Genomic DNA, 72,089 nt, shown 5'->3' on the forward strand with positions numbered 1-72,089 from the left:
CCAAGCTGGTCTTTAGGTACTATTAAGTATAGGGTACAGTGATTTATTTAAAACCTAAAAAAGTTTGGTGACGTATTAATATGTGGATGTAACGGAATAATAATATGAAAAGACAATAATGATTCACATGTGAAAGGTAAATTGTGAGGTTCTGTAGCACTCTACTTATGGTGGCAGCTGCAAATAATTTGAAGACCTGTCACTGCTTAATGTCTGAGGGAATAAATCACAGCATATAATAAAATCATGATGAGATGTGCACATGTTAAAGAGAAGAGTAATACTTTTGAGTGTGAAGTCTACAGGTTTATCGGGTGGGATGTTTAATGTACACTTAAAAGAAAGTAAATTAAATAAGAATACATTTGTCCGTATTCAGGACCATGGACAGTGAGTATACTGTTGAGGAAAATAACCAGTACATAACTAGTTAAAAGCACACCATGCATGTAAATGCTCTAACCATGGTCATGATTGAGTAGTGCAGTGGCCTTGACATTTAGTACAGTGTCTCTGTAAGGGTACTGTCACACTCTGCAACTTTCCAACGATCACGACCAGCGATACGACCTGGCCGTGATCGTTGGAAAGTCGTTGTGTGGTCGCTGGGGAGCTGTCACACAGACCACTCTCCAGCGACCAACGATGCCAAAGGCCCTGGGTAACCAGGGTAAACATTGGGTTACTAAGCGCAGGGCCGCGCTTAGTAACCCGATGTTTACCCTGGTTACCATCGTAAAAGTAAAAAAAAAGAAAAAAACGTACATACTCACATTCCGGTGTCCGTCAGGTCCCTTGCCGTCTGCTTCCCGCTCTGACTGAGTGCCGCCATAAAGTGAAAGCAGATCACAGCGGTGACGTCACCGCTGTGCTCTGCTCTTACATTCCGGCTGGCAGTCAGTCAGAGCGGGAAGCAGACGGCAAGGGACCTGACGGACACCGGAATGTGAGTATGTACGTTTTTTTTTTTTTTACTTTTACGATGGTAACCAGGGTAAACATCGGGTTACTAAGCGCGGCCCTGCGCTTAGTAACCCGATGTTTACCCTGGTTACAAGCGAACGCATTGTTGGATCGGTGTCACACACACCGATCCAACGATGACAGCGGGAGATCCAGCGACGAAAGAAAGTTCCAAACTATCTGCTACGACGTACGATTCTCAGCAGGGTCCCTGATCGCTGCTGCGTGTCAGACACAGCGATATCGTATGGATATCGCTGGAACGTCACGGATCGTACCGTCGTAGCGACAAAAGTGCCACTGTGTGACAGTACCCTAAGGGTATGGATATATTCCCACAGTCAGTAATCGCCAGCGCTTTGGGCACAGCACATGTCTGCTCCGTCCAAAGTACTACTGGCTTTTGAACTCAGGTGATTCCGCATGTGTTTATTGAACCGTCCAATACATTGGACTGATGATATTTATCTTGCAGAGATGCTGAGCATCTCTGCAAGATAAATAGACATGATGCGGTCTGGAAAGACATGCCGCATGTCCGTCTCCGCATCCAACATCTGGCTGCTGCAGGTTGGACGCTGCGGATGTATGCAGCGTCCAACCCGCAGCGTTTACTGACCGTGGGAACATACCCTAAGTTAAAAAAAAGCGTGATTACAGTGGCTGCTTCTGGACTGCTCCTGGATAAGCCAGGATGACTGGAAGAGGGTAACTGGCATGGGGCTCACGACCCCAATAAAGCTAAATCTGACAGAGTTACTAGAAATTATTGAAATACCAGGTTATATATACTAGATTCCTTGATAGGGTGTCAGGTTATATATACTAGATATGCTAGATTCCTTGATAGGGCGTTGATCCAGGGAGCAAGTCTGATTGCCGTATGTGGAGTCGGGAAGGAATTTTTTTCCCCAATGTGGAGCTTACTCTTTGAAAGAAGGAATATAAACCAGCTTACCCGTGATGCATAAAACAATCTTCGGGAGCATGGACCCGCTGTGTCCAGGCGTATAGAATCCAAAAAAGAAGAGAATGTCCAGCTTCACCGAATCCGTAAAAAAGAGTTTTCTTTATTCACAAACTTTAAGCATAGAGGATACAGACTTCAGCACGAGCTATATGGGTAAGAATCTCAACGCGTTTCTGGAGACTAAGCTCCCTTAATCATGACCTTAATCATGATTAAGGGAGCTTAGTCTCCAGAAACGCATTGAGATTCTTACCCATATGGCTCGTGCTGAAGTCTGTATCCTCTATGCTTAAAGTTTGTGAATAAAGAAAACTCTTTTTTACGGATTCGGTGAAGCTGGACATTCTCTTCTTTTTTGGAGCTTACTCTTTGCCACATGGTTTTTTTTTGCCTTCCTCTGGATCAACATGTTAGGGCATGTTAGTTTAGGCTATGGGTTGAACTAGATGGACTTAAAGTCTTCCTTCAACCTTAATAACTATGTTACTATGTTACTATGTTACCGAAAAATGGCATAATAGTGGCATGGTGGTGGTTTAGGTGACCTAATAAATAGGACAGCTTCACTTTACGTGTTTCTTGTCGCCACAAAGCTGACAGTCACAAATTTATTGGAGTGTTTCTCCTTTTGCTGCCTCAATTTAGGAAGTCCTTATGGTATGTCCATAAGTATCTGCTGTTTCTATAAGTGCTGTTTCCAACTGCCCCAATATACGCAGATCTCCAAAGCAGACTCCAGAGATGTCAACCTGGAAGAACATTTCACAGGATGACACACAAACAGCATACTAATGGACGAAGGAGACAGCATTCCATGTGTATTACTACAACATTGAATATTTTGATTGCAACATTAGCCATTCTCAAGCATGACAGACAATGAACAAGTGCACATACAGTATATTTACCAAATAATTACATCATGACTCCCAAAATGTGATGTCCTAAAAAAATAACCATGGACAGCAAATACGGTACATAAGATATAAAACAAAGAATGGCGTCATCACATTATCAAATGTGGATATATGTGCTCCTCAACACTAAAATTACAACACTAAGAAGGAAAAGCCATGGAATTATGGAAATCACAGGATGGCTAGACATACAGAGGGGGGAAATAAGTATTTGATCCCTTGCTGATTTTAAATGTTTGCCCACTGACAAAGACATGAACAGTCTATAATTTTAAGGGTAGGTTAATTTTGACAATGAAAGACAGAATATCAAAAATAAAATCCAGAAAATTACATTGTATAAATTATATACATTTATTTGCATTTTGCAGTGAGAAATAATTATTTGATCCCCTACCAATTATTAAGAGTTCTGGCTCCTACAGACCAGTTTGACGCTCCTAATCAACTTGTTACCTGCATTAATGACAGCTGTCTTACATAGTCACCTTTATAAAGGACTCCTGTCCACAGACTCAATTAATCAGTCAGACTCTAACCTCTACAACATGGGCAAGACCAAAGAGCTTTCTAAGGATGTCAGTGACAAGATCATAGACCTGCACAAAGCTGGACTGGGCTACAAAAACATAAGCAAGACGCTGGGTGAGAAGGAGATAACTGTTGGTGCAATAGTAAAAAAATGGAAGAAATACAAAATGAATGTCAATCGACGTTGATCTGGGGCACCATGCAAAATCTCACCTCTTGGGGTATCCTTGATGATGAGGAAGGTCAGCCTAAAACTACACGGGGGGAACTTGTTAATGATCTGGGACCTCAGTCACCAAGAAAACCACTGATAGCACATTACGCACATTACGTTGTAAAGTTATTAAATCCTGCAGTGCCCGCAAGGTCCCCCTGCTCAAGAACGCACATGTGCAGACCCATCTGAAGTTTGCCAATGAACACCTGGATGATTCTGTGAGTGATTGGGAGAAGGTGCTGTGGTCAGATGAGACAAATATTGAGGTATTTGGCATTAACTCAACTCCCCGTGTTTGGAGGAAGAGAAATGCTGCATATGACCCAAAGAACATCATCCCCACTGTCAAGAATGGAGGTGGAAACATTATGTTTTTGGGGTGTTTCTCTGCTAAGGGCACAGGACTATGTCACCGGATCAATGGGAAAATAGATGGAGCCATGTACCGTAAAATCCTGAATGACAACATCCTTCCTTCCGCTGGGACATTAAAAATGGGTGGTGGCTGGGTCTTCCAGCAAGACAATGACCCAAAACATACAGCCAAGGCAACAAAGGAGTGGCTCAAAAAGATGCACATTAAGGTCATGGAATGGCCTAGCCAGTCTCCAAACCTTAATCCCATAGAAAACTTATGGAGGGAGTTGAAGCTCTGAGTTGCCAAGTGACAGCCTCAAAATCTTAATGATTTAGAGATGATCTGCAAAGAGGAGTGGATCTATCTCTGTCCTCTCCTGATACAGACCATGGTATTATGTTTAGGCCAAACAGGCTGTTCATAGTAGCACAAGCCTGGTGTTGTTGTGTCAGTCATACTCAAAACTGAACAAATTAAGTTGTTTTCAAAATTTTGTTGCCATTATCTCTAATCATCCTTCATGACAGCACCACTGAAGGATGACTCACCAACCTAATAGGGGCAAGAAACACAAAGAGGTCAAATTGTTCCTCCCACACCCTTTCTGCAGTGTTTTTTCTTGTCCCTATAGGACATTAGGAGGTCATCCTGTGGTGCTCTGTGTTCAGCAGCAGAGCCTTCTGTATACCTGAAATTCGGGCTGGTCAGAGGAGGACGAACGCTGCACTTTCCTCCTCGCTTGCAGCTCTTGTCTCCTTCAAACACAGGACCGTGCCATTCCCCCTGCACCTTCAGGTAAAGTAGAATGGCTGGGGGCCTCCCTAAGCTCACCAGCCTTACTTCTTTTTCATCCGGTGCGTGCGATTACTGGAAGTGCCATCAGATACCGGGTTCTTTTATACAGCGTCAATTCTGGTTGCATTCCAGGGTGAAATGCATGATCATTTTTGATGTTACAGCTATGTTGGAGGGGATTCAGTGGACAGGCTTTCCGATCGTGATTACAAGAGATCCTTCCTTGTTTTTACCTTCAAACCAGAGGGAGGAGTCTAATCCGGTGAGATTAGGGTGTGCTCAGTCTGGTCACTTAGATATAAGTGTCCCAGATAAAAGACTGCCTAAGGACCTATCCTTTTGGATTATGGATTATGGAGGGTTTATGTTCTTCCCACTTTGCATCTCTAGAGCACAATGCTAACCCAATCTCAGTAAGTTTTATGGCATTGATAGGTCTTTCTCTTTGGTGCAAGTTTTATTTATTTATCCTTATCGTCTTTCTTCTCCCCTCATTTTCATGGGAACAAGGATCCTGCACCAAAAAGTAAAGTTGCAGGCAAGTCGTAAATTTGCAATTTGTGCTAGGAAGCTTACATTGTTCCACAGAATACCAGTATGCCAGGGATGCACAGACACGGTCGTTAAAGGGAACCTGTCACCTGAATTTGGCGGGACCAGTTTTGGGTCATATGGGTGGGGTTTTCGGGTGTTTGATTCACCCTTTCCTTACCCGCTGGCTGCATGCTGGCCGCAATATTGGATTGAAGTTCATTCTCTGTCCTCCAGAGTACACAACTGCGCAAGGCAATATTGCCTTGCGCTGGCGTGTACTCCGGAGGACAGAGAATGAACTTCAATCCAATATTGCGGCCAGCATGCAGCCAGCGGGTAAGGAAAGGGTGAATCAAACACCCGAAAACCCCGCCCATATGACCCAAAACTGGTCCCGCCAAATTCAGGTGACAGGTTCCCTTTAAAGAGGAATAGCCTTCCTTAATGGAAGAAATTAAGAGGATGATTCAATCTTCTAGAAGAGGAGTCGGACTCAGACTTTCAGGGAGATTATATGTTTGTTTCCGAAGAATTGCTGGAAGACAGAGAATTAACCACGATCCCGGACTTGGCCCTGAAGGACAAGAAATATTATTTCTCATCTGAATATATGGAGGAATTCTTTACAGCAGTAAGGAATACTGTGAAAGTGGAAGAAGCGAAGACAATTAGGGCGGTCCAGGAAATGTTCAAGGGGATCAAATCAAAAAAGAAGATGGTGTTTCCTAAGCATGAAAATGTTTAAAGTCTGATCTTGGATACAGTAAGTGGGAACTCCTGAGAAACAATTGGGTATTTCTGGTTAACTAAAATACAGATTCCAGATAGAAGAGGAGATATCCAAGAGGTCTGAGATACCAAAAGTTGACATCCAGGTGGTGACAGTGGCTAAAAAGATGACCTTGCCGTTTGAAGATAATTATCCGCTTAAGGACCCGTTAGATCAGAAAATGGATAGACTGATGAGAAAATCTTGGTAAACTTTGGCAGCTTTACTGAAAACGAATGTCAATTCTACATGTGTGGCGAGATCTATGATCCAGTGGCTGAGTCAATTAGAAGACCATCTCAGCATGGGCACTCCCAAAGAGGATCTATTAGCTTCCCTGCCTCTTCTGCAGAAACCCACAGGATTCCTGGCAGACATGGACACTCCCAGAGAGGATCTATTAGCTTCCCTTCCTCTTCTGCAGAAACCCACACGATTCTTGGCAGATGTGTCAGGGGAGTCAGTGAGAGCTGTGGTGAGATCTTCAGTTCTGTTAAACTCCGTGAGGTGAGCACTCTGGCTGAAATTGTGGAATGCAGATGTGGTTTCCAAAGATAAGCTTTGTTCCATTACCTTCCAGGGAGCATACATGTTCGGTGCCAGAAAAGGCTGCAGATAACAAGAAATTTTTGACTGAATCGAAAAACTCTAGAAGGAAGCCCTTTTGTCCACCATAGAACCAGCCCCTTTAATGCAGAAGGAAGGGATAATCGGGATGATGGAGTTAATAATAATAATAATAATAATAATATTCTTTATATAACGCTAACATATTCAGCAGTGCTTTACAGTTTGCACACATTATCATCGCTGTCCCTGATGGGGCTCACAATCTAGAATCCCTATCAGTATGTTTTTGGAATGTGGGAGGAAACCAGGGGAGAACATACAATCTCCTTGCAGATGTTGTCCTTGGTGGGGTTTGACCCAGGACTTCAGCGCTGCAAGGCTGCAGTACTATCTACTGAGCCACCATGCTGCCCTTTATGACCAGAAAACCACTGGAACTCCATTTTTTATTTCTTACGTTTTTGAGTCACCGTGCTGCCCTGGGAGTTACGTCAAAGAAGGACAAAGGAGAAATATCTTTCTTTCTCAGAACCATTGACAAGATTAACAATGACGCCAGAATGGTAGAGGGCCGGATCTCAGGATTCTTCCCCCCAATAGCAGACAATTTGTTCAAATCAGTGGATGATGAAATCCGTCAGAGAAGGAGTAAGAATAGTTCTCCTATCCCCTGCAGAGCCTGAAAGTGACTAACCTTTCTTCACAGGAACTATGAAACACCCTGATGTCTGGCCTCTATAAGATTTGATCTCTTTGAGAGTAAACTCTCCTGTTCCAGAGATAGAAAGAGGCAGAGTTCATTATTCCCGGCTAAAATTATTATTCCTTGTAAGACAACAAAGCAGAGTTTACAGAATTATCATAAACCTAAAGCCTCTCTGTACCTATACATGACCTAAAGAAGATTCAGGATGGAGTCCATAAAATGTACCATCCCCCTGATAAGGGGTGAACTTTGTCATAGCAACCATCGACTTACAAGATGCCAATTATCATGTTCCCATCCAGCCTACCGGAAATTCTTAAGATTCGCGGTCATCAGCACCTCGACTGTTTATAAAATCCTTAATATTTCAGCTGTCAGTCTTGGGTTCCATGACGTTATGCATTCAAGGAATATACAATCACTGCACTCGTACGATGAAGGTACTTGATTCATGTGAATAATTTTATTAAATAAATGAACATTTATTTAATAAAATTATTAACATGAATCAAGTACCTTCATCGTATGAGTGCAGTGATTGTATATTCTATGACTGAGAGGACCATTGGTTCTGTTCATTTGCACCGTCATTCTCACAATTGTCGAGTGCTAGCCTTCTATACTCTCTACGTTATGCATTCAAGCACATGCCAGAGTTCTGAAAACCTACATCTTTTCAAGCTGGGATGGATCGCTAAAGTCCCTGAGCAAGAAGATCTCTGTGCCTGATTGTTTAAAGTCCTCTCTCACCTGGTGACTCAATCCAAGGAATATAGTGCAAGGAGTCTGCTGGATTCAGAATCCTCCAACAATGATAACAGTCTCCCAAACTTCTTTCCAGGTGATCTGGACACAAGAAATCAGCCCTCCAACTTTAGGGAGCTAAAGGCAGTAGAGGAGGTCCTCTGGTCTGTAAACGCCCATAGTGCAGGGCACCCATTTATAGGTTAATTATGATAACATGACCACTGTAGCTCACCTCAACCATCAAGGGAACATGAGGTACGAAGATCTAAAGTCAGTCAGACAAGAATTTTCTCTTGGGCAGAGGAACATCTCCTTTCTCTATCAGATCTCCCCAAAAAAGGCACTGCTAATGTCCAAGCCAACTTTCTGAACAGGAAGGATGTACATCCAGCTGAATGGAGTCTAGATATGGGGACTTTCCAAATGATAACCAAAAGATGAGGCAGTCCAGAAGTAGACCTATTTGCAGGCCTTCAGAATGCAAAGGTAGATCAGCACTTCTCCCTGAACCTAGATGATGCTTGTATAGTGGTGGGTGTATTTGCCCACCCCATGGGATTCAACCTGGCATATGCATTTCCACAGATTCGTGTCTAGCCAATGACACTATAGAAGATAAGGACCAAGAAGGTCAGAACAATCTTAGCAGCACCTGTCCGCAACCTTCTTCGCCAGGATCCAATCTACCACGCAGACACAGGGAATCTGTGTCTGGCTGCTTAGCTTCTGAGTTTGCGATCCTAAAAGTTAAGGGTCTCTCAGATAAAGTCATGCATACCCCTCAAAATAGTAGGAAGCAGATAAAAAAATTACATTTATGGACAGATGTGGAAGACCTTTGTATCACGGTATGGCTCTTGTCCTCTGGACTCCCTTCATCTGGACATTACCCAGATCCTAGATTTCCTAGAAGATGGTCTGGAAAAAGACATAAAACCTTGCACCCTCAAGCGAAGATCAGCACATAGTTTGTGTGATGCGAATTAGGGCATCGTTTTATTAAAATATGTCACCAAAATTAATGGCAATGACGTTTTGGAAAAATACTACTCTACACGGCTAGAAGACCGTTGGTCACTGTGTCCTTTCTTGTGCTGCTATTTTTTTTTTATATATATATTTCAAACTACAACATTTTAATGCATTTTATTTCCAAATTTTCAGCTGGAACTGTTCAGTAATACTAGTTGTATAGTTATAGTTTATTATTACTTTGGCAGCTACACCCCGTCCTTCTGCATCATACGATTTTACACTCTTTACTGCAAGTTCAGATGTGAAGTCCATTGTTATTGCAGAATATGTTGTAAGGACACAATAACCCAGGAAACATAGTGGGCGTTAGGACCAGGATGCAGTGACGAGGAGGGTCTGGCAGCGGAGAAGTTCTGTGAGAGGCAGTGGCCGCCTATTCACATCTGTTCATCAGAGCTCAGTGCCGTATCACAACAGCACAGCCATCCAACATCTGGGCTGCCAGGAGAACATGATAACACTATTATGGGATAGAATTGCCTATTCCCTAGAAGAGGATGATCTATAATATCTAGGATATTTGTTTGCTTTTTTCTTATGTGGAATTCTTTTGAAGATGTATAATCCTGATGAAATCCCTTGGATTACTGTTACTTGTTTATTCTAAATATTTTTTTACACTGACGGGAAGGAATTTATCTAAAGAGAGGGGTAGAAAAAGAAAATATATGAAAAAGGAAAATGCAAGTGGAATTTTGAGAGTAAAGACAGACCTGTGTGTGGGAAAAAAACGCGAGTCAGTGAAGGAAACAGGTCTGGAATGAAGATAATTGCAAATATCATGACGGTGTGTGCCTTCCTAAATCACAAGAATAATGCTGTTGAGGAGAAGGTGCAGATCACGGCTGTGCCAGCTGCAGATACTAGTTCTTATGTTGGCATTCATTTTGTTGCTAGTTATGGTAGCGATGCTGGATCCAGAAGACCAGAGTGAGGACAATTTCAGCTATCTTTCCCACCATCATGGTGGTGGCGGAGGACATCGATGGGTAGGTGTCAACTCACTGCTTGAGTCTGTAGAAGAAACTAATCAATATAAGGTGGAGATTTTGTCTCCACTTTCCTCATTTAGGGATGAGGAACTTATAGCTATTGGGATGTCTGGAAGCAGAAGAACCTTTGACAAAGTCAGGAAGAGCGTGTACAGGATAGTGAAGCAGCACAAGAAGAACAATGAAAATGATGCAGTGACCAACAGTGTGCAGACTGAAAAGGCAAGGAACATACCTGGACTTGATGAAGACGGCAGCCAGAAAATTTCTTTACACAGGGAGATACCCGAGGGCCGACATTCACTGTGAGTACTAATTAAAGACCTTTTAATTTAAAATTACCACGTTTTATACATTCTGTAACAGGTTCTTCTTATCCTACCAATGGTATACATTTTATTTATTTTTTTAAATATCCTGATATTACAGCATTCATTGTTCTGATTTTATTTTCTGACTGTAGATATTTTTATTTTATGTTCAGTACATAGTATGTTCCATTAGTAGCATTTTGAAATAAGGTACATGGTGCATGGCCTATAGGAAGCGATAGTCTAGAGATGTTCATTGGGCATGCTCAGTGATCTGTGCAGAGGTCATTGTGCATTAGAGTACCTGTAATGATCATGGGATGACTACTGATAATGATATGATTTCAGGGTTTGTGTCTTTTTAATACAGATGTTGATATATCAATTTGAAATAAAACTTTACCACAAATATTTTCAATGAGGACCTGACACCAGGAACAAAGTGGCCAGCTTTTGCTCTTATGTCATTCCTGCTGATCCTATTGGTATCATTTTTTAATTTTTTTTCTTAAATCCTCCATACAGTTTCAGAGATATGGTCCTTTTTATTAGTGTTAAACGTTATCGCCCTTACAAAGGTGGCATTGATCACAGTGTAATTATGCAGACAAGCCAAAAGGCACGGCCCCAGAGAATGCTATAATCCACACTCCCTTGCAAAGAAGACTATAAAAATGTGCACTGAATAAAATGGACTGCAACTCTGGAACCGTATGGCAGAATTAAACATAAAGAAAAAATAAAAACAAAAAGCAGGTCACTCACAAGGGCAGTGGTAGTAATAACAGAGCAAAAACTGTCCACTTTTGTCACAGTCTTTTTAACATAAGAATATTAGATCATTTTCTGATTACACATTCCCACAAACACTAGAGCCAGTAGTGTATGTATATATATATATATATATATATATATATATATATATATATGTGGTGCCCCGGAGGGTCCAGTCGCCACAGAGGTACTGCACCTCATCCAGAGGTGTGGAATCCCACTCTTGGGTAAGGAGGGGGCACTACCCAGGACTCTAACACTCACACCCAACACACCCACCATTTCAGTCGGAGCACCTGGGCGTACGCTTAGGGAGGATGGCCTCATCCCAGGCTGGATAGGACTTGGTGGTGGGAGTGGGTGAGGGAAGAAAAAGGGGAGGCGCTTAGAAGGCAGGAGGAGAGTGTGCAGAGAGCAGTTGGTCCATGGAGACCGAAAGAAGAGGAGTGAAGAGCGAAGCTGAGGAGAGAATTGTGAGGGAGAGACAGAAGGAAGCTCCTGGGAGAACAGAAGGGGGTCCTAGGGGCACGGGAAGTGCAGAAGCCACCCATGTGACCGGCATCCACGCCGACCATAGTCGGGTGGAGGGACCAGGTCGCAGTAAGGGGACCGGCCCCAATTTAGTGGAAATCTTCAAGGTTCAGCTAACAAACCGGAGGCTGTGGCATCTGTAAGAGTCACAGTCACATCTCCCCATAATTTGCCAAAAAGGCAGCAGGATAGAATCCAGGGGACTCAGAGGATGTTGCTCGACCAGGTTCATGGCTGCTGGCTTGGGACACTGTGGGTGAGATGCTGGGCAGGAGAGGTGGAAGCCAGTGTAGGGAGAGGACCAGAGAAAGGCATATGAGAGGAGTCCTGGAAAGGTGCACCCCAATTTATCTAGGCGTTTGCTGGGCCACTGACCTGGAGAACACAGCACCAGGCTGGCGTTTGCGGACTAGAGAGCTGTGAGTAAAAAGTGGAACTGCACCTTGCTGTTTCCTTTGAGTTATTGTTGCGTCACCTGCCTGGCATAACCACAACCGCCATCTTTACACCTAACTCTACATCTACCCTGGGGCTAGCTCTACCCGTGGAGAGCTGCACTATCTTTGCTGCGCCACCATCGCCTCAAAGGATCTGACTGCAGTGTCGGCAATTATAGCTGAGCACCACGGGTGGCGTCACAAACAATCCCCTAAAAACGCCCATTCCCCTATAATTTCAATTGACTCTTTCATTGGATGCCCAGGGCCACGTACCTGGTCACTGCTGCCATGACTTCACCTTTAAGAACTGTGCCGACCCAGTACCGAGAACCCCACGGCCCTATGGGGCACTCCATATATATATATACAGTATACATATATACACATTCAGTATAACTAGACTATGTCACGTGCAGGAGCCCAGATTCTGCTTGTTATACTGAATAACATGTTTCTGGTCATAGGTAACACATATAATAGATATATTTTGGAGATGCTTCTAGCCTAGTTATCACAGTACAGTCAAAATCTGGTGCAAAGAAAAAGTCCAGACAGGGTTTAAATATTGAACTGAACTCTTCAAATTCTCCCCTGTTTCAGCTCTTGGGTGAAAGACCCATATTAACAATAGAGTCTGGATTTTTGATTAAAATGTTTTTATTTTAGTAATTATTTTATTATACACCATGATATAGCGCCATCATATTCCACAGTGCTTTACAGACATTATGGTTTTATTACAATTACAAATTCCCATGTCATAATAACTGCATAAACAGTCGATGTGTAATGATTTTCTAAAACCTTTCTAAATATGAATTTATTATTCAGCACACTTCAGAACTGAAATCTTTTTTATTTGTTACCTGTTCATTGCCTACTCAGAGCTTAAAGGGGTTGTCCACTACTAGACAAACCCTAATTAATGGGTCTCAGGAGAGGAGAAAATATAAATTCGATACTTACTGCCTGAATCGGCACCAATTCTCTCAATTCTCCTTACTTTTGGCTCAGCCATAATGTGAACGCGCAGCTGTTCAGCAAGTGTGCTTTGTACAGAGGAGTAGCGCTGGTCTGGAAGGTGGGTGTCAACATTTTCTAAAATAGGTTACATGCCGGAAGGTATTTCTGATTCAAGCTGAGATTACAACTATTTTTGAGTAAGCTCAATAGCATGCCAAAGTAAGAAAGCATTTTTGTCAGTTTTATCATACTTTTGTGGTGTCATATGTGTTCATTTATTTTAATCATGGCAATTATTGTATATAAGTAAGCAAAGAAATTCATATTTATTTTAAGTGAATAGTTTTCTGTTTAAACAGATGTCTGAAGCAAATTTACAATGAGAATCTTCCTACCACCAGCGTTATCATTGCCTTCCATAATGAAGCATGGTCTACGTTACTGAGAACTGTTCATAGTGTGTTAGACAACTCTCCAAAAAAGATCTTGAAGGAAATTATACTCGTGGATGACCTAAGTCACAAAGGTAACACTTTTAAGATTTAATAAAGGGCTAGGAAAGAACCTTCTCCTAATTTCTTTACAAAAACTTTAATGGCCCATGGAAGCCAGTGATTTATTTATTTTCCTTGCTTAAATACTGTCATCATATGTCACAGCTCTTTATAGACTTCATCATCATTATTGTTCCCATTGGGGGTCACAACTCACAATCTAAATTCCCTATCAGTATGTTTTTGGCATGTGAGAGGAAACCCACACATACACGGTGAGAACATGCAAACTCCTTGCAGATGTTCTCCTTAGTAGGATTTGGACCCAGGACCTCAGCACTGCAAGACTTCATTAAGAACCTTTTACCCCTTCACTCCCAAACCTGTTTTTACATTCCTGACCAGGCCAAATGTTACAATTCTGATCAGTGTCACTTTATGTTGTAAGAACTCTGGAATGTTTCAATGTATCCCAGTGATTATTAGAATGTTTTTTGTGACATATTGTACTTTCTTATTGGTTAATTTAGGTAAACTATTTTTGTGTTCATTTGTGAACAAATAGGAATTTTAGCAAAAATTTTGCATTTTTCAAACTTTTAATTTCTATGTTCTTAAACCAGATAGTTATTCACAGAATATAATTAATAAATAACATTTCCCACGTGTCAACTTTCACAAGGGTAACAGAAGAAAATTTACCATAAAATTTGTTGAGCAATTTCTCCTGAGTGCACTGATACCCGATATGTGGTGGAAAAGTACTGTTTGAGCGCTCGGAAGGGAAGGAGCGCCAATTGAATTCTAGAGCACAAGTTTGGCTGGAATAGATTGCGGATGCCATGTCACATTTGAAGAGCCCCTGGAATGTCAAAACAGCAGAAACCCCCACAAGTGGCCCCATTTTGAAAACTACATCTCTTGAGGAATTCATCTAAGGGTGTAGTGAGCATTTCTAACCCTCAGGCGATTCACAGAATTGAATAATTTATTGGCTGAGTAAATGGAAAATTTAGGCACACGTTGCGGATTAGTCTCTGGAATTTTTTGTGCGGATTCTGCATCTCTTGGTAGAAAACGCAGGTGCGGATTTGATGCGTTTTTTATGCGGATTTACTGCGGATTTTGTGTGGATTTCTTGCGTTTTTACCCCTGTCGATTTCCATCATGGAATGGGTACAAAATCGCTGCAGATCCGCACAAAAGAAGTGACATGCTACTTCTTTTAATCAGCAGCGTTTCCACGTGGAATTTTCCGCACCATTAGCACAGCGGTTTTTTTTTTCTCATTGATTTACATTGTACTGTAAATCACTTGCGGATCTGCAGCGTTTCTGCACTGTACAAAACGCTGCGGATCCACAGGAAATCCGCAACGTGTGCACATAGCCTTACACTAAAATATTGCTTTGGTCCCAAGTTTTTCATTTTCAAAAGGAATAATGGGAGAAAACAAATCTCCATGAAGTAAGTTTACATCATTTTGCGGGAACACCTTCGTAACCATGTCGTAAACTGACGTCAAATGTTCTGAAGGACTTCATTTAGAAAATAATCTTCTGTACAGTCTCATCACAATAATATTGCTAGGTTTTTATTCACACTTAGGGTTAGTCACAGTTTTTTTTATGTCTGCATTAACCATGTGATTTAATAGCAATGCACCCAAAATGATGGCTTCACCAAAGAAAAACTAACCCGAGGAACTGACATTTCTTACAATTTGTAATCGGAATCAAATATGGCACATTTGTATCTTGAGTACGTTCTAAAGACTTTAATTAATGTTAGCTTATCCTGTCTACACAATATGGCAAAAGAACAGTTATATTACCAATAAAAAGTGAGATTGTGTGAAACTAACCTGATACAAATTCTGAATAATAACAATTATATTATATTTAATATACATTGAATATTTGTATTTATATATGTCCTTATGTTCCTAGGTCATCTCAAGACTGCCCTAAGTGAATATGTCTCTAGAATAGATGGAGTAAAGCTAATAAGAAGCAACAAGAGACTTGGTGTTATTGGAGGACGGATGCTTGGGGCAGCAAGGGCAACTGGGGAGATTCTTGTATTTATGGACCCACATTGTGAGTGCCACCCAGGCTGGCTAGAACCACTTTTGAGTAGAATAATGACTGACAGGTGTGAGATTATTCTATTATTTTCTATATCAGCACTGTGTCCAATATACCGGTTTAACAAAAAAGTAGTCCGCATATATGACTGAAATGCTTTCTATATTGGTGTCTTGCTTACTGTTACATTCCAGTAAATGTACCTTCAAATCCATTTGAAAGTGACTGTGAAGCCAGTTACTTCAACTAAAGACTTTCTTAGCATCAAGAGCTAATTTACAAGTAATCTATTAAACTTTACTAAGGAAATGTCATCTTTGTGCTATGATGACAACCAAGAAATATGTATGTGCATGTCTTCCTTATGGATAGAAGGTGAGTACTTAGACTACTTTTTTCTGTTGATCCCAAAGAACCCTTGTCTGACAGAGGCAGCAAACTTGCATCAGTTTTCTTTAGTTTCAAAATAGATTTCTTGAATGATACAAATAAGCCATAAAATAAAAATTTTTTTAAAAAATAAGGATAAAAACAGATAAGGATTATAAAGCACAAAAGACGACATTATTTTCGACAACGACGCTATTTTCATCCCCCCCATAAAGGAAAAATGCACAAACATAAGTCAAACGGATATACATTTAAAATTACATTTCACCCACTATATTTTGTGTAAACACCAATGTATAAATTTAAATAATTTTTTTTTCTGAGTCAAACACGCACATCCAGGACACTACAAAACATGGTGTAAAAGTAGCCTTATGCACATTGTTAAAGAGGAATGTTATACATTTTTCAGCAAAAATTGGAATTTTGCTTTGGTTTCTAATAATAACATAATAATATTTTCTATTTCTATTGCGCCAACATATTTTGAAACACCTTACAATTTAGAGAGGACATTTCAGAGTAAGACATAGATCAGCACATACAAAGATGAGTGAGGGCCATGCTCGCAAGTTTACAATCTTTGAGGAAATAGGGGTGACGTGCTTGTCGTGTACAGTCCAGCCATCAATATAATAAATAGGGTCATTCAAATAATGCTGCATGAACCAGTCCCCAGACTGAATCTGTATGAGTACAGATATAAGGTGCTATTCAGTGTGTAGAAGGAGAACAAGGAATAAATTAGGAAGGTGAGGTGATAGGCCACTCTAAAGAAAACTGTTTTTAGTGTACACTTGAAACTGTGGATACTTGTAATTAATTGGATTGTCTGGGATAGCGCATTCCAGAAAACTGGTGCAGCACGAGAGAAGTTCTGGAGACAGAAGTGGGAGGTTAGGATTATAGAGGATGTTCGTCTCCAGTTATTAGTGATAGAGAGAATGGGTAGGGTGGTAGACAGAGATGAGGGAATGTGGGAGGACATGTAGGGTGGTGCAGAACTAAGTTTATATTTGACGCTGTAGCGCATGAGCAACCAGTGCAAAGACTGGCAGCATCGGTGTAGTGGTTGGAGAGAAATATTATAGTGGCTGCAATTGGCTAATACTTTTTAAATATTTTCTCCCACAATTATTAATTTAAATGCGTTCAAATATTCTCCAGAAAATAGATGTTACTGCTAGACTCTTTCTAAATCAGCTTTTTACACAATGTACTATAGCGAATAAGGAGTTAATAACAATGTAAAAGCTTCTGAAACCAAATAATTTCCCAGGGGAGTGACTGCTTATGTGTGTTACATTATGTGGATGCCAGAAATAGACCTCTAAATTTAATTATAAAAAGTTCAACTCTAAAAATACTCTATGGTCAATATCCTGATGTCTACAATATGTTTTTATTGTTTCATCTAATTTGTAACAGTTCTGAAGATTAGCAACGCACAGCACGATACTTTCCTATTACTCTAACATCCTGACAAAAGTGCTTTGCAATTTCAAGACGAAATAGTGAATGACTGCTGTAGACTTTGTAAATACTTTGAATATTGAAAGGTGCTATCACACACATTGTGAAAAGGTACATTTACTGCGTATAAGGTTGCTAAAATTTACACTCTTGCTTTACACAGCTTGAAGACTAACAGATATTGTTGTCCAGTTGAAAACAGTGGCACAGCTCTTCTTCTCAAGTTCACCACAAAGAAATTTCGATTAGTTGTCTTCAAGGAGTTATTAATTTCAATTAGCTAAATGGATTCTTATTAGAGCATAAGAATATCATTTTTGAAAATTTTGGCACACATTGCATTTGGGCGAAATTTAGCAACCTTTTATAATTCTGTGTTACACTTGCCACTTTTAATACTCGGTGAGAAAGTAAGCTTTATTAGCAAAGTAAATTAGTTTAAAGGGGTTGTCCAGGTTTGTCACAAAAGCGTACAGTCACTCTATGTGGCTGCTGCATACTTGTAAATCCTACAAGCGAATTGAGAGAGGCCGCACACGTCTAGTCAGAATTTGGTCGGCAGTAGTGAGGAGCGAGTATACTCGTTGCTTGGGTTTTCCCGAGCACGCTCGGGTGATCTCCGAGTATTTGTTATTGCTCGGAGATATAGTTTTCATCGCCTCAGTTGCATGATTTACGGCTGCCAGATAGGCTGAATACATGTGAGGAATGCCTGTTTGTTAGGGAATTCTCACATGTATTCAGCCTGTCCAGCAGTCGTAAATTATGCTGCTGAGGCGATGAAAACGAAATCTCTGAACAATAAGAAATACTCGGAGATCACCTGAGCGTGCTCGGGAAAACCCAAGCAACCAGTATACTCGCTCATCACTAGTCGGCAGCATGCATCCTATGCAGTCACAGTACCACTCAATCTCGTTGTCAGCACTGGAGAACTGTGACAGCTCAAGTTGCTAGGATTTTTACAAGTCTACAGCCACATAGAGTGACTGCAGACTTTCATCTTAGGCTGCCGTCACACTAGCGAGTTTTACCGACGTAAGAGCGCATAAAATACGTCCGTAAAACACGCCTAACAAACGGCTCAATTATTCCCAATGGGTCAGGTCCTATCAGCCGTATATAACGCATCCGTAATATACGCCTTTCTACGGCCGTACAAAATCGCAGCATGCTGCGTTTGTCAGCGTATTGCACAAGAAATACGCCAATGAAAGTCTATGGGGGCGAGAAAAATACAGATTCCACACGGACCAGCAGTGTGACTTGCGAGAAATACGCAGCGGTGTTAGTGAAAAGCCGGTAATTCAATTGCCGGCTTTTCATTTCTCCTGCACAAACCCGACAGGATATGAGACATGGTTTACATACAGTAAACCATCTCATATCCCCTTTTTTTTTTGCATATTCCACACTACTAATGTTAGTAGTGTGTATGTGCAAAATTTGGGCGCTGTAGCTTGTAAAATAAAGGGTTAAATCGCGGAAAAAATTGGCGTGGGCTCCCGCGCAATTTTCTCCGCCAGAGTGGTAAAGCCAGTGACTGAGGGCAGATATTAATAGCCAGGAGAGGGTCCATGGTTATTGGCCCCCCCTGGCTACAAACATCTGCCCCCAGCCACCCCAGAAAAGGCACATCTGGAAGATGCGCCTATTCTGGCACTTGGCCACTCTCTTCCCACTCCCGTGTAGCGGTGGGATATGGGGTAATGAAGGGTTAATGTCACCTTGTAAGGTGACATTAAGCCAGATTAATAATGGAGAGGCGTCAATTATGTCACCTATCCATTATTAATCCAATTGTATGAAAGGGTTAAAAAACACACACATTATTAAAAAGTATTTTAATGAAATAAACAAACAGGTTGTTTTAGTATTTTATTGCTCTCTCAATCCATCCGGAAGACCCTCGCTTGGCAAAATAATAAACCAACAATATACATACCTTCTGATGAACTGTCAGGTCCCACGAAGTAAATCCATCTGAAGGGGTTAAATCATTTTACAGCCAGGAGCTGCGCTGTAGCACTGCTCGTGGCTGTAAAAACCCCGGATGCTGAAAGGAAAGCTGGGTGATCTGTACTTACATTGAGTTGCAGTGAGGCACCCTCTGGTGGATGTTCTCATGAACTGCAGCCTTGGAAAAGTTCCCACGCTCGAGTTCATATGAGTTCATCCACCAGAGGGCGCCTCACCGCGACTCAATGTAAGTACAGATCACCCAGCTTTCCTTTCAGCACCCGGGGTTTTTACAGCCACGAGCAGTGCTTCATCGCAGCTCCTGGCTGTAAAATGATTTAACCCCTTCAGATGGATTTACTTCGTGGGACCTGACAGTTCATCCGAAGGTATGTATATTGTTGGTTTATTATTTTGCCAAGCGAGGGTCTTCCGGATGGATTGAGAGAGCAATAAAATACTAAAACAACCTGTTTGTTTATTTCATTAAAATACTTTTTAATAATGTGTGTATGTGTTTTTTAACCCTTTCATACAATTGGATTAATAATGGATAGGTGACATAATTGACGCCTCTCCATTATTAATCTGGCTTAATGTCACCTTACAAGGTGACATTAACCCTTCATTACCCCATATCCCACCGCTACACGGGAGTGGGAAGAGAGTGGCCAAGTGCCAGAATAGGCGCATCTTCCAGATGTGCCTTTTCTGGGGTGGCTGGGGGCAGATGTTTGTAGCCAGGGGGGGCCAATAACCATGGACCCTCTCTAGGCTATTAATATCTGCCCTCAGTCACTGGCTTTACCACTCTGGCGGAGAAAATTGCGCGGGAGCCCACACCAATTTTTTCCACGATTTAATCCTTTATTTTAGCAGCTACAGCACCCAAATTTTGCACATACACACTACTAACATTAGTAGTGTGGAATATGCAAAAAAAAAGGGATATGAGATGGTTTACTGTATGTAAACCATGTCTCATATCATGTCGGGTTTGTGAAGGAGAAATGAGAAGCCGGCAATTGAATTACCGGCTTTTCACATATATCGCGCTGAATTAAATATAAATACAGAATATATACAGTATATATGTGTCTAAATGACATATATATATATATATATATATATATATATATATATATATATATATACTGTATATATGTTTTACCGAACATTTGAGCACATAAATCCATTAGATGTCGGTTTTGCAAGCCTGCGAGAAAATATCGCAGTACGGATGCCATACGGATTACATACGGAGGATGCCATGCGCAAAATACGCTGACACACCCTGCCTACGGATGACATACGGATCACTATTTTGGGAACATTTCTCCGTATTACGGCTGTATTACGGCCGTAAAAAACGGACCGTATTGTCTTACGCTGAGTGTGACGCCTGCCTTAAACTGTTAACTGAAGCGTTATATCTAAAAATGCACCAAATGTATCAAACATTATGCAACACTTTGCTAAATTTAGCACAAAGAAACATCAGTTCAGCAAAGCTGACCTAAAAAATACTCTTCATGATAAATTTCCCCCTTAGTCTTTTCACCAACTTGTTTGGCTATTATTTTTCAGTTTGGGCTATTTTACAAAATCTTATTTGGCCTCATCCTTTGTACCCCCTTTACAATCTGCAACGGTATTTTGTACTAGATCAGCAATTTACTTTTATGACCTAAGCTTGAAGCTTTAGTTATAGGTGTAGTGCCGACGTCCCTGCACGCTGCTCCTCTCCCACGGCAGGGACATCAGCTCATTCAGTGCTGTGGCCCATGTCTAGGACTTCCTCCTCCTTCCTCTGCGGCTGCTGCCTGGGGTCTGCGCACTGCACGCAGATCCCCAGGCACTGTGCTTAGGACACATGCTCCCTCATTCTTAAAGGGGCCAATCGAGCGATCATGAAGTGTCTCCAGCCAATGGCTGGGAGACACTTATTATTTAAGGCACCTTCACCTGAATGTAGGTGCCTATGAAAACATTGTTAGTTTGTTCCCAACACACTTGCTAATTCTCAGGTCCCTGTATGTTAGTTCCCACTGGTTCTGCTAGAGTCTATCCATTCCTAATCTGCGTACCAGTGCCTACCATGTCAGTCTGTATTTCAGCCAGACCCACCTGCACCTGCAGTGCCAATCTGTATTATCAATTGCAATAATTTTCTGGGAGAAATACTTCATTTTCTGTAACAATTTCAAGGGTGCCAAGACTTTCAGCCATGACTATACAATATATCTATATATATATATATATATATATATATATATATATATATATATAGTGGGAAAGCTACACACTTCGGTGTGTGGTGGGGTACTGTTTCCATTGAAATGTCCAGGTTGGTTTATTGGACCTTCACAATCCATGCCACATGCAAAGGAAAATGAGCAGCCTTTCAGTGCAGGTAAAACAAAGTAAAAAGTTCAAAAAGAGTCACTTTAGAGACAGTCCAAAACACACAGGCTGGATAGCATCAAGTATACCGACTCAGTCTGGAGATATCACACAGGACTTCTTTTTACCTCCACACATAGACCATGTGTCCAACAAACAGACTACATTTTACTCTGTGAACCATACCCACAGGTGAGTATGTGGGCAGCCAGACCCGCCCATCTCTCAGGCTGCCTGTAAACCTGACCCAGATGCACAAAACTATGTGTCCGGCAGCTACCTTACAATACATATATATATACAGTATATATAGCCTCATTATCACTTTTAATTATTATGTTCACATTTTTTACAACATATTTTTGGGCGACTTTTTGCACCTCCCGTCTACTTCTGTTTTTAAAATGTCTTTTGTGTTATATGTTTGTTATCTTTTGTTTGCATTAATAATGATATAATTATTGATTTATTTGTCTTATCAGGGCAGCACGGTGGCTCAGTGGTTAGCTCTGCAGCGCTGGGGTCCTGGGTTCAAATCCCACCCAGGACAACATCTGCAAGGAGTTTGTATGTTCTTCCCGTGTTTGCGTGGGTTTCCTCCGGGTACTCCGGTTTCCTCCCACATTCCAAAGACATATTGATAGGGAATATAAAGAGCTGCGGAATATGTTAGCGCTATATAAAAAATAAAGATTATTATTATCATTTTTGTATTACTTCATGCATTGATTCTACATTTGTTGATAACTTCTGAAATTTATGGTGATGCCAATTTCAACTTTTTTTTACTCTAGATTGCTGAAATAAACATTGTAAGTAGATGGCTGTATATGATACTTTAATATACAGTGTATTAAATAAATGCTAAAAATTAAAACATATCTCATCATAGGACAGTAAGAAACACTTTCTTTTCACATTCTATTAGGGCAAGAAATTATATTTTGTGAATGATCCTAAAAGAAAATATTCTAAGAAATGTAATCCGTGACTAATAATAGTAACCATTTTATGTAACCTTGTGCACAATAAAAGCAAACAGATATTTTTCTCTTTGTTTTAAGGAATTGTATAGTGTCACCTGTTTTAGATGTAATTGACGGGAGAACGTTCAAGTATTATCACTCTACGGACTTGAGACAAGGAGTGTTTGACTGGAGCCTCGATTTTCACTGGGTTACTCTATCAGAAAGTGACCAGAAGGTACAGCAATCCACCATCGTTCCATTCAGGTAATATTTTCATGCACTGCTCAGGATGAAGTTGTCTGACACTCACATAAGCATATATTGTAACTGATAGAATGGATTTCTATTTGACCACATAGGAGCCCACAAAAATCGCAGAGGTGTGTCCACTGTTTAGGATACCTCTTTTAAGTGGAGAGTAGCTAACAAATAGTTCTAACACTGGTGGCCCTGGTCTATCTATGTGTTAAATGTAAGAAACATGTGACCATTTTGTTGTGGTAAAAATACGGCATTTTTATAGATTACTAACTTGAAGTTCTTGATTTAAAGTATTTTATTTACAATAAGTTATTAAGTGTGGAAATGTTTTACATTTTGTGTGTTCTATGTAACCAGGACTCCAGTAATACCCGGATGCGTTATAGCCGTTGATCGTCACTACTTCCAGAACATTGGGGCATTTGATACATTCATGAATGTTTCAGGCGTGGAAAATATAGAGCTTTCTATCCGGGTAAATTATTAAAAATATGTATTTTATTTTTACAAATAAAATAGGATCCACGTTAGTGCAGGATTTTTAAACCTGAACACAGACTGTAGGCTATAATAAGATTTAGAACAAGATGTAGCAGCACTGTAGTAGTGAAATGCAGCCCGCGCACATGATAATAAGCCAAGGCCAGGTCAGCGCAAGGCAAAAAAACAAGTCTGACTTTTTCCTCTAATGCTTCATTTGTGACTATTATTGTGTTTAGCTAATGACAAGTTTGTATCAACCACAAAGATCAGGGTTGCTATTAGAAAATGAACTACTAAGAAATTAGGGATAAGAACATGTTTTACCAAAATACATAGTTATTATGGGGGCACTGTTCATGGCAGCCAAACAAATGTTAATAGGGCTTAGCACAAGTTACTCCGTCTTCCAGATTCCAGGGTTGCCCCGGCCTTCACCAATTATTCCATGTACAGAGATTTGGACTTACACAGTGGTCCTGGTTTTGGTACGAAGAAGTCAGCTCCAGGCCGTTGTAACAAGTTGCCACCAAGAAGGTTTGTCATAGAAGGTTGTTACCAGGAGGTCAAAGTCAGAGGCAGAATGATTAGGCAGGAGAACCATTAGAAACAAGGGCTGAGGTCAGAACACGGTCAATACAGGAGAGGAGGAAACAGACTGCGGACAACCAAAGTAGTATCCACTATAACTGGAAAAGGAAATTTACTCTTAGGGAGAAACACTAACTAGCCAGGAATAAATCCTTAACCTTCCAGGCTGGGTGGAACCACAAATTCCAGGCGTAGTACTGCTCTGCATCACCTACCATCAATATTCCATGACAAACAGGTGAGTAGAATTGAGTAAAAGTTCAAAGATTCTTGTCACTCTCTTAAGACACTACAGTTTGGTCCTGATTGAAGATATCAATAATTGACTACATTTGCCTAATGGATCCAGTTCTGATCCATGATTTTAAACATTGGCAGGGAGAGAGAAGCTGACTTATGTGATATTTTAAGCAGGATGCTGCCTTACCCAGAGAGGTGACCGATGTCATTCTTCCTACCTTATTATGCCATTTTGTGTGTGGGTTGCGTTCATGTGCTGCCTCCCAATTTCTTCAAGGGTTCATCAAGTGGAAAAAAACAGCAGAAAAAAGGCAGAGATGTTTACCTGCCCAGGCCTCCAAACAAATGCACTATCAGGATGCAGTGGGCCCATGTAGTTAAGATGGCGGCAAAACAGGTGCAAAAATACCGATGAGACAACCACTCTCAGTCTGCCAATCCATGGAGGAGGTGGTTGCTTGGTATATTAATGCACAATAGAGGTTTGCATGCGGCGCTGTTCACATACAGGTGATGCACAGCATCTGGCTTAAAGCCTACTAGTGACGGCCGTACTATTAGATCAGGCAGGCTGCCCAGTGCTTTCCAAATGCATCCCATGTGAACAGACACCACACTTTACAAGACCTTGACGTGGGTTGCGAGCTTACATATCTTGGCCAAAATATCTCCGGCTTAACCAGAGTTATATCCATTAGTAATTTGGAGGGTCTACATCTCATGTTGACATCCTGATAAGATTTACAGTGGGGGAAATAAGTATTTGATCCCTTGCTGATTTTGTAAGTTTGCCCACTGACAAAGACATGAACAGTCTATAATTTTAGACTGGGTAGGTTAATTTTAACATTGAGAGACAGAATATAAAAAATAAAATCCAGAAAATCACATTGTAGAAATTATATAAATGTATTTGCATTTTGCAGTGAGAAATACGTATTTGATCCCTCTGGCAAACAAGACTTAATACTTGGTGGCAAAACCCTTATTGGCAAACACAGCAGTCTAATGTTTTTTGTAGTTGATGATGAGGTTTGCTCACATGTCAGGAGGAATTTTGGTCCACTCTTTGCAGATCATCTCTAAATCATTAAGATTTTGAGGCTGTCGCTTTGCAACTTGGAGCTTCAACTTCCTCCATATGTTTTCTATGGGATTAAGGTCTGGAGACTGGCTAGGCCACTCCATGACCTTAACCCCTTCATGACCCAGCCTATTTTGGCCTTAATGACCTTGCCGTTTTTTGAAATTCTGACCAGTGTCCCTTTATGAGGTAATAACTCAGGAACGCTTCAACGGATCCTAGCGATTCTGAGATTGTTTTTTCGTGACATATTGGGCTTCATGTTAGTGGTAAATTTAGGTCGATAATTTCTGAGTTTATTTGTGAAAAAAACGGAAATTTGGCAAAAAATTTGAAAATTTCGCAATTTTCACATTTTGAATTTTTATTCTGTTAAACCAGAGAGTTATGTGACACAAAATAGTTAATAAATAACGTTTCCCACATGTCTACTTTACATCAGCACAATTTTGGAAACATTTTTTTTTTTGCTAGGAAGTTATAAGGGTTAAAATTTGACCAGTGATTTCTTATTTTTACAACAAAATTTACAAAACCATTTTTTTTAGGGACCACCTCACATTTGAAGTCATTTTGAGGGTTCTATATGGCTGAAAATACCCAAAAGTGACACCATTCTAAAAACTGCACCCCTCAAGGTGCTCAAAACCACATTCAAGAAGTTTATTAACCCTTCAGGTGTTTCACAGCAGCAGAAGCAACATGGAAGTAAAAAATGAACATTTAACTTTTTAGTCACAAAAATGATATTTTAGCAACAATTTTTTTATTTTCCCAGCGGTAAAAGGAGAAACTGGACCACGGACGTTGTTGTCCAATTTGTCCTGAGTACGCTGATACCTCATATGTGGGGGTAAACCACTGTTTGGGCGCACGGCAGGGCTCGGAAGGGAAGGAGCGCCATTTGGCTTTTTGAATGGAAAATTAGCTCCAATCATTAGCGGACACCATGTCGCGTTTGGAGAGCCCCTGTGTGCCTAAACATTGGAGCTCCCGCACAAGTGACCCCATTTTGGAAACTAGACCTCCCAAGGAACTAATCTAGATGTGTGGTGAGCACTTTGAACCCCCAAGTGCTTCACAGAAGTTTATAACGCAGAGCCGTGAAAATAAAAAATGTGTTTCCTTTCCTCAAAAATATTTTTTTAGCCCAGAATTTTTTTATTTTTGCAAGAGTAACAGGAGAAATTGGACCCCAAAAGTTGTTGTCCAGTTTCTCCTGAGTACGCTGATACCCCATATGTGGGGGTAAACCACTGTTTTGGCACACGTCGGGGTTCGGAAGGGAAGTAGTGACGTTTTGAAATGCAGACTTTGATGGAATGCTCTGCGGGCATCATGTTGCGTTTGCAGAGCCCCTGATGTGCCTAAACAGTAGGAACTCCCCACAAGTGACTCCATTTTGGAAACTAGACCCCCAAGGGAACTTATCTAGATGTGTGGTGAGCACTTTGAACCCCCAAGTGCTTCACAGAAGTTTATAATGCAGAGCCGTGAAAATAATAAATGTGTTTCCTTTCCTCAAAAATATTTTTTTAGCCCAGAATTTTTTATTTTTGCAAGAGTAACAGGAAAAATTGGACCCCAAATGTTGTTGTCCAGTTTCTCCTGAGTACGCTGATACCCCATATGTGGGGGTAAACCACTGTTTGGGCACATGCCGGGGCTCGGAAGGGAAGTAGTGACGTTTTGGAATGCAGACTTTGATGGAATGGTCTGCGGGCATCATGTTACGTTTGCAGAGCCCCTGATATGCCTAAACAGTAGAAACCCCCCACAAGTGACCCCATTTTGGAAACTAGACCCCCCAAGGAACTTATCTAGATGTGTGGTGAGCACGTTCAACCCCCAAGTGCTTCATAGAAGTTTACAACGCAGAGCCGTGAAAATAAAAAATCATTTTTCTTTCCTCAAAAAAGATGTTTTAGCAAGCAATTTTTTATTTTCACAAGGGTAACAGGAGAATTTGGACCCCAATATTTGTTGCCCAGTTTGTTGTGAGTACGCTGATACCCCATATGTGGGGGTAAACCACTGTTTGGGCGCACGTCAGGGCTCGGAAGGGAAGTAGTGACATTTGAAATGCAGACTTTGATGGAATGGTCTGCGGGCGTCACATTGCATTTGCAGAGCCCCTGATGTACCTAAACAGTAGAAACACCCCACAAGTGACCCCATTTTGGAAACTAGACCCCCGAAGGAACTTATCTAGATGTGTGGTGAGCACTTTCAACCCCCAAGTGCTTCACAGAAGTTTATAACGCAGAGCCGTGAAAATAAAAAATAATTGTTCTTTCCTCAAAAATTATGTTTTAGCAAGTAATTTTTTATTTTTGCAAGGGAAACAGGAGAAATTGGACCCCAACAGTTGTTGCCCAGTTTGTCCTGAGTACGCTGGTACCCCAAATGTGGGGGTAAACCACTGTTTGGGCGCACGTCGGGGCTTGGAAGGGCGGGAGCACCATTTGACTTTTTGAACGCAAGATTGGCTGGAATCAATGGTGGCGCCATGTTGCGTTTGGAGACCCCTGATGTGCCTAAACAGTGGAAACCCCTCAATTCTAACTTCAACACTAACCCCAACACACCCCTAATCCTAATCCCAACTGTAGCCATAACCCTAATCACAACCCTAACCCCAACACACCCCTAACCACAACCCTAACCGCAACACACCCGTAACCCTAATTCCAACCCTAATCCTAACCCTAATCCCAACCTTAACCCTAATCCCAACCCTAACCACAACTGTAACCCCAACACACCCCTAACCCTATCCGTAACCCTAACCACAAGCCTAATCTTAACCCTATTTCAAACCCTAGCCCTAATTCCAACCCTAACTCTAATTCCAACCCTAACCCTAAGGCTATGTGCCCACGTTGCGGATTCGTGTGAGATTTTTCCGCACGATTTTTGAAAAATCTGCAGGTAAAAGGCACTGCGTTTTACCTGCGGATTTACAGCAGATTTCCAGTGTTTTTTTGTGCGGATTTCACCTGCGGATTCCTATTGAGGAACAGGTGTAAAACGCTGCGGAATCCGCACAAAGAATTGACATGCTGCGGAAAATACAATGCAGCGTTTCTGCACGGAATTTTCCGCACCATAGGCACAGCGGATTTGGTTCTCCTTAGGTGTACATGGTACTGTAAACCTGATGGAAAACTGCTTTGAATTCACAGCGGCCAATCCGCTGCGGATCCGCTGCGGATCCGCTGCGGATCCGCGGCGGATCCGCGGCGGATCCGCGGCCAATCCGCTGCGGGTCCGCTGCCAATCCGCTGCGGATCCGCGGCCAATCCGCTGCCAATCCGCTGCGGATCCGCGGCCAATCCGCTGCCAATCCGCTGCCGATCCGCTGCGGATCCGCGGCCAATCCGCTGCCAATCCGCTGCGGATCCGCGGCCAATCCGCTGCGGATCCGCTGCCAATCCGCTGCGGATCCGCGGCCAATCCGCTGCGGATCCGCTGCGGATCCGCTGCGGATCCGCTGCCGATCCGCTGCGGATCCGCGGCCGATCCGCTGCGGGTCCGCTGCCAATCCGCTGCGGATCCGCGGCCGATCCGCTCTGTGTGCACATGCCATAACCCTACCCCTAACCCTACCCGTAACCCTAACCCTACCCCTAACCCTACCCCTAGTTCTAACCCTAGTTCTAACCCTAACCCTAGTGGAAAAAAATAAAAATAAAAAATTCTTTATTTTATTATTGTCCCTATGGGGGTGATAAAGGGGGGGGGGGGTTATTTATTATTTTTTTTATTTTGATCGCTGTGATAGAACCTACCACAGCGATCAAAATGTACCTGTAAGGAATCTGCCGACTGGCAGATTCGGCGGGCGCACTGAGCATGCGCCCGCCATTTTCCAAGATGGCGGCACCCAGGGAGGAGACGGCCGGACACCGGGAGGATCGGTAAGTATGAAGGGGTGGTGGGGGGGTGGATCGGAGCACAGGGGGGGTGATCGGAGCACAGGGGGGGGGATCTGAGCAAGGAGGGAGCGGACAGCAGGACGGGGGAGCCGGCAGGCGGACGGAGGGGACCGGAGGACTAACGGAGCACTGGGGGGGCGATCGGTGGGTGTGGGGGGGGGCACTTTAGTATTTCCAGCCATGGCCGATGTTATTGCAGCATCGGCCATGGCTGGATTGTAATATTTCACCAGTTTTTTAGGTGAAATATTACAAATCGCTCTGATTGGCAGTTTCACTTTCAACAGCCAATCAGAGCGATCGTAGCCACGGGGGGGTGAAGCCACCCCCCCTGGGCTGAAGCACCACTCCCCCTCTCCCTGCAGATCGGGTAAAATAGGAGTTAACCCCTTCACCCGATCTGCAGGGACGCGATCATTCCATGACGCATACGCTGCGTCATAGGTCGTTTTGGCACCGACTTTCATGACGCAGCGTATGCGTCAAAGGTCGTTAAGGGGTTAATGTGCTTCTTTGTGAACCATTCCTTTGTTGCCTTGGCTGTATGTTTTGAGTCATTATCTTGCTGGAAGACCCAGCCACCACCCATTTTTAATGTCCTGGCGGAGGGAAGGAGGTTGTCACTCAGGATTTTACGGCACATGGCTGCATCCATTTTCCCATTGATCCGGTGATGTAGTCCTGTGCCCTTAGCAGAGAAACACCCCCTAAACATAATGTTTCCACCTCCCTGCTTGACAGTGGGGATGGTGTTCTTTGGGTCATAGGCAGCATTTCTCTTCCTCCAAACACGGCGAGTTGAGTTAATGCCAAAGAACTCAATTTATGTCTCATCTGACCACAGCACCTTCTCCCAATCACTCACAGAATCATCCAAGTGTTCATTGGCAAACTTCAGATGGGCTTGTACATGTGCCTTCTTGAGCAGGGGGACCTTGCAGGCACTGCATGATTTTAAACCTTTACTGTGTGATGTGACTGTGGTCCCAACTGCCTTAAGATCATTAACAAGTTCCTCCTGTGTAGTTTTAGGCTGATCTCTCACCATCTTCATGATCAAGGATACCCCAAGAGGTGAGATTTTGCATGGTGCCTCAGATCGATGTCGATTGACAGTAATTTTGTATTTCTTCCATTTTCTTTCTATTGCACCAACAGTTGCCTCCTTCTCACCCAGCATCTTACTTATGGTTTTGTAGCCCATTCCAGCTTTGAGCAGGTCTATGATCTTGTCCTTGATATCCTTATAAAGCTCTTTGGTCTTGCCCATGTTGTAGAGGTTAGAGTCTGACTGATTAATTGAGTCTGTAGACAGGTGACTATGTAAGACAGCTGTCTGTAATGAAGGTAACGAGTTGATAAGGAGCATCTAACTGGTCGGTAGGAGCCAGAACTCTTAGTGGTTGGTAGGGGATCAAATACTTATTTGTCACTGCAAAATGCAAATAAATTTATATAATTTATACAATGTGATTTTCTGGATTTTATTTTTGATATTCTATCTCTTAATGTTAAAATTAACCTACCCTTAAAATTATAGACTGTTCATGTCTTTGTCTGTGGGCAAACTTACAAAATAAGCAAGGGATCAAAGACTTATTTCCCCCACTGTACATGATTGAAGAAGAATTTGTTAGTAAAAATGAAAGAAAATCCTGATAGCACTACTAAAACTAATATTGAAAGCCCTGATTCCCCCTCTTATGCAGGCTGATTGTCATCTTTCTCCATATTGTATGCACAGAGAAGATTGTAAACAATGTATTTATGTGCAGGGTAAGAAGGTCTCTCACTGGATTTCTAAGGAGTCCCGTGAAAAGTTACTCTGGTTTGCAAATAAATTTTGCTACAAATGAAATAAACTTGTATATTATGTAGCTTAGCTTTTTTTCCATCATAGGCTGCTTTAAGATTGGGTAATATAAATCACAATGCATTCTCTTTAATTTACTATTGTGTTAAACAGTGAGTACTTATTAGTATTTAGCGTCATGAAATGCATTTCCTACTCAGGTTTGGCTCTGTGGTGGATCATTAGAAATCGTGCCGTGTTCAAGAGTTGGCCATTTGCTTCAGAATCAAACATACAATACATATCAAAATGAAACACTACTAAAAAATAAGATTCGAATAGCAGAAGTTTGGATGGACTCGTACAAAGATTTCTTCTACCATAATATTGGAAAGGAATTGCTAACTAAGCCGGTAAGAACTTACTCTGTATTGTGTTTTTTTTATTACATTTTTGTGCAGGTTTATATATTAAGGGTCACTTTCTTTCATCACATTCAGCTTAGCACTTGAGCTTACCAACAGTATCAATGATGAAACAAGGAATATTTTTTGCTACCATATTCCCATGTTGAGTCACACCTGGTGAACCTAAGGTGAATACAGCATTTACAAAATCTGTCATCATAGAATGGTAAATGTTTAGACTCTCACAAGGACCGCCATAAGGAAGGAAGACTAAGAATAACCTCTACTGTAGAGGATAAGTTCATCAGAATCACCAGCTTCAGAAACTGAAAATTGACAGAATTTCAGATAACAGCCCTCATGATTGATGCACAGCCATCAAGTAGCAACACATCTCAACATCAACTGTTCACAGGAGACTATGAGAAGCAGGTCTTTATGGTTGAATTGATGCAAAAAAAGCCACTACTGAGGACAGTGAACAAGAAGATGAAACATATTATTTGGGACAGAAACACAAGGACAAGCAAGAGAACAGATCAGTGGAAACATGTACTGTAGTCTGTTGACTCAAATTTTTAGATTTTTTGGTACCAACCGCCATGTCTTTGTGAGACACAGAAAAGATGAGTGGATAGTTTCTACATATGTGGTGCCCACCATGAAGCATGGAGGGTAACTTGTAATGATGTGGGGGTACTTTGCTGGTGACACTGTTGGTTATTTATTACAAACTCAAGGCACACTGGGTTACAGCATAGCCACCACAACATTCTGCAATGATATGCCATCCATCTGATTTGCACTTATTGTTACCATTATTAGTGTTGCAACAGGACAATGACCCAAAACACACCTTAAGGCTATGGAAGAGTTATGTGACCAAGAAGGGAGCGATGAAGTGCTGCACCAGATGACATGGCTTCCACAATTCCCCAGTCTCAATCCAATTGAGATAGTTTGGGATGAGTTGGACAATAGAGTGAAGGCAAAGAAGCCAAGAAGTGTTCAGCATCTCAGGGAACACCTTCAAGACTGTTGAAAGTTATTCCAGGTGACGACCCAATGAAGTTGCTTGAGATAATGTCAAGGGGCTTGTAAAGCGGTCATCAGAGTAAAAGGGAGGTACTTTGAGGAATCTAAGGTTTAACCCATATTCTGATATTTGTTTCTTTACTCCTCATTTCCAGATTTATTCATCTGTGGTTTTGCTGCCTTTAGCCTGAATATGCAATGTGTACATTCTTATAAAAACAAGGAAAACCATTGCCTGACCTGTTGTATCATAATTTTTGACTGGTACTGTAAATAAATGTGAAGTTTTATTCTGCTTCATATGCTTTGGACTATAGGTTATTTGTTGCTTTTAAATTAGTGTTGGATATCGCATCAAAAGAGCATGGATCTATATACTCAACCTGGATCTACATCTTTCAGCTTGATTTGCATGGTTACAAACGTTGTAGAATCAGTGTTAACAACTTGAACAAATTAGCTTTATTTGGAAACAGATAGCAGAGCAAAGGAGAAGGAAATTTTGTTAAAAAAATTATTTAAAAGAGTGAACCTCCTGAAAACGGTGTAAATGCACTATTACGCAGTTTTGGACAAAAAGCATATTGTGGTCTACCAGTATGTTGCAAGTAGATGTTGATGAATGGCTACAGGGTGTTTTAGTGTGCTTGCCACTACCCGTTTCTATGTAAATGCTCAGACACAAATTTGTGAATCTCGATCACTGCAATTAGCTGGTCAGAGTCATTACAGTTCAAACTATGTAAGGCTGACATCTACAGTTGCTTGTGAAACTATTCATCCTCCTTGGCTCTTTTCCTATTTTGTTACATTGCAACTTATGTTTAAATATTATATTATGTCTGGAACCAAACCAACACAGCTCATCATCCCAAGAACAGCATACCCACAGTGAAACATGGTAGTGCCAGCATCATGCTGTGGCGATGTTTTTACGGCAACAGGGACAGGGAAAATGGTCCAAGTTGAAAGGAAGAAGGATGGTGCAAAATTCAGGGATATTCTTAAGCAAAACCTGCTTCAGTCTGTCAGTGATTTTAGACTGGGACTGATGTTCACTTTCTAACAAGACAATGACCCAAAGCATACTGCTAAAGCAAAACTTGAGTGGTTTAAGGGCAAACGTGTAAATATTTTGGAGTGGCCTAGTCAAAGCCAAGAACTTAATCCAATTCAGAAGAGTCTGTGGTCAGACTTGAAGATTGCTGTTCATCAGAGGAAGCCATCTAACTTGAAGGAGCTGCAGCTGTTTTGCCTTGAGTAATGGGCAAAAATCCCAGTGGCAAGATGGGGAAAGCTCATATATACTTATCTACAGTGACTTGCAGGTGTAATTGCCATAAAAGGAGGCTCTATAAAGTACTGACTTTAGGGGGGTGAATAGTTGCACACACTGAAGTTTTCAGTTATTTTGTCCTATTTGTTGTTTGCTTCACAAAAAAAGAAAACCAAATGTTCAGAGTTGTAGGCATGTTCTTTACATAAGCTGATGCAAACCCTCAAAAACAAACAGTGAAATTCCAGGCTGTGCTGTAGCGACACACAAAAAAATGCCAAGGGGGTGAACACTTTTGCAAGCCACTATAGGTTCTTAATGCAGTGCTGCTCACTGAACAAAGCATATTTTCCACAACTCCTTGTTCAGATGTATTAAGAAAATCTATAAAAATGAAGTGCATAATTTACACCAAAATTAATAGCCAAAAATCACTAGGAATTTGAAATAGGATTAATCAGTCCCATCATAGTAAAGCATCTGGGATAAGCAAAATTTTAGAATAGATAATGTAATTTTACTTTTCCTTCTATCCTGTGTCATTACAACATATTTTCTTTCTGCCTTAGATAGAGATGAATGATGCTACTGAGCTGAAACAACTCCGTATGAGATTGGGATGTAAAGGATTCACTTGGTTTTTATCCAATATTGACCCTGCTATGAACACTATGCTTCCAGTTCTCGAGTCAACAGGACAAGTAATAAATATTAATTAAGACTGAAATAGTTTTGTTAGTTTGAAAAGTAAATCTATGTAAACACTGATCTTCTGTATGAAGCAGCAGTGGCTACACATTAAGGGCTCACTCACACGAGCGTATCAATTGGACAAGTGTAATCCAAATGCAAATCAGATCGCACTCATCCCAATGTTATACTATGGGGCCATGCAGATCTGCATGCTGAGAGTGCATCAGAGAATTAGACCTTGCACAATCACACAAGTCTATGGGTACGTGTGAAACATTGGACTTCATTCTGATGTCATCTGAGTGTAGACCAATTATGCAGGCAATGAAGGAGATGGAAAAATTATGGTGCTTTGATTCTCTCCTGCAAGAGGATTGGAGCACAGGGCACTGACACTTGGCTCAAGCGCTGACAGAATTTGATCTGAGAGTCTTGCATTAGAGAACATATGCTCGTGTGACCCCGGCCTGACTTGCATTGCAGTTCAGTTCAATATGTTTACATCATGTGTCGCAAGTTATAACAGTTGATCAAAGGGAGTATCAATTGCTGGACCCTCAACGATCAATATCTTATACAAATAATAATTTTTATTTTTATATAGTGCCAACATATTCCGCAGCACTTTACAGTTTGCACACATTATCAATGTTGTCCCCGACGGGGCTCACAATCTAAATTCCCTATCAGTATGTCTTTGGAGTGTGGGAGGAAAACCAGAGAACCCGGAGGAAACCCACGCAAACACGGGGAGAACATACAAACTCCTTGCAGATGTGGTCCAGGGTGGGATTTGAACCCAGGACTCCAGCGCTGCAAGGCTGCAGTGCTATCTACTGAGCCACCATGCTGCCCCTTATGACCAGAAAACCACTGGAACTCCATTTCTTTTTTACGTTTTTGCAAAATTAACGTAAATAAAGATCATAAAACACATTTAAATATCAAAAGGTGTACATACATAATTCACATTTGGTTAACTCCATCTTTTTTACTTTTACAGCTTTTAAATTCAGATGCTGGACAGTGTGTGCAGTATTCCTATAACAGAAGCAATCAGCTGGTAGAGCTTTCCCATTGTGATGACAAAGTGAATCAGGTAGTTTTAATTTGTGTCTTTCCAAAATGTTTGTAAGCAACAAGATAAAAAAGGTAGCTGTGCTTTAAAATAACTTTTTAGAATAAGCTGTCTTGTGTCTACCTCTGGAATAACTCCACATATTGCCTATTAACGTCATAGTTAGTTGAAGCTTGTATCCTCCCCCTGTTCCCACTGTACTGCAAATGACAGACAGCATCCTTACTTATCCTGCATTCCCACCAGTTTTCCCCTCTGTATGCTGTCTGTCATTTGCAGTACAGTGGGAACAGGGGGAGGATACAAGCTTCAGTGAGCTCTCCCATAGACAGCACAGCATAGAGAGGGAAGGCCTGACCTTCATCCACTTTATAGCTCACAGAGACAAGCTGCAGCAACATCGGATACATTATGCAGCAGAGCTGAGATGTGTTGATCTGAAATAAGCTCTGATGTAAAACACTTACTTGTTATAGAACTCTGCACCATATTTTTCTGCCTCATTCTCTGTTCCTTTCCCTTCTGGTCACTCCTACTCCTTACTACCCCGCTCAATAGAGGATACTTGTTTATGTCATATGATCCCTACAGTCCATCGTATCTGAGCAATATGGACTTGAGCTGATTTTTCATGGTGGATAATGAGTACAGGAGGCAGGAGCAGGGGAAGAAGTTTCTTGTTGTCATGGCAGTAACTCACATGCCTCCTCAGCGCCACACTACTCACTGTGGTCACCACGCAGTTTCTCCTATTGTCAGCCATCTTGCTAAGTTTGCCTCTTGCAGCACTCCTCAGCACTGCTGCATTTGCAAGTGGTTTTCATTTGTCTATGGGGAGGCATGGCTGGTCTCTGCAGGAATTAATCCTTGCTTTGTCCCTCAGAGATTAGGTTCCCTGGTCTATCCCATGTCAGCAAGGTCTATATTCAGCAGCTGCTCCACCACTCTCTGCCCGAACATTGGTTCCTAGCCTGCTAGCACTTTGTTTATGCACAACTTCGTATTCTGTCTTCTGTTATCGACCTGGCTCTGTTTGACTTCCCCATCCATGACTCTGGCTTTGTACAGTGAATCCGTGCTGCCTGCCCTTACCTCGAACCGTCTGCGTACACCTCTGTCTCGCCTTCCTGTACCTCGTAACCGCACCTCTGACTCACTCCTGTTAGCTGCGCAGTTGCGGGGACTACCCTGGAATAGTACCTGGTGTCTACTGGCAGCCTATCCTCACCATCAGAGGCCCTAGGGAAGACCCGGTAGACACTTAATCACACCCCTTCTGGGTAAGCCTGGCCCGTGAAGCAGTGGGTCCACATCCACCAGTGTTACAGTTGTAAGTGGGGAGGAAGCTGATTTCTCTGATAAGATACACTACAAAATTTCTTATAAACACCAGTACTATTGATTTATGCAAAGTTTGTTGAAAGTACAGTTCTACTTTTAAATCAAATCTATCAAGAAATCCTGAAAACTATTTTTCACAAATAATCTGAAAGCCTGCTTTTATTTGTTTAAAAGGTTGTTCCCAACACTGAATGTATCACCTATCCAAGGGATAGGTGAAAACCTGTAGATCCATGTGGATTTCAGCAGTCAAAAATCACCAATCCAGAGAATAGGGATCTGAAATTCTTTTTCGGAATTAAATGTTGCCCACGTTGGAACTACATATAGACTGCCAGAGATTGCCCTTGCTGCACTCACCTCCAGTATTCCAGTATGAGTAGGCATGCATGTCCAGTCATCTCTACACTCAGAGGGGGCATTTCAGAACCACGCTTTTTGGGTTGGTGGTGGTCAAACTGCTGCAATAGACAGGTTATAAGATTACATTTTGGTTATATACCGTGTTCCAAATTATTATGCAAATTGGATTTAAGTGTCATAAAGATTTAATTGTTTAAATTGAAATCAATCTTAAACACATATGATAATTAGTTTTCCATTTCACTCTAATTAAAGGAAAACTATTTAAAAATGATGTTCCACATTATTAAGCAGGCCACAGGCTTCAAGCAATATGGGAACTAAAAAGGATCTCTCTGCTGCTGAAAAGCATTAAATAGTGCAATGCCTTGCACAAGGTATGAAAACATTAGATATTTCACGAAAACTTAAGAGTGATCATCATACTGTGAAGAGATTTGGGACTGAAACAGAGCACAGACAGAGTTCATGCAGATAAAGGCATAATGAGGAAGGTTTCTGCAAGACAAATTCATTGGATTAAGAGAGCAGCTGCCAAAATACCATTACAAAGCAGGAAAAAGTAAGTTTAAGCTGCTGGTGCCTCTGGAGTCCCTTGAATCTCAAGGTGTAGGATCCTTCAAAGGCTTGCTGTGATGCATAAACCTACTATTCGGCCACCCCTAAACAGTGTTTACATGCAGAAACGGTTGCAGTGGGCCTAGACATACATGAAGAGTAATTTTCAAACAGTCTTGTTTACTGATGAGTGTCGAGCAACCCTGGATGGTCCATATGGATGGAGTAGTGGATGGTTGGTGGATAGCCACCATGTCCCAACAAGGCTGCGATGTCAGCAAGGAGGTGGAGGAGTCATGTTTTAGGCCTAAATCGTGGGGAAACAGCTGGTGGGGCCCTTTAAGGTTCCTGAAGGTGTGAAAATGACCTCTGCAAAGTATATAGTTTCCGACTGACAACTTTCTTCCATGGTCTAAAAAGCAGAAACGTGCCTTCAGGAGCAAAATCATCTTCATGCATGACAATGCACCATCTCATGCTGCAAAGAATACCTCTGAGTCATTGGCTGCTATGGGCATAAAAAGAGATAAACTCATGGTGTGGCCACCATCTTCCCCTGACCTCAACCCTATAGGGAACCTTTGGAGTATCATCAAGCAAAAGATCTATGAGGGTGGGAGGCCGTTCATATCAAAACAGCAGCTCTGGGAGGCTATTCTGACTTCATGCAAAGAAATACAAGCAGAAACTCTCCAAAAACTCACAAGAATTATGAAGGTGATATCAAAGAAGGGTTCCTATGTTAACATGTAACTTGGCCTATTTGGATGTTTTGGAGTTAAATAGCTTTTTTGTTCAGTGAATGTGACCTCCTAATGCTGCAAATTCCACAAATGAGCATTTTCAGTTCTTTAAAACATATCAAATGTTTAGAAATTTTACTGTGCCTAATAATTTGGAACAGTGCATTTTGAGTTTTTATTCATTTTGGAGATTATACTGTTATCATTGGGAGGTTTCTTCAATAAAATTCAATGTATAATCTAACGGGTGATAACTTTTATTAGACTGACTGTCATTTGCACCGACCATTTAGGAAAATCCAAGAAAAATATCATTTGCATAATAATTTGGAACACGGTGTAAGTAATTTAAGGAATATATTCTGACATCCAAAAAATTAAAATGTATTTTCTCACCATCAAAAAAGAGATTGAAAAGAAGCATAATCGAAATGTGGCTTTTAATTTTAGATCATAAGGGGAAATCTGTCCCAAATATATCATTAATTAACATATCCACAAGAAATCAGATTTTATTTAATTTTATTAGAGACACTACATTATATAAAATAAATTTACATTTTAAAATGTAACTTTTTTCTTTGTGATATACAGTGGGGCAAAAAAGTATTTAGTCAGTCAGCAATAGTGCAAGTTCCACCACTTAAAAAGATGAGAGGCGTCTGTAATTTACATCAAAGGTAGACCTCAACTATGGGAGACAAACTGAGAAAAAAAAATCCAGAAAATCACATTGTCTGTTTTTTTAACATTTTATTTGCATATTATGGTGGAAAATAAGTATTTGGTCAGAAACAAAATTTCCTCTCAATACTTTGTAATATATCCTTTGTTGGCAATGACAGAGGTCAAACGTTTTCTGTAAGTCTTCACAAGGTTGCCACACACTGTTGTTGGTATGTTGGCCCATTCCTCCATGCAGATCTCCTCTAGAGCAGTGATGTTTTTGGCTTTTCGCTTGACAACACGGACTTTCAACTCCCTCCAAAGGTTTTCTATAGGGTTGAGATCTGGAGACTGGCTAGGCCACTCCAGGACCTTGAAATGCTTCTTACGAAGCCACTCCTTCGTTGCCCTGGCGGTGTGCTTTGGATCATTGTCATGTTGAAAGACCCAGCCACGTTTCATCTTCAAAGCCCTTGCTGATGGAAGGAGGTTTGCACTCAAAATCTCCCGATACATGGCCCCATTCATTCTTTCATGTACCCGGATCAGTCGTCCTGGCCCCTTTGCAGAGAAACAGCCCCAAAGCATGATGTTTCCACCACTATGCTTTACAGTAGGTATGGTGTTTGATGGATGCAACTCAGTATTCTTTTTTCTCCAAACACGACAAGTTGTTTTTCTACCAAACAGTTCCAGTTTGGTTTCATCAGACCATAGGACATTCTCCCCAAACTCCTCTGGATCATCCAAATGCTCTCTAGCAAACTTCAGACGGGCCCGGACATGTACTGGCTTAAGCAGTGGGACACGTCTGGCACTGCAGGATCTGAGTCCATGGTGGCGTAGTGTGTTACTTATGGTAGGCCTTGTTACATTGGTCCCAGCTCTCTGCAGTTCATTCACTAGGTCCCCCCGCGTGGCTCTGGGATTTTTGCTCACCGTTCTTGTGATCATTCTGACCCCACGGGGTGGGATTTTGCGTGGAGCCCCAGATCGAGGGAGATTATCAGTGGTCTTGAATGTCTTCCATTTTCTAATTATTGCTCCCACTGTTGATTTCTTCACTCCAAGCTGGTTGGCTATTGCAGATTCAGTCTTCCCAGCCTGGTGCAGGGCTACAATTTTGTTTCTGGTGTCCTTTGACAGCTCTTTGGTCTTCACCATAGTGGAGTTTGGAGTCAGACTGTTTGAGGGTGTGCACAGGTGTCTTTTTATACTGATAACAAGTTTAAACAGGTGCCATTACTACAGGTAATGAGTGGAGGAAAGAGGAGACTCTTAAAGAAGAAGTTACAGGTCTGTGAGAGCCAGAAATCTTGATTGTTTGTTTCTGACCAAATACTTATTTTCCACCATAATATGCAAATAAAATGATAAAAAAACAGACAATGTGATTTTCTGGATTTTTTTGTCTCAGTTTGTCTCCCATAGTTGAGGTCTACCTATGATGTAAATTACAGACGCCTCTCATTTTTTTAAGTGGTGGAACTTGCACTATTGCTGACTGACTAAATACTTTTTTGCCCCACTGTAATCTGTGGCAGTGCACAGCTTGGTAAGCAGCCGAGAAGCAAAATAATAAACCCTTCTTTTTATAACACACACACGTCACACTTTATTATGTCTGAGTATAAATAAGATTCACGTTTTAATTGTTTATTAAGTTACAAATGTTTTCTTTCCTAGGTACTGGTTTATTATGGTAAGAAGTTGCAATTAAGAGCGTCAGAATCTCTGTGTCTGGATGTAACAGATGAAAATGTACTCCTTAGAAACTGCTCCTTCAATGATGTATCCACATGGGATTTTAATGAGGTACAAATATTGTTTAATTTACAGTATATAGTATTATTTAGGTCAGGTGCACACCTTTTTCTTTCTTTTTCTTTCTTTCTTTTCTTTCCTTTAGGATTTACGTCTCTATTTATAACAAAGACCTTAAAAAAAACCCTCATGTACATCATGTAGTGACTTTTATTAAGTGTTTGGATTTCTAAATGAGGCCTTATTTTTGTTGCAAATCAAGGACTGTGATAATCAAGTATCTTATAAAGTTTTGCTTTTCCAAATGGTACTTTTTTTGTGCTCTGACATAGGCATTAACACTAGTGATGAGCGAGTGTGCTTGTTGCTCGGGTTTTCCTGAGCACGCTCGGGTGACCTCCGAGTATTTATGGAAAATTTAACCGTAAGCACTACTAGAGAAGGGGTGCTAAGGACAGGTTCTCAAACCATACAGATTAATAGTAAGAGACCTAGCACTCAACTTTAGGTAAGATGCAGCAGGAAAAATTTATTGTAGCAAATACAGGAAAACGTTTTGGTCAATTGTGACCTTCATTAGTTACTACAAAAACACAGACATCTGTGTCAGTATAAGGAAAAAATGACAAACAAAATAATAACAATAACAAAAGTATATACAAAGAACATAGCAAACTATATAAGGTCATAATATCACATAACAATATATTGGCAGAGCTAGGAATCAAGCACAATACCAATTCCAATCTCTATTATTGAATTTATAAAGAGAAAGTGAAGAAGTGCCCGAATAGGTCAAAAAGGGAATTCCTAGCTCTGCCAATATATTGTTATGTGATATTATGACCTTATATTGTTTGCTATGTTCTTTGTATATACTTTTGTTATTGTTATTATTTTGTTTGTCATTTTCTCCGAGTATTTATGACCGCTCGGAGATTTAGTTTTCATCGCGGTAGCTGAATGATTTACAGCTATTAGCCAGGCTGAGTACATGTGGGGGTTGCCTGGTTGCTAGGGAATCCCCACATGTAATCAAGCTGGCTAATAGCTGTAAATCATTCAGCTGCAGCCATGAAAACTAAATCTCTGAGCAGTCATAAATACTCGGAGATCACCCGAGCATGCTCGGGAAAACCCGAGCAACGAGTACACTCGCTCATCACTAATTAACACCTTACCAGTATAGCATTTCGACAGTTGTTTTTTTTTTTAAATTCCTGCACTCTGAAACTCTAGAACATTTTTAGGCTGTGTGCACACAGCCAATATGAGATGCCGGCTTACCTGCTGAGCATTGCCAGAGGAAGACACTTTCAGACATGCCGTCATCTTTTGTTACAAGCATCCTTTTTCGGCGTAATCTTGATTCTTTTTTTTACATTTTTAAATACGTTTTTTGTTAGACATTTTAATATAAGCTATTTAGTGGTTTCAAAGAAGTAGTCGCCTGAATATTGATCAGGTCACTTGTTTTAGCCACCTCAGAACTTTCAAAGCCTCAAGCTGGTAAAGGGGTTATCTGGGACTATTTTATTTTTCTCTTATAGGCCGAAGAAGTGTCTTATGGGCCCAACTTGCCTCTCAGCGCCGCTCTCTGGCGGCTCAGAGTGGTCATGGATCACTCTTGCCGGCAATTCTGCAGCATATACGCTGTTCTGTTGACTGGGCGTGACTGCTGCTGTCATGCTGACTGACAGCCGACTCCTAACTGCAGAGAGCTGGCTGTCAATCAGTATGACATTGGCCATCACACTATGTCAACAGAGGAGCCTGGAAGAGGAAGGGGTGAAGTGGAGCAGAATGGAAAAAGCTAATCCAGCAAATGGCATGTGGCAAACATGACGTGCAAACTTTATTGTGTGGGTTTACAGTGATAGCAAATTAATACAGATTATGTTTGACTACCTGTGTGCAATATAAACTTTATTTTGCACAATTACAGTAAAACAAAGAACTATTTGAATTTTTTTTTACTATGTTCACTGTGTGGGTATAAACTTTATAGTAAGCTGAGTTTTTGGTTCTACTAGGGAACTTTAGCATGCAATCATTATTACGGTAGCTTGCATCCTACTAGGCCTCACCACTGGCAGAGCCAAAATAGCAGAACTCAGCAGTGACCACTGAGGTCAGTGATTGACTGCTGCAATTATGTATACATGGGCGGCTTGTCATTGCTAGAGAAGGTAAACAGATTAGTGGGAACTTCCAGAGAGGGTGATTAAATGGGTTAGGGTACCGTCACACAGTGGCATTTTTATCGCTACGACGGCACGATTCGTGACGTTCTAGCGATATCGTTACGATCTCGCAGTGTCTGACACGCTACTGCGATCAGGCACCCAGCTGAGAATCGTACGTCGTAGCACATCGTTTGAAACTTTCTTTCGTCGCTGGATCTCCCGCTGTCATCGTTGGATCGTTGTGTGTGACAGCGATCCAGCGATGCGTTCGCTTGTAACCAGGGTAAACATCGGGTAACTAAGCGCAGGGCCGCGCTTAGTAACCCGATGTTTACCGTGGTTACCAGCGTAAAAGTAAAAACAAACAAACAGTACATACTCACCATCTGATGTCCGTCAGGTCCCTTGCCGTCTGCTTTCCGCTCTGACTGTCTGCCGGCCGGAAAGTGAGAGCAGATCACAGCGGTGACGTCGCCGCTGCGCTCTGCTCTCACTGTACGGCCGGATCTCAGTCAGAGCAGGAAGCAGACGGCGAGGGACCTGACGGACATCAGATGGTGAGTATGTACTGTTTGTTTTTTTTTACTTTTACGCTGGTAACCACGGTAAACATCGGGTTACTAAGCGCGGCCCTGCGCTTAGTAACCCGATGTTTACCCTTGTTACCTGGGGACTTCGGCATCGCTCCAGCGCCGTGATTGCAACGTGTGACCGCAGTCTACGACGCTGGAGCGATAATCATACGACGCTGCGACGTCACGAATCGTGCCGTCGTAGCGATGTAAATGGTACTGTGTGACGGTACCCTTAGTAATGTTACTTATTTACTTTATACCATATCTTCCTTGTGAGCAATTTTCTTAAAATAGGTGGAAACTTGTTAAAGTTATGATATGATCAAAACTAAAAATGAGTAGGTAAAAAACTTTCAATTTAGAAATTATCCAAAAATGTCTAATTTGCTACTACTACAACTTCAATTACTACATCTTATGCTAATACAGTACATATGATATAGACATAAAGTATCTTTTTTGTAGACACTGGGATAAATCATGGCCTAAATGTTTAACACTTCTAGATACCTGTTCTTAGTACGGTATATTCACTGCAAGGTTGGTGATGGTAGAATAATCTTTAACAGAGTAGAAATAGCAAAATGATGGATTTTTGTCTGTTTATTCCCTGCTTTGTTAGTCTTTATTAGACAAATTTTTCTCCATGGGTCATAAAAAAACACAGGTTCATTATTAAGGCCCTCACAATCGGAGACATGGTGAACATAGATGACAGCCCTGAAGCTTATCATTCTGTATCTGAGGTCTCATCTCATGACCTACCTCAGCCACTTCTCAATCTCACTGGGTGGACAAGGTGGCACTCTGACCACTTATGGACTGATACAGATTGGGGTTAGCCCCTCTGTTTAAAAGTCTGTAGAAGTGATTCTCTTAGGCAGGAGTCACGCTACTGTACAAGACGGAAGAGTGCTGTATGATAAAACATTGGATGGCACTCGGCCTCATCTTATACTATGCGGCAGCTCAGATCTGCAATTATTTTCTCATGCCAATTCGGCATGAGAGAACAATCACAGCATGCTGCGATCGGCAGCGAGACTCTGCTCACTCGCACCCATACAAGTCTAGGAGTGTGTGTGCATCATCGGACTGCGCTCTGTCACCCGGGCGCAGTCCAATATACAATGAGACAGGCAATGGAGGGAGGAATTGCTTTCTCCAACTTCTCCGGCACCTGTGCCGCGATAATCTCATGCGAAATAATTGCTGCACAGTAGTATAACATTTGTCTCCCACTCACAGCAGAGCTGTAACCGAAGGTCATTAGCATATCGCATCGGATGCCATACGCTGGTGTGATTCCAGCCTTAAAGGGATTCTCCAGGGACAGAAAAAACTAAATAACTACAGGAAATGTCAGTATAAATACATTCCTAGATACATTTAATTAGCTTAAGGAGATAATCAGTGGAGAATTAAAATGGTGTCCACCTTGTTTCACTGAGAGAAACCTGTCCTAGAATGTTAGGATAGGAGCAGCAGGAGGAGCTGCGCTCTCCTTTATATGTAGGCAGATGTGCTCCGCTACTACTACTGGAGATACCAGAACTGCTGAGGTAAGAAGAGGCCGCTCACACTGCTGTGTGCCCTGTCTCTATAAATAACAATATCAGTATCACCAGGTCCCAGCGGCGGAGCTCCTCCTTCACATGCTCACAGGCTCCTGTCCTGGCATTCTAGGATGTTTCTGTCAGTGTAACAAGATGACGGCCATTTCAATTCTATGGTAATTATCTCTCTAGACAAAACAATTGTGATTTGCTGATTAATTACATTTAGGAATTTATTTATAATGACATTTCCTTGGTTTTTTCCCTTTCCGAAAAATTCCTTCAAGCCCTGACAAACTGTCTGTACTGTTATTATGCTGTCCAGTCCTTGTTAACCATCTGTTTCCTTTTAAAGTTTTCTCCTTCCTATGATAAGTACATTAGACTAAGCGTTACCTTCTCAGCGTACCGTACGTTGTACACACTGCACTCTGCTGTATTGTTGATACATAAAGCATCTATTTCTTTTTTATTGTGTTCTGCTAATAAAAGTACACTTTTGGGCTTATTAGTGTTAATATTTTCATTATTACTGCAAATGTTTGTCTCCATACTATGTACCATTGAGCATCTAAAAGTAATACTTAAAGCCTTCTTTTTAATTTTTATTACATAAATCAATAGTACATGTGGAAATATCTCTTTCCTCATGTGGCAGGCATTGAAGGACCTTAGGTATCCATGGGTACGACCACCAGCAACTAGCAAACTAACTATCACTATATCAGTGGTTGCAACCATGGATACCTAAGGTCCTGCAATGCCTGCACATGAGGAAAGAGACGAATCAGAAAAACTATACTACATTTCTAATTGGAGGTGTTTGCTAATATTATTACACCTACTACATATTGGGATAGGATCTTGGAGATGGGAATACCTCTTTAAGTGTCTACTGGGTCTTCACTAGGACGTCTAGTGGTGAGTAGAGTTGAGCAAATTTTTCAAAATTTGGTTCCGATTACGATTGCCAGCGAATATTGTATTTGCAATATATATGCTGAACACAGCCAATTGTCATTGGAGTCAATAAGAGTAGAAATGACAGAATATGTTCAGAAGCGATCGTCAAACATAAATTTGGCACAAATAGGTTACCAATATGTCACGAATATGGCAAATTCAGATTCGGAGACCGATTCCGAACATATTCGCTCAACTCTAGTAGTGAGGATAGGCTGGGCTGCAGGTAGTCACCAGGTAGTACTCCAGGGCAGTCCCTGGGACTGCAACTGCTGACCAGAGGGTCAGAGGCACGGGTACGAGGTACAGGAGGGTGAGACAGAAGTGTAGTCAGATGGTCAGAGGTTGAGGCAGGCAACACGGGTTCACAGTACAAAGCTGGAGTCAGGGATGGAAAGTCAGACAGAGCAGGTAAGCAGGCCAGGTCAATAACAGAAGACAGAATATGGAGAAATGCATAAACAAGGTGCTAGCAGGCTAGAAACCAACGTTCAGACAGAGTGGTGGGAGGAGTTGTCTAACATAGACCCTGCTGGCACAGGATAGGTCAGGGAACCAAATCTCTGTAGGACACAGCAGGGTTAACTTCCTGCAGAGACTGGCCATGCATGCCTAAAGCCACATGGAAGCTACATGCTGATGCAGCAGTGCTGAGCAGTGCTGTAAGTGGAAAATTCAGCGAGACATGGCCTGACATGAGGAGAAGCCCTGTGGTGGCCATGGTGAGTAGGGTGGCACTGAGGAGGCGTTCGAGTTACTGCCATCACAATGATAAATTCTGGTAGAGAAAGAGGTCTAAGGGGCAACGTTTCTCCTTATGGAGAGTGACATACCAGCTCTGGCTTGTCAAGGTAAGGAGGCTTATTCGCCGTGCAATGCTCCTCTGGGAAATATAATATGCAAATTGCCTCTTCAGAGAAAAAGAGGACTTAAACTCTATAGCGCCACCTGTTGGAAGTAGCGATCCTACAAGTCACAGTCAACCCTTTAACGAGTCATGCAATATGACTTAGGATAAAAGCCAAATCAGTATCTCAATTCGCAGACACGGTTTTTCGGGCTGTTGGCCCTCGTCAGTGCAAAGCATGAGAACTAATTTGGCTAGGTGAGAGGCTCTGGACTGGGATCTAAGGGGTAACGTTTCTCATTATGGATAGTGACATACCAGCTCTGGCTTGTCAAGGTAAGGAGGCCTATTCGCCGTGCAATGCTCCTCTTGGAAATTTAATATGCAAATTGCCTCTTCAGAGAAAACCCGGGTTGATTGTGACTTGTAGGATCGCTACTTCCAACAGGTGGTGCTATAGAGTTAAAGTCCTCTTTTTCTCTGAAGAGTAGTGTTGAGCATTCCGATACCGCAAGTATCGGGTATCGGCCGATACTTGCGGGTATCGGAATTCCGATACCGAGATCCGATACTTTTGTGGTATCGGGAATCGGTATCGGGATTAATATCAATGTGTAAAAGAAAGAATTAAAATAAAAAATAGGGATATACTCACCTCTCCGACGCAGCCTGGACTTTACCGCCGTAACCGGGAGCCGTTGTACCTAAAAATGCGCGCTTGAAGGGCCTTAGATGACGTCACGGCGCTCTGATTGGTCCGTAGCGGTCGCGTGACCGCTACGCGACCAATCACAAAGCAGTGACGTCACCTAAGGTCTTTCAAGCGCTTGAAAGACCTTAGGTGACGTCACTGCTTTGTGATTGGTCACGTAACGGTCACGCGACCGCTACGGACCAATCAGAGCGCCGTGACGTCATCTAAGGCCCTTCAAGCGCGCATTCTTAGGTACAACGGCTCCCGGTTACGGCGGTAATGTCCAGGGCGCGTCAGAGGGTGAGTATATCCCTATTTTTTATTTTAATTCTTTCTTTTACACATTGATATGGATCCCAGGGCCTGAAGGAGAGTTTCCTCTCCTTCAGACCCTGGGAACCATACAGGATACCGTCCGATACTTGGTGTCCCATTGACTTGTATTGGTATCGGGTATCGGTATCGGATTAGATCCGATACTTTGCCGGTATCGGCCGATACTTTCCGATACCAATACTTTCAAGTATCGGACGGTATCGCTCAACACTACTGAAGAGGCAATTTGCATGGTAGAGAAAGAAGCAGATTTCCCTGATTAGATATATTACAAAGTTGCTTATTTTCATGTGCATGAATCAAAAATTAAAACATTGGTTATTCTTTAAGTAATAATACAGAAGTCCATTTTTAAAATTATATCAGTTGTATTTTTTATAAATTCTACTTGATATACATAATGTGATATTATTTTCTTTTGCAGGCTGGATTGATCATTCACCTTCCTACTGGCAAGTGCATGACGCCAAGGAAAACACAGACTGGCAACACACTTCTATTAATTACAACATGTCATTATAGCCAAAGGAACCAAATATGGAAAATGATACCAAAGTGAGCAAGTCACGCACCATGTACCTTTTATTGCATGTTAATTTCACTAATATTTAAAAGGCTATTCCCATCTCCAAGATCCTATCCCTATATGTAGTAGGTGTAAAAAAAATATTAGCAAATACCTCCAATTAGAAATGTAGTATAGTTCTTCTGATTCGCTATGTCAATTACTCCATGTGAAGGGCATTGCAGTAGCTTAGGTATCCATGGTTACAACCACTAACAGCTAACTACCTGTCACTATATGAGTGGTTGTAACCATGGATACCTAAGCTACTGCAATGCCCTACACATGGGGTAAGCGACATACTGCATATTGGGATAGGAGATGGGAATACCCATTTAAGGAATCTTCCATGAGCAGGTGAAACTAAATCTTTTCCTATTGACTTCAAATGTTGCGTGAGTTTTACATGATTATTAGTGTTGAGCATTCCGATACCGCAAGTATCGGGTATCGGCCGATATTTGCTGTATCGGAATTCCGATACCGAGATCCGATACTTTTCTGGTATCGGGAATCGGAAGTTCCCAGTGTATGGTTCCCAGGGTCTGAAGGAGAGGAAACTCTCCTTCAGGCCCTGGGATCCATATCCATGTAAAAAATAAAGAATTAAAATAAAAAATAGGGATATACTCATCTTCTGACGCTCCCTGGTAGTAACCGGCAGCCTTCTTTGCTTAAAATGCGCGCGTTTACTGCCTTCCGTGACGTCACGGCTTCTGATTGGTCGCGTGCCGCCCATGTGACCGCGACGCGACCAATCACAACAAGCCGTGACGTAATTTTCAGGTCCTGAATGCCTAGAATTAGGCATTCAGGACCTGAAAATTACGTCACGGCTTGTTGTGATTGGTCGCGTCGCGGTCACATGGGCGGCACGCGACCAATCACAAGCCGTGACGTAATTTTCAGGTCCTGAATGCCTAGAATTAGGCATTCAGGACCTGAAAATTACGTCACGGCTTGTGATTGGTCGCGTCGCGGTCACATGGGCGGCACGCGACCAATCAGAAGCCGTGACGTCACAGAAGGCAGTAAACACGCGCATTTTAAGCAAAGAAGGCTGCCGGTTCCCTCGATAAGGTGCAGGCTGCGTCGGAGAGGTGAGTATATCAATATTTTTTATTTTAATTCTTTATTTTACACATTAATATGGATCCCAGGGCCTGAAGGAGAGTTTCCTCTCCTTCAGACCCTGGGAACCATCAGGGATACCGTCCAATACTTGAGTCCCATTGACTTGTATTGGTATCGGGTATCGGTTTCGGATTAGATCCGATACTTTGCCGGTATCGGCCGATACTTTCCGATACCGATACTTTCAAGTATCGGACGGTATCGCTCAAAACTAATGATTATCCTATAAATAAGTGGAAACGAGGATTACAAAATGATATGTGCAGCTTGTGCGTCTGCATAGGGGCCCACTGGGCAAAAAGAGCAGAAAGTAGCTTGCTATTGATAGTTTCATGGATAATATTTACGGTTAAATTACAATCTTTCATAGCACTTATCATTGGAAGACCTGATAAAATGGAGCCTGGGATGAGCACCTTACTCTCAATAAGCAAGCCAGCTATATATTTATAGGTCCATATACAGTCATGGCCGAAAGTGTTGGCACCCTTGAAATTGTTCCAGAAAATGAAGTTTTTCTCCAGGAAAATTATTGCAATTACACATGATTTGTTATGCACATTTATTTCCTTTGTGTGTATTGTAACAACAGAAAAACAGAGGGAAATTAGATGTAATTTCACACAAAACCCCAGAAATGGGCCAGACAAAATTATTGCAGATATTCGTTAAGCGATCCTCAATGCCATCACTTGGGTCACATATAAGGGTCTTCCCAGAACTGACACTTCTGATTGCTAGAGACACCACTGATAGGACTCCCATTAATCACAAGAAACGGGTCCTATGCTTCCAATTTAAATTTAGCGACAGTCAATCATCTGTGTTGCCGGTTCTGGACTAATGACAATAACCGAGTACAGAGTTTGTATATCTTTGTAAATACCAAAAAGCAGTTGCACACATGTTTGCCCATCGCTTAACACAACAGAAAACATGGGTCAGTATGGCGATGCCTCCAGAGACCAGACACCTATCAACTATCCTATGGATCGGTGATAAAAGTTGTACATATAATGCGAGTTTATCAGCGGAACCCGATCCAGCGGCTACAGCAATAGACTGTGTCCATCGGATGGGAGCCCTGTAAAGCACCTCCTACCTGCCGGGTCTTCTTCAGATTAGCGGTACTGGTGCGATATTACAGGTCGGCTAATCAAAAGATGAGTGGGGGACGCTGTTCACAGGCACCCGACCGGCAGCAGCAGATTATTAAGGTTGCTGGATCGGGTCAATTCACATATTGTCTATAATGTTGATTCTAGTATAACACCCTCCAGCAAACATTGTTTAATGAAGAATAGTAGCAGATAATTGGAAACCAGGTGGAGAAAATGTTAACAGGCCAACATCTATGTTTTTCTGTCTAAGGAGCAAAATGTTTTTCTAATTGTACCGAGTAGGTAACACTGTGTATATTGGTAAGACACTGTAAATAACAACCTGTTACATTGTACTCACCCATGCATTGGACAAATGGATTTACTTCTTGTACATTCAGTAAATAATTCTTTATTGTACCATGTATTTTTATGAAGCTGAAATGCTTATATATTGCACTTGTGATATTTGAGTCTCTTAGATTCCAGAGATGTATTTCAATAGTAGTATTTTTAAGCCGCGGATGAGAAGTTTTTTTTTTTATTTCATAAGATTTTAGGTACTAAATCATAAGAACAAACCCTGTGGAGCTATTGCGCCTGCAAGGAATGTTACAGGATTTTAGATCTGGAGCCTGGAGAATAATGACCGAAGCCTTGGACTAACTGGTTCCTATTAAGGATCAGTAAAAGTAAACTGGTGTATCTACAGTATGTAATAACTTTTTTTTCCACTTAAATAAAAAAGAACCTATACATGTTTGGTAGCTACGAACTTGTAATGACCTGAAGAATCATAATAGCAAATCAGTTTTAGCATTTGGTGAACATGGTAAATAAATTAAAAAAAAAAAAACAGTTGTCGAATTGCACCTTTTTGCAATTTCACCGCACTTGGAATTTTTTTCCTGTTTTTCAGTACAGAATCAATGGTGTAGTTGAAAAGTACAACTCATCCTGCACAAAAACAAGCCCTCACATGGCCATATTGATGGGAAAATAAAAATGATACGGCTCTGGGAAGCAGGGGAGCAAAAAACACAAACGCAAAAATGAAAATGGGCTGCGGCGTGAAGATGTTAAGCTACCGACACACTTTGAATAACTGCCGGCTGACCCATGGTTTGTGCTGATCGTTCAGCAGGCAGCTATCCTGCCCGAATCCCCCATCATACACAGATGTGCTCCTATGTTCTTTATGAGAGGAGTCACTACCAGACATCTCTGGTGGCTACTTATCTCTAGGGAACAGCATTTCCAAATCAAACATGCCACAATACCAGTGATACCAATGCCGGACAATACACAGACCCTGAACTATCAATTAACTGAAAGAGGCTAGTGCTGGGTGGTGAAAAACCTCAGGAGGCTGAGACTTCTTACATGTTCTGTCATACCCAGAGCACTTGACATGCCATTTGTTTATGAATTGAAACGCTGATTACTGAGAAATGCAGCAACAGATAGGAGATATAAAGATGTCTATGGATTTACAGTTCAGAGATGCATAGCCATATATGCGGTATGGGAGAGGGGGTAAGGGTTGATCTTAGTGACATTCTTTAAGAGATAATTACACCCATGCATTAAGGTGTTTTGGTGCATATCATTTGGGCAAAAATCAAAACCACCAATTACAGATGCCATTCAACATCCTATTATTTTAACAGTCACTTCCTTCATAACGTTTTACTACTCGGACAACCTCGTCTCAATCAGCATGTTTGTCCCAAGTATAATGACAACACTTATACTCACCTCCGGTGCTGGCGCCATTCTAGAAGTGTCAGCACTCGCTCTCCCGGAGCCTGAGTCACATTATGTCACGTGAACCCTGTGCCCAATCAGTGTGGGCTTCACACTCTCCGTATTATTGCAAAACAAATATCAAAAGAAAGTTAGCGGCCAGCTGCAGCTCTGACTTTCTCTTAATGTCTGATTCGTCCAAAGGCGCGGAGAGGTAAGCCAGCGCTGAATCACATGTCAAAGTGACGCTTGTTTCAGGAGAGAGAGTGCAGACACCACTGAAACAGTGCCGGCACTGGAGGCGAGTATAAGTGTTGTCATTTTACTGTGGGCAAACATGCTGATTGATAAGGGGTTGTCAGAGTAGTGGATAACCCCTTTAAGGCTGTAAACATGGTTGCGGATTGAAGAGTCTTTTATATATTTTTCACAGGACTCAGATCAAGACGTCACGTGTGCATTGAGGTTCCTGCAGCTCCTCACTATGAAGCCATATAATACTCACTCCATGTGCTGTAATGTAGAGATATTCTCCGCAGTACCTGTATTCATTTGGCAAATACTTCACAAGGTTTCCATCAGGATTTTTTCTTACCAAAGTGAATGAAAATTTTCATTCTGATAACTGTGATATTGCACTTAGTGTTATAGGTTTTAGTCTTAGCTTACGACACTAACAACATTTATGAACTTTTGAATGCTATGTGGTCTCAATTTAAAATCATTTCTAATTTTAAGGAAGTCAGTCAGCACAAAATGACTGTTCAAACCAAGCACAGGCGCTCAGTGCAACCTTGACATAGTCAAACAGTCTTGTGCACCTCTAGACCTACTTGTTTTCCAATATCTCAGCCTTTCTCTGGTTCCTATTTATCCAATGCTGTAAATCAAGGAAGGTGGGGAGAGGGGGGGGATAGATGCAAAAGAAGTATATGGGAAGGTGAACTGCATAGCTTGGCAATACCAATGGTTCACCGACCTCCTGTGCTTGGTTTGAACAGTCATTTTGTGCTGACACTCAATTTAACCCATTCTTGCTACAGCCAATATTCATTTTTATGATTTTGTTTTTTTTCCTCTTCCACTTCCAAGAGTTTTAACATTTTTATTTTTCTATTTCCTTGCCTTTTTGGGAGGAGTTTTAGCTTTGAATAAAACCGTTAGTTTTGTCTTCTAATGTACTGGAAAATTAGACTAAAATCTAAGTTTTTTTAAATTGACACACAAAAAAAGAAGTTTCTGCCATTGTTTGAAATTGTTTTACGGCATTTATTGTGGTAAAAATTACCTAGCACCATAATTCTTTAGCTCGGTGTGATTACGGCAAAACCAAACCTATATTTTTTTTATTATTATTCTAATAGTGCAAAAAAAGCTTCATAAAGTTGTAAAAAAAAATATTGATTTGTGTTTCACCATTTTCTGATACTCATAACTTTATTTTTTCGTTAATTTTTTTGTGGGGTCAAGCTGACATTTTATTGATACTATTTTGGAGTTTTATTGATACTATTTTGGAGCAGATACAATGTTTCATTATTATGTTTTATGACATTTTTGTTCGAAGCTGGGGTGTCAATAAAATGGCAATTCTGGCATAAAGAAGTGTTTTAAATTTTGTTAACTTTGTTTTCTAGTACTTTTATGCTATGATCTGTTACAACTGTATTTCAGTATGTAGAGGAAATCATAGTCTCCTGTGAAGCTCAGCCAAGGAGTACCATCATGGCAGGCACGGGGACCTCCAGGAAACTTCTGGCTGCTCTGGCAACCCATCAGCACCCCACAATCACATTGGCACGGAATGGAACACCTTCTTGGACCGCAATTCCTAAATGCCACTGTCAGAGATTGACATGCTCAACATGTATCATACAGATGATGTAATAATTAGTGATGAGCGAATATACTCGTTACTCAAGATTTCTCGAGCATGCTCGGGGTTCCTCCAAGTATTTTTTAGTGCTCGGAGATTTAGTTTTCATCGCCGCAGCTGAATGATTTACATCAGTTAGCCAGCATAAGTACATGTGGGGGTCCCCTAGCAACCAGGCAACCCCCACATGTACTTATGCTGGCTAACAGATGTAAATCATTCAGCTGCGGCAAGAAAAACTAATTCTCCGAGCACTAAAAAATACTTGGAGGACACCCGAGCGTGCTCGGGAAATCTCGAGTAACGAGTATATTTGCTCATCACTAGTAGTAATCATAATTAATGTTTTGGAAAAATGATTATATATATTCAGATGTGGTTTTAAATACGTATATTAATCTAAAAAAACACTGTTTGAATTGTAAAGTGCTGCTAAATATGTTGGCGCTATATAAATATAGGATATTATTACCATTATGTCTTTGATCCACCTGTTTAACAACCTGCACTCACAGCTACTCTTTGGCATCAAACAAGTAACAGATTACATTACGTTCCATCCAATCTGCTGTATCAACATTTTCTCCTCTGTTTTCAGTTGCTCAGGATTTGCTACACTATAACTTTGACATATGATAGTCTGGCAATAGCGGCTCACAGATCAGAATACGGCTCAGGGAAAATAGTCTCTTTCATGTAGACAAATAAATTGCACACTGTAAACGTCAATGGTCAGTGTAAGGAATGGTTACAGTGTAGCTGGCCAAAACCATGGCACCCGGGACCTCATCCTCTACATACGGAAACACAAATTTAATGTCTTGGCGTCTTGATAGTAAAACGCGCTTTGCCAAGCTGTAAAATCAGCGCATGACACCAAAATAAAGCTTACCACCCACTTAACTGGAATATATTAGACATCCATCTTTAACAAGTCTGAGTAATCTAAGTTTAATAGTCAAATTAGAAAAAACTTTGGAACATTTTTCTAGAGAATTCTCTATGCTGTTATACTACTTTAATAGTGTATTTATGTGGCTAGTAAAAAAAAAGTGTGGTTATAAGTAAGTTTATAAAATTTGCCATGTTAGTGTAGCCAGGGATTGATGTGGACTCCCATACAAGTACTTTACCTTTCTCAGTAATCTATTAGAGTGCAGCCACTACAAAGAAGCTTTCTAACTTTGGTGGACACATCCATGAATTACATAGACATCTCATTGATTGCAATGCTTATTTTCTTATATAGAGGTGATGCAGACAAATAGAATACCGTACTTGCTTTTAGATTCCACAATATAATAATAATAATTTTTATTGCTATAGCACCAGCATATTCTGTAACACTTTACAATTCAGAGTCGACATGTACAGACAATACCAGACATTACAAAGTAACGCATAATTCAACAGATACCAAGAGGAGTGAGGGCCCTGCATGCAAGCTTACAAACTATATAATACTGTAGAGCTAAAAATCTAAAAGAATTTATTCTCGAGAGTCATAAAGCAATTAAAGGAGTGTTCTCAAATTCTTAAAGAAGCACTCCCATCAAAGTTTTTATCCTCTTAATATATTGCAGTCATCATAATGTAGAGATCAGACTGAAGAATCCATTTTGTCTTCCCTACCTTTACAGAGACGTCTGGCTTAATATGAGGAAGACTTGAGCCAAATAGACATTTCCTTTTATGGAAGCATTCCTTCTTGTTATTGTGACCTTTGACCTACATTCCAGAAGTTGGACGTGACCAGCAGAATAGATATTCTTTTGTTAGAGAATATGAGCCCTTGTACGCATGTCTGTAATCCTTATCTCTTTTCCTATATAAAAAGGAGGGGGTGAGTCCCTGTGAGTCAGAAGCGCTCCAGAGGGCTATCCCTGTCAATAACACACGAACCTTTTGTATTGCGTGTTATTTTACTTGGATTCCTACATTTGGGAAGCCGGGGGACTGATAAGGACTCAACATTACCTGGCGCTCGAACAGGGACCCGAGACGAGAGTATTTACTCAAGATTCACCTGCGGATACGGACAACGGAGATCTGGGATAATGGACGGCAAATGAAAAAATACCTGGCCAGGTAAGAGACATTATTAGTTCTCTTTTATCTGCCCTGTATTATCCGAAAGATCTCTATGAGCCGTGTCATGCTGGGTTAGTCTAGTAGGGAGTAGATACCTATAGAACTCGGGTTACCATATTGTATAGATTTATGAGTCTAGTCCCTGGCAGTGTGTGGGCAGTGAGTGAACAGTGTGTGAGCAGTGTGAAGGTTGTGACATGTTGTGAAAGAAGAATAGAAGTGCGTAGAACAATAAGCCACGATTGTTAGAACAAGGTTATTGGTGAAGTCAGCCTAACTGGGTTATGAGGTAGCGTCCTTCTGGGAGACCTCTGCCCATGCTTGACTCTCCTATAGAACTTGTTTCTACATTCCCTGGATAAGGTGTGATAGAATGAGCCCAGGACGCGGGTCCATGAGCCTGGGACAAGTATGCTAACTGACACAGAAAGTTTTGTGATCTGTATGATGTTGCTGGGTCTGTCTGTTTGCGTGCATAATAGCACTTAAGTACGTCCTGCATATTAGAAGAAACGGAGCAGACGAGCCCTTCAATATTTTAGCTCCCTAGGAGAGAAGGCAACGAGACGCCACCAACAGAGGAAGTGGTTGTCCAAACGTCACCTGGGGTAGAAATAGCAAATATTGAAAGGATATTTTAGCTCCCTAGGAGAGAAGGCAACGAGACATCACCACAGTGATTGTCCAAACGTCACCTGGGGTAGAAATAGCTAAAATGAGAAATAAACAGACCAAAACTTTCTTAGGACAAGTGGAAGCAGCAGATATCATACAGGAAAGATGTGGAAAGATAGTCAGAAGTCAGATTAGAAGAGTGAGAGAAAGATTGGGAATTTCAGAAGCACTTATGTTCAGTACAGAATGGGAAAGACTGAGTAAAGAACGAGGTGGAATTATCAAAGACAATGGGTGGGAAGAAATCATACACTGTATGATAGAGGTCTCAAAAACAGCTAAAGAGGAGAATTGGAAGTATGATCCAGACACTTCCAAATGGATCATGGGGAAGGGAAAAAGTTGTGACATAATCCCACCACCTTACCTAGATCCAAAAGCACAATCATTTGTACCATCTGGAAGAGCAGAAGGAGGAAAACAATTTCCAGCCTTGTATCCCAATCTTGGTGGGGTAGGAGGATGGGTATGTTCACACTGTGGACAACAAAATCCAGATTGGAGAAATGATTGTCTAGCCTGTGGTACACCTAGATATGGCGCTGTACTTGCCCCTGTTAGGGTAGTACCTAGACCTTTTAGAGAAGCTGGTGAAGGAGGAGTAATGAACACCAGATATCATCAGACCAGACAATACTTTCCTTGGTCCCCTGCTGAGGGTATGTCACTCTTACATAATGCACCAGATCCTATCCAGTTTCCAGTTAGATTTGCGCAGTATATACAACAAATCATGCAGACTCATGCTGGGGTCTGGGCGGACGGGGAAGAATTATGTAGAATGAAAATGTCCCCCGGACTTTTTCAGGAATTATTGACACACTTACAGCCCAATAGACCAGTGGCAGAAGGGGGTGCCTTACAGACAGAAGCATCAGGTACCCAGTTCACAGAGGCATTAATAATTTTCATGAGGGGAAAACAGAGGGAAAGGGGGTCTACAGGTGTGATTATGCAGAAATTTGGGCAAAGTATTGAAGAATATAGTCAGGAACTAGAAAATAGCTTTAGGGATGAAGGATTGGATATGACTGATGCTTCAGTAAGGAGACTTTTTACAAAACAATTAATAGAGGGGCTAGATCCGAAAATCAGAGAAAAATTTAAATCCTCTACTCCAGATTGGAGAACAATTGAACAACCAAATATTGTGAAACAACGATGTTTAGGAATAGCCATGGATATGAGAGAGAATCGCAAGCCTGTTAGAATAGCACAAGCTAATACAGGAGGAAGAGTGAGACACAATTTTCCTTGCCACTACTGTAAAAAGCCAGGTCATTTCCAAAGAGAGTGCAGGAAGAAGTTGGCAGATATAAAGTCAGGCAAATTTGTTCCCAGAAATAACCCTCTCCAAACGGCCAATCAGCAGAAATCTACCATCATAGATGGTCCCATATCAGATTCAGATTGACTCGATGTGTTACAAACTTCCCTACCAGCTAGAAGGCCTATGATACAGGTGAATGTGGGGGGGAGAGAGATTCCATTTTTGATAGATACAGGTGCAACTTCCTCAATTTTGAATCAAGATTTTCTTCCAAATCCGGAAGATATTTCAGAACAAACAACTTTTGCTGAGGGTTATGATGGGGTAATTCGAACACTGCCATATACTGTGCCCCTAGAGGTCTCATTAGGACCTAAATGTTTTGCATCCAGATTTTTGTATGCCAGAGGTGCCCCAACATGTCTGTTAGGAACTGATGTACTAAAGAAATTAGAAGCTAACATCAATTTTAGGGAAGATGGCACAGTTATGTTGACTATCCCTGATAATGCAGAATCATTAGAACAATATGTCAGAATTCAGGCTTTTGAGGATTATGCTGAAGAAAAAGAGTACACCACAGATCTAGACCTCTCAACGGTCCCAGAAACACTGTGGGCACAGGGTGACACTGATGTGGGATTATTGCATATCTCTCCTGTAAAATTATCTGTGCAACCAGGAACTGTTCTCCCACAGCTCAGACAATACCCTGTGAGTGCCCAGCAGGAACTAGCGATTACAAAACAGATAGAGGGATATAGAGAGAAAGGAGTTCTGGTAGAGATACAATCACCTGCTAACACTCCTCTGTATCCAGTCAAGAAGAGAACTCTTGATAAGAGTTCTATGCCCAAATATCGTATGGTACATGATCTAAGAGAAATAAACAAAGTTCTAGATCCAATCACCCCAATTGTACCCAATCCTCATACGTTACTATCACAGATACCAGCCAGTTCTCAAGTGTTTACTGTAATAGATCTTTCAAATGCATTTTTCTCGGTTCCTTTACACCAAGATAGTTGGCATTTGTTTGCATTTACATTTAAGGGCAAACAGTTGGCGTGGACACGCCTTCCACAGGGAATGATACACTCCCCTACTCTTTATTCAAATGCCCTACAAACAGTTCTTCAAAGGTTTGAACCTGAATCACAGGTAGTAATTTTGCAGTATGTGGATGACCTACTACTTTGCTGCCCAGATCTAGAAACCGCAGAAAGGTCTACTGTGAGTTTACTATGTTTTCTAGGAAAGGAAGGGTGTAAAGTGAATAGACAAAAGCTACAAGTTTGTCAGATCAAAGTGGTCTTTCTAGGTCATTGCATTTCTCAAGGTAAAAAGCATCTTACACCTCAAAGAACTGAAGCAATAAGACAGATGAATGAGCCTAGAAATCATAAACAGCTACGAGCATTTTTAGGAATAGTGTCTCATTGTAGACAATGGATTATACATGCCAGTCAACTAATGCAATCACTGTATGACTGTGTAAAAAGTGAACCTTATTTGTTGACAAAAGAAGGTCAGATTTCGTTTCAACAATTAAAAGATGCTCTTGTTTCAGCTCCAGCGTTAGGGCTACCAGACTACACCAAACCATTTCAGCTTATGGCTGCAGAAGTTGATTCCCATGCTACAGGAGTTCTTACCCAGAAGCATGCAGGGAAACAAAGACCAATTGCATATCTTTCAGCAAGGTTAGATCCAGTAGCCAGGGCAGCGCCAACCTGTGTACGTGTGGTTGTTGCTGTCTCACTATTGTTGGACAAAGCATCAGAAATTGTCCTAGAGCATCCACTCACAGTTCAAACTACGCATGATGTTTATGGGATATTAAACCAGGTCCAGCCAAAACACATTTCCATGGCCAGACATTTGCGGCTACAGTGTTCTTTGCTGCTCCCCTCTACTATCACATTTGCAAGGCTTCAGACTCTCAATTTAGCTACACTGCTACCTCTCGAGTCTGAAGGGGGGAATAAGGACACTGATCCACACGCAAATTTTTTCCCTACAGACACACATGATTGTACAGAGCTCATTTTACAAGAAACGGTAGGCTTACCCAATGTATCCGAAACACCACTTCAAAATCCAGATTTAGAGCTGTTTATAGATGGTAGTAGGTTTGCAGATGACACAGGTAACTTCCATACAGGGTATGCAGTTGTGTCAGAATCTGAAACTCTCAAAGCAGAGCCACTTCCACCGAAACAGTCTGCACAAGAAGCAGAACTAACAGCATTGATTGAAGCGCTAAAAATAGCTGAGAATCAGACAGCTAATATATACACTGATTCTAGGTATGCACATGGTATTGTGTTTGATTTTGGAGTAATCTGGAGAGCTAGAGGTTACATGACAGCGTCAGGCCAACCTGTAAAACATGCTTCTCTGATCAAACAGATCTTAGAGGCTGCACAAGAAACAAAAGAAGTAGCAGTAATTAAGGTAGCTGCACATGTGAGACTCGACACTAGGGAATCTAGGGGAAATGATAGGGCTGATAAAGCAGCCAAAGCAGCGGCAGTCAAACCCTTACAGCAGGTTCATACTGTAAACCCCACAGAAAATACTGAAGATAGACTGAGACAAGCACAGGAAGATGCAGGAGAAGAGGAGAGGGACAGGTGGAAAAAGGAAGGGGCAGAAGAACAAGCAGGAATTTGGAAGAAAGATGGACTAATATGTCTACCTAGAGCCTGGTACCCGATTGTAGTTGGTGGACTGCACCACCCTACTCATGTGTCTGCAAATGCAATGACACTACTGGCAAAGCAAGTCTGGTTGGCTCCAGGTTTTGGCAACTATGCAAGAGACTATTGTGCTGCATGCGTTATATGCCTGGCACATAATCCCGGACAGACAACAAAGACCCCTATGAAGCACCACGTCCGACCTCTCTATCCGTTCCAGCGATTACAGATAGACTTTATCCAGCTGCCAAAAAGTAATGGGTATGAGTATGTGTTGGTGTGTGTGGACATGTTCTCAGGGTGGCCAGAGGCCTATCCAGTTCGGAAGGCTTCAGCTAAAAACACTGCTGTAAAGCTAGTTGCCGAACTGATACCCCGTTACGGTCTCCCTGAAGTGATCGAGTCAGATAGGGGTACTCATTTCACTGGAGAAATATTTCAAAATGTATTGAAAATGTTGGGTGTTGAAAGTCAGTTACACACTCCGTATCATCCTCAAAGTTCTGGTAAGGTGGAACGCATGAATGGAACTTTAAAATTAAAAATACAGAAAGCCATGGCTGAAACAGGAAAGCCTTGGACAGAATGCCTTCCACTGGCCCTTTACTCAATACGCAATACCCCAAGGGGTAAGACTAAACTGTCTCCATATGAAATTTTGTTTGGCAGGACTGCCAATTTAGGATGTTATTTTCCACAGCAACTTGTGTTAAATATTGAGTCATTGACTTCTTATGTGCAAAATCTTCAGAAACAATTAACTAAGGTGCATGCACAAGTTTTTGCTTCCCTTCCAGATCCTGACAACACTGAAGGGAGTCACAAGTTGGAACCAGGTGATCAAGTCTATGTAAAAAGACACACCAGAAAGGCTCTTGAACCAAGGTTTGACGGACCCTTCCAAGTCCTGTTGACAACACCTACATCAGTCAAGCTTGAAGGAAAGGCATCATGGATACATGCAAGCCATTGCAAAAGAGCAGTATAAAACTCATAACATTGATGTTAATAGTATTAACCTCAACGGAGGCATGGGATAAACTGAATTCTTTAACCCCTTTGAACAATAGATTCGTACAACATCATAGAAAATTAGTACATGACATTTAAATTAAAGGATGTACAACGACTCAGAGATCAGTATGATAAAGACAATGACCAGAATAAGGATAGCTGGTGGTCTGATACTTCCTCTTTTCTCAACCCAGCCAACTGGTTCAGAGGGATTGGTGGGTGGGTTGCTGGGATCATGCAGAGCATAATACATATAGTTATGATTATTGTAGTCATATACGTACTATTCCAGATTGTGCTCAAGAGTATCTCAGTATGCGCAGATAAATTTTGTGTAATAGATGCAAGAGTATAAATTTTCTTCTTCATTCTTATGTTATCCTCTAGTGATTCTAATTAATATTACTGTACTAATTTTTGTTTTTATATTTTAGTATACTTATTGCAAAACAAAGAAAAGGTTGTGAGAGTTAAACGGAAGAATTGATAGTAGATTTGATTCTCTTATTGAATACAAGCGTGTACATGTGTAATACCAAAAATAAAGGCTTTGTCTTTGGCCCTGTGGTAATCTAAAATATGGATATGTTAAAGGGGGATTCGTGATAGATCATAAAAGGAATATGTCAAAGGGGGGAATTGTAGAGATCAGACTGAAGAATCCATTTTGTCTTCCCTACCTTTACAGAGACGTCTGGCTTAATATGAGGAAGACTTGAGCCAAATAGACATTTCCTTTTATGGAAGCATTCCTTCTTGTTATTGTGACCTTTGACCTACATTCCAGAAGTTGGACGTGACCAGCAGAATAGATATTCTTTTGTTAGAGAATATGAGCCCTTGTACGCATGTCTGTAATCCTTATCTCTTTTCCTATATAAAAAGGAGGGGGTGAGTCCCTGTGAGTCAGAAGCGCTCCAGAGGGCTATCCCTGTCAATAACACACGAACCTTTTGTATTGCGTGTTATTTTACTTGGATTCCTACATTTGGGAAGCCGGGGGACTGATAAGGACTCAACAATAATATATAGCATTTTGTGCTTACAATTGCTCATTTTGCCTTTCTACACAGTAATTATCTTTTCCAGTAGCTCTATGATATCACATGATTAAAAACTGATTAACAGAATCCTTCTAAGCTCTATGTAGAAACAGGAAATATCTCTTCCATTCATGAGTCATCATTAAAATTACAATTCTACTTTGACACTGAGTCACTACTCACGGCTAAGTCGTGAGAAAAAGTAGTCCGGAGGTCAGATACCAGGAGGGCTCATAGTACAGCGGGATAAGTCAAAGACATGGGCAGGAAACAGTGTGGGGTCAAATGCCAGAAGGCTACGTCAAGACACGGTAGTAAAATAAACAAATAGTCAGAGGCCAAGTGCAGGGTCAGATACCTGAAATGAGAGAGAGACAAGAGCAGGAGGGATAATCTACAAGAATTGTCACAACAAATCATAGGTCCGACAACAAGATGAGAGGAAAAGAGACACAGGGCTAAGCAAACACACCTAAGTTAAGCAAAGCTACAACTGACACTTACTAATAATAGCTAGCCAGCTAAATACCTTGCAAATGATTAAGGCTGGGAGGTACCTGGGGAAACGCCCTTAGACTAAACCAGATTGATTAAGGAGCAGCAGGGCTGTCAATCAAAATGTTGGCAAACCAGCATGAACCAGGATCATATTGGATAACTGGACTGTCATTCACAAAACCGACAGTCCACCACACTCCAGATCCCATAGGGTGGCTGGCCTGTCACTCACAACATTCCTTGGCTACAGTTAATTTTGAAACCGTGACAGTCTCCCCTCTTCTAGGGTGGGCAATTAGACCCCCAGGCTTACCAGGAAACCTAACATGAAAGGCCTGACCAGTCGATTGGCCCTCCCGGATCAGGCTGGAATCCAGGATCTTTGCTCCCTTTCCATATCCCTTTGAATGTATGAGGTACAGGAGGGAATTACAGAACCTCTGGGAACCACAACCCTCTGCTCCTCTTACTCTAGACTCAACGACAGCAACCATGCAAGGAGGAGATGAGGTAGACACCACCGAGAGGACAAATTCTTTCAATAGGGATCTATGGAAGGCATTAGGGATGCAGAGAGATGGAGGAAGCTTCAACCTAATGCCACCAGATTGACTACTTCCAGAAACTCATAGAGGCCAATTAATTTCGGACTCAACTTCACCGATACCTTAAGTTTAATGTTTTTGGCTGATAGTCAAACCCTATTGCCCAATTTAAAAACAAGAACTGCCGACCGTCTTCTATCAGCCTTCCGTTTATGGCGAAGTTGAGCAACCGCAACATTCCTTTGAACCTCCTTCCAAACATCCCCGAGCTTCTGTATGGCAACCTCTACCCCAGGATACTCAAAACTTATCTTGGAAAACTAACCAAAATGAGGACGAAAACAATAGTTACAAAAAAATTGGCGAAGTTCCAGTGGACTGATTGATCCAATTGTTAAAAGCAAACTCTACAAGAGGTAGGAAAGAGGACCAGTCTGCCTGCTAAGCCACAATAAAACACCTCCAAATTTGCTCCAAAGATTGATTTGTCCTCTCCATCTGACCATTGATTTCAGGATGGTAAGCAGACTTAAAAGGCAAGTCAATCCCCAGTTTCTTACAAAAAGCTCTCCAGAACGTGGAGACAAATTGCACTCCTCTATCAGACACAATGTTAAGAGTAATTGCATGCAACCTCACCACATGCCGAACAAACAACCTGGAGAGCGTCTCTTCATTAGGTATCGCTGACAATGGAACAAAATGAGTCTGTTTACTGAAACAGTCAACTACCACCCATATAACAATTTTCCCATCAGATAGAAGTAAATCTGTGATGAAATCCATGGACATACGAGTAGAAAGTCTTTCCTGAATTGGCAATGGAACCAATTCCGCGACTGGCCAGTTAACTTTAACGCTTGCACAGACTTCACAGGTGGATACAAAATCTTTATTACTTTATTATTATTTATCTTCCTGCTCTAAGCCAGAAAAACCAAGAAAAGACCTGCCCACAGGCCTGCTCTGAAGCACAGTTTGTTTCTCTGTCTCAAAGATGAGGAACATATTTGTGCTTCGGGGCACCCTGTGGGCAGGTTTTTCCTTAGTTTCCCTGACTTAGAGCAGGAAGATTAGGGTACTGTCACACTCTGCAACTTTCCAACGATCACGACCAGCGATACGACCTGGCCGTGATCGTTGGAAAGTCGTTGTGTGGTCGCTGGGGAGCTGTCACACAGACCGCTCTCCAGCGACCAACGATGCCGAAGGCCCCGGGTAACCAGGGTAAACATCGGGTTACTAAGCGCAGGGCCGCGCTTAGTAACCCGGTTTACCCTGGTTACCATCGTAAAAGTAAAAAAAAAAAAAACAGTACATACTCACATTCCGGTGTCGTCAGGTCCCTCGCAGTCTGCTTCCTGCTCTGACTGAGTGCCGCCGTAAAGTGAAAGCAGATCACAGCGGTGACGTCACTGCTGTGCTCTGCTCTTACATTCCGGCCGGCAGTCAGTCAGAGCGGGAAGCAGACTGCAAGGGACCTGACGGACACCGGAATGTGAGTATGTACGGTTTTTTTTTTTTACTTTTACGATGGTAACCAGGGTAAACATCGGGTTACTAAGCACGGCCCTGCGCTTAGTAACCCGATGTTTACCCTGGTTACAAGCGAACGCATCGTTGGATCGGTGTCACACACAACGATCCAACGATGACAGCGGGAGATCCAGCGACAAAAGAAAGTTCCAAACGATCTGCTACGACGTACGATTCTCAGCAGGGTCCCTGATCGCTGCTGCGTGTCAGACACAGCGATATCGTATGGATATCGCTGGAACGTCACGGATCGTACCGTCGTAGCGACAAAAGTGCCACTGTGTGACAGTACCCTAAGACTCTACCTACAGTTCCGCCCCGAAGCATGAGCATATCATTAACTGAAAGCTTCTAACATTGATTATACAAGAACTACAAGATGGATTTGTACACCCTAGGTATCATTTTAATCAGTATAACAGTGGAAACATGACAATGACTGTAGTTTACTTAGCAAAATCCTGCTGACAGGCTCGCTTTAATTAATTTCCTATAATAGTTGGCAAATCCTAGAAAATGTTGCAACTCTTTTAGGTCACTAGGTTGAACTCAATCTATTATGGCTTGCACCTTCCCACGATTTATTTTAAAACCATTAGTCTATAAAATGTATCCCAGAAATGAAACCTCCTGAACAGAAAAAAATACATTTCTCAATTTTTGCATACAAAGAATTTTCCCTCAATCGTTGTAATATTACACAGAGATGTTCCTGATGAGAGTCGAAATCAGGCGAGAAAATTAAAATGTCATCAAAGTAAATAAAATAAATCTCCCAATGCAATCAGAAAAGACATTCATAAAGTTTTGAAAGACTGCTGGTCCATTGGTTAACCCAAATGGCATGACAAGATTTTCGAATAGCTCCTCTGACATTAAAAACGCCATTTTCCACTCATCACACTTCTGGATGCGTGTTTAATTATAATCCCCTCTAAGATCAAGTTTAGAAAACCATTTAGCCCCAGTAAGCTGTGTAACCTGAAAACCCATCTCTTCAAGAAAGCCTACAGCCTGCAATAACCATTCTGCCGCCTCGCCATCGCCAGAGCCGCCGCCTCGCCATTGCCAGAGCCGCCGCCTCGCCATCACCAGAGCCGCCGCCTCGCCATCGACAGAGACTCGCCATCGCCAGAGCCGCCGCCTCACCCCCTACCTTCTGCCTCTTCCTCACTATCCCATAGAATGTAACTCCGCAAGGACAGGGTCTTCTCCCCTCTGTACCAGTCTGTCGTAAATTTGTTCACTGTGAACGATATCTATAACCCTGTATGTAACCCCTTTCTCATGTACAGCACCATGGAATTAATGGTGCTATATAAATGAATAATAATAATAAAAATAATAATAATAACGTCCCTGCCGGCATCACTGCATGGCTATCCATCTCCCATCAGGCAGATATACCATCTTACTTACCCCTCTGGGCCAAGCTGTGAGTTCTGCCCTCTGCCTGTTCCATGCTGTGAATCTCATGTCTCCCGCCTGCTGTTTGCATATTTCTGGGTTGTGTGTTTAGGGGGTCGGCGCTGGCTAATTCTAATAGAGGCAGTGTGCACCTTCCTAAGGTGTCCCCAGCCAATTGCCAAGAGGCATTAGGTACTTAAGGCATCTCTACCCACAGGGAGTTGCCTGAGCAACAATTTCTCTCAGTCTGTATTCTGCTACTGAGTTGCCAGGTCCTGTCCTGTTTTTCACCTCCCTGGGGGCTGCATACCCAGGCCCTTTTCCGTGCTTTTTGTGTCCTGTTTCTGTCACCCTTAGGGCTGCATACCCAGGTTTGAACCCTTTGTCCTGAACTTGTTGCCGTGTCTGTCCTTGTCTGAACTTCGTCCTATACCTATTCCTATTTGTATCCTTGTCTGTTGCCTTCCCTACTCAGTTGTGTGTATCCTTGTGTCCACTCCTTCAGCTCTGCTCTGTTCTGCTCTCTGCTTCCTGCGGTTCTGGTCTGCTCTGCTCACTGCATCCTGCAGCTCTGCTCAGCTCGCCGCACCCAGCGGCTCTGCTCAGCTCCTGTTCCGCACCCTGCGGCTCTGCTCAGCTCCTGTTCCGCACCCAGCGGCTCTGCTCAGCTCCTGTTCCGCACCCTGCGGCTCTGCTCCTGTTCTTCAACCTCCATCTCTGCTCTTCTCTGCTCACCACACCCAGCAGCTCTGTTCTGCTCTCCCAGTGACTCTGCTCCTGATCCGCACCCTGCAGCTCTGCTCATGTTCTGCAACCTGCGGCTCTGCTCGCTGCAACCTGCAGCTCTGCTCTGCTCTCGTACTGCATCCTGCGGCTCTGCTCTGCTCGCTGCATTCTGCACCTCTGCTTTGCTTCAATCCTGCCTTCTGCGGCTCTGCCCTGCTCTCCGCATCCTGTGGCTTTACTCTGCTCCTGCCCCACACCCGGTGTGTCTTTGTCCCTCCAGTCTGAACTGGTTTCTAACAGTTCCTGTCCCTTCAGTCTGAACTGGTTCCTACCTGCTCCCTTATCCTACTCGAACCTGCCTGTGTTCCTGCCCTACATCTTACCATCCCGATTCCTCCAGTGTGTTGCATGCCCGCCTGCGTGCCAGAGTGCCAGCCGTGCCCGCCTGCCAGAGTGCCAGCCATGCCTGCCTGCTTACCAGAGTACCAGCCGTGCCTGCCTGCCAGAGTGCCAGCCTTGCCCACCTGCCTGCCAAAGTGCCAGCCGTGCCCACCTGCCTGCCAGAGTGCAACCGTGCCCGCCAGAGTACCAGTTGTGCTCGTCCATACTTGCCTGCACCTGTCACTAGTGTTTCGTCCCTCAGTGGGATCAGCTGCTACAACCAGACAACGCCCTGGAGTGGTACCTGGCAGCTACCTTCGCACAAGCCTGACCTCACCACTAGAGGCTCCAGTGAACACCAAGGCAGCTGTTCAGTCACGCCCCTCTAGGGTAGTCTAGTTTGTGGCACAGTGGGGCCACATTCCTCATTCACGCCACCCAGTCAGGGCACGGGCGTTACAAGCTGATTATAAAGGTCGGGGATGAGTGGACGTGGGTATGTATTCTTAACCGTGATCATGTTCAGTTCTCAAAAATCGAGGCAAGGACGAAGACACACATCTTTCTATTTAACAAAGAAGAATCCAGCAGCCACAGGGTAGGAGGAAGGACGGATTTGAACCTTACGTAAACTTTCGTTTTCATAACTTATCATGGCGGTATGTTCAGGCCCAGATAAATTATACACGCGAGCTTTAGATAATTTAGCACCAGGGAAAAGATCAATAGCACCATCATAAGGATGATGGGGAGGAAACATCTCCTCCTCTTTTTCCGTGAACACATCTCCGGAGTCTTCAAGGTATACCGGTAAACCCTCCAGACTTACGGAGCATACAGTACTTGCACAGAGCTTAGATATTTCTTATGACATTTTGGGCCCCACTTAAAATTTTCTTCTGACACCAATCAATAATAGCATTGTGCAATCAATAATAGGATTGTGAATGAGCAATCATCAAAGACCCAATACTACCCTATCAGGTAACTTACCCAAGCAAAACAAGACATGGATTCTGAGTGAAGTGCTCAGGGTAAAGAATAGCCTGCAACTTTACCTGAACATGCTAAACTGGTTTCTCTCCACTGAAAATGTATCAGGAAGGGCCATTACTGGTTCAGGGGAGACCAACTGAACATCATAGGGAAAAGACATTGCAGACTCAGCTAGTGGTGAGAGACTAGAGGAAGTTTTCATAAAACTAATTAAACTGACCCTCCAACTGGAACTGTGATGATACCAGTGTCACAACTCTGTTGTTGGTTTACCAGGGCCAGGGGTCCCTTCCCTGTTTCACTTCTAATGGTGAAAATGCCAGGGCCACTTACCTTGCTGACCTCCTGAATTAGCTCTATATCTGTCCCCTCCCACACCAAGGGAAGTGGGAGAAATATTGTACGTATATACACAAACTAGACAAACAAGGGAGGATCTACAGGGATAAATGAAAATACCTAATATACAAATATACACTCACAGATAACAGAAAGAAACACCAGGGAGAAAATGAAGAATAACAAAATAGGAAAGAATGAGGATTTGCACCCAGCCGAAACACCAAGCAACAGTCACAGATCAACACTCCAAATGCATCTACCAACAACCAACACCTCCACTCCACACTAGGCAGTGTAAAACTAACACTGGCAATCCAGAGTGTCAGAGGCAAGTATACATATGAGAGGGGAGTGTCCAATACAGAACAGCTGAGATCATACAAGCAGGAAAGCTTCAGCAACATTACGCTGAACAGTTTAACCCCTACACTGCTAACAGAAACCTGCACCATTTAATATGAAGGCGAAATGCTTCTAATTGGTACAGGAGTACATGAAATCAGATGCTGTGGTCTTTTGGCCACTTTCTGTCACATTAAACCCGCGACACCCAGACTCTGGCACCTGGTCACTGAGCATGTGAACAGGCTCCATGCTGTTGAACAAAACAAACATATATAGTCAGCTGTAATGTGATGCTGAGTCACTACACACTGGCAAGCAAAGAGAAAGGGTAGTCAGGAGGTCCAAGGAGGTCTGTTGAACAAAACAAACATATATGGTGAGCTGTAATGTGATGCTGAGTCACTACCCACTGGCAAGCAGTGAAAAAGGGTAGTCAGGAGGTCAAATACTGTCAATCACAAAACTGACAGTTCCGTACAGACCAGATCCCATTGGGTGCCTGAGCTGTCACTCACCGCAGTCCTTTGCCACAGACAATGTTGAAACTGTGACATCTACATCACTGCAAAGTCCCTGGCAGCACAGCTCCACCTCCTCTTCAAATCATGACCCAACTGCTCTACTCCTCCCCCTGCCAGGGACTTTGCAGTGATGTAGAATTGTAGTTCTAATGGTGACTCATGTAGGAAAAAGAGACTTCCTGTGTCTAAATAGAGCTTAGAAGGATTCAGCTAGTCTGTTTTTAATCACATGAAGTTTCAGATTTAATGGAAAAAAGAAGAATTAACTGAGTAGAAGGGCAAAGTGAGCAAATGTAAGTACTGTAGCAATGTCAGGTAGGCTAGGGTTAAATTCTAGCTCTGCAGACCTTGATTAGTACACCTGGCTAGCTCTGCATAAAAACAGGCTAGGTTTTCATTTAAGTCAGTCTGCTGCTGAGGCTGAGCACACTGGATGTGTCTTGAAGTTGAAGAGAGAAACAAGCCAGAATCTCTTTGAAATTCTGCAAAGGACATGTGCACCAAACTGCAAGTTTCAGTGGTTGCTATGGACAATAGCAGTTTTGCTTGACCAAACTGGGGCTAACTCAGTGGTGTCTGAAGTAGTCAGAGCCTATACTATTTATTTAGTGCTTGGATAAGGCTAGGGATTTATGTTTATGATTTTGTTGTTTTATTGCTGTACAATCTGTGGAAAGCAATAAAAACTGCACGTGTTTGGACCAGAACTGCATTGCCTGTGTGAATGCTACCTAAGGCCTAATGCCTACCTGTGAGAGTGAATCCCTACAGTACACAGTGCTATATACACTGCTCAAAAAACTAAAGGGAACACTTAAACAACAGAATATAACTCCAAGTAAATCAAAAACTTCTGTGAAATCAAACTGTCCACTTAGGAAGCAACACAGTTGTGCAAATGTAATAGACAACAGATGGAAATTATTGGCAATTATCAAGACACTCAATAAATGACTGGTTCTGCAGGTGGGGACCACAGCCCACATCTCAGTACCAATGCTTTCTGGCTGATGTTTTGGTCACTTTTGAATGTTGGTTGTGCTTTCACACTCGTGGTAGCATGAGACAGACTCTATAACCCACACAAGTGGCTCAGGTAGTGCAGCTCATCCAGGATGGCACATCAATGCGAGCTGTGGCAAGAAGATTTGCTCTGTCTGTCAGCGTAGTGTCCAGAGAATGAAAGCTCTACAAGGAGACAGGCCAGCACAC

At 42.0% G+C, this 72,089-nt stretch overlaps 1 protein-coding gene across 2 annotated transcripts; it reads left to right on the forward strand.

Annotated features, from left to right (window-relative positions):
- Positions 1-9,745: 9,745 nt before the first annotated feature.
- On the forward strand, positions 9,746-51,900 carry GALNT15 (polypeptide N-acetylgalactosaminyltransferase 15). 2 transcript variants are annotated; one of them, XM_077268858.1, is made up of 11 exons: positions 9,746-10,409; positions 13,483-13,649; positions 15,567-15,771; positions 22,994-23,161; positions 23,516-23,633; positions 31,505-31,696; positions 34,571-34,702; positions 35,698-35,793; positions 41,130-41,258; positions 48,789-48,919; positions 51,717-51,900. In XM_077268858.1, the coding sequence occupies exons 1-11, from the start codon at positions 9,928-9,930 to the stop codon at positions 51,721-51,723; spliced, it is 1,827 nt and encodes a 608-aa protein (XP_077124973.1). In that variant the 5' UTR covers positions 9,746-9,927; the 3' UTR covers positions 51,724-51,900. The 2 variants fall into 2 exon arrangements, with proteins under 2 accessions (XP_077124973.1, XP_077124972.1); XM_077268857.1 differs by lacking the exon at positions 51,717-51,900 and having other exon boundaries at positions 9,795-10,409; positions 48,789-49,050.
- Positions 51,901-72,089: the final 20,189 nt, after the last annotated feature.

The sequence above is a fragment of the Ranitomeya variabilis genome, chromosome 6, assembly GCF_051348905.1.
Source record: "Ranitomeya variabilis isolate aRanVar5 chromosome 6, aRanVar5.hap1, whole genome shotgun sequence".
NCBI classification, from domain to species: domain Eukaryota; kingdom Metazoa; phylum Chordata; class Amphibia; order Anura; family Dendrobatidae; genus Ranitomeya; species Ranitomeya variabilis.

Bases quoted from the DNA above. Each gene is read 5' to 3' on its own strand.
- GALNT15 (XM_077268858.1), top strand. From the start codon at position 9,928: ATGCTGTTGAGGAGAAGGTGCAGATCACGGCTGTGCCAGCTGCAGATA. The intron at 15,772-22,993 runs GTGTGAGATTAT...CTTTGTTTTAAG, and splicing joins AGTAGAATAATGACTGACAG to GAATTGTATAGTGTCACCTG. The intron at 23,162-23,515 runs GTAATATTTTCA...CTATGTAACCAG, and splicing joins TCCACCATCGTTCCATTCAG to GACTCCAGTAATACCCGGAT.